Genomic DNA, 72,089 nt, shown 5'->3' with positions numbered 1-72,089 from the left:
ATTTTCTCTAAAATGACTGGTATACCATTTCTTAGTGGAAAAAAGTTCAATAATACCAAGAAATGGTATAAATGTAAAAGAAGGACACTAATACCCTTTTCCTATATTACTTGGCATTATCTTCTGAATTTTACTATTCAGATACTCTATGATTCAGCAATTGTATTTTTAGGAACTTTTCTTAGGGAACATTGGATTTTTAAAATATAGAATAGACAAATTCTAGTATATTCTCACAATGAAATTTTATGCAACAGTAAAATATGAAGGAACTCTATAGCTAACTGCAACAATAGAGATGAATCTTAGAAACAGTATATACTGAACGAATGTGTTTCAAAATATTGCATGTGGCATAATGCCATTTTTCTAAAGTCTGAAAATGAACAAAATGGAACAATATGTCCTATAGGAAGGAACACATCTATATAAAACCATAAACATAGAATGATAAATGTGAGATTTAGAACATTGATGATGCATGAAAATGTGATATTTGAGGTATTTTCCCATTAAAAATTACTTAAACTATGAAATTACACATTTTGTTAGCTTCTAAAGGAAAGAAAAATGAGATAGAGAAAGAACATATTCATTGACATAGGAATTGTTCTAGTCCTTCGACTAGGTTGTAGGCTCATGCATGTTTATCTTAGTGTCTTGATCAGTAATATACACATGGTTCCATATATTATTTTTATGTATCAAATGTTATATACTACAAAAAGAGCAATTTTTTATTACTTCAATTTTTAAAATTTTGTTAATTCTCTGGTCAATCTTAGTTAATCTTTATGAAATGTGCTAACAGACTTTTGTTTTAACTTGATCTTCAAAATATTATTATTACTTTTAGTGACAAATATTGAAATATTTACATATAAATTTATGTATTGTCTGAAAATTCACATCAAAACAATTTGGTGAATGTGGTAGCAAGTATGGGTATAGCTGAAATTAAGATTGGCCATGAGTGAATATTTATTGAAGCTAGGGATGGATATAGAAGTACTCATTATCATCATCTTGTTACTTTTGTATATGTCAAAATTTCCCATATTAGAAAGTGTTTCTTTAATCCCAACAACCACAAAAGAAATAATAACCATAGAAAAAACATAGATCAATTGAAGCTAAGTAATGCAGATGGGAGATTTGTGACCATGAGAGGACAACTATACACAGGCAGGCAGATCACCAGCTCCATGTGCATTGACAGCTCACCAGCCCCACATGCTCTTAGATCACCAACTCCGTGTATACTCATGCAGATAGATGGATCCATGAGTACTCAGATAGGTCACCAGCCTACATGCTTTTGTTGAAACTTACAGGAAACAGCACCACCCCAGAAAACTCCACTTCTTCTGGCGAAGGGGATAAGCTTCATCCAGACTATTGCCTACTGTTGAATTTTGCATCTCATTCAAATGTTTTCTTCTGTGCATTCAGGCAGAACACCAAGCTAGTGGCATTGATTCCATTTAAGTGTCCATTGTGGGTTGCCTTAATATGTTATTTGTGTTTTGTCTTGAAAGATATAAAAGACAATCAGGACAACATTGATTAAGTTCTGTCAATACTGGCAACAATAGCTCCCTCTCACTAGGAACTGTGGGGGAAATTGTCCATGTCTACCTTCCTTTCCTATTCCACACCTAATCCCAACAGGGCCATGAGGTACACACAGAACTCTCATTCAAGGAAGATCTCAGAGTTCTGTGAACAAGTTACACAAAGAGAATATTGTCAGCGCCTTCATTTCTCTCTCTCTCTGCCTCTCTCTCTCTTTCTCTTTCTCTCTTATACACACACAGAGTCACACACACACAGACATCCTAGAGACAGAGGGAAGGGTAGAAATTTTTAAAAAATTAATGTTCAATAGATTTCTTGCCTGGGGTTTTACATAAATTTTATTTTTTAACATCAGAGGTAACATTATTGTCACCATGTTATAATTCAATAAAATAAAGGTTCAAAGAGCTATGGTAACTTGTCAAAGGTCCCATAGTCTAATGAATTCTATTACCAATACATCAAAACAAACAATCTGAACAACAAAAAGGAAAAACTTTTCAGTTGACTTTAGACAGCTTTGCAAAAGTTGGGCATATCTTAGAAGCAAACATAAATACATAATACAATTCATGGGGTAAAAATGGTATTTAAATAGACAACTTAAATGAACTGAATCCCATGGTATTTGTTGATACAGTTAGTAATAATTAAATGAAGGCCGCTGATGATCTTATTCTTAAGAAATAGTTGGATCAGTATATTAAGTGGATTCTTTAAGGTACTGAAAGCACAAAGGAGTCAAATTTGAATGAGATGCAAAATTGAGCACCAGGCAATAATCCAGATGAGGCTCACCCCTCTGCCAGAGGAACTGGCCCTTTCTGGATGGTAGTATTTCCCATCAGTTTTTACAAAAGTAAAATTTAAGTTCACAACATTAAGGTATCAAAAGATTTCACTTTCTCTCATTTCTAGATTAACTTTAATCTGCTCCAAACACTGTCATTTTAGTCTTTCATTTTCTATGAATTATTTTGTTGTCTTTCAGCCAATTATACTCTGAAAATTATAGAAAACTGTTGGCATTGGAAGTAATTCTTGTTCATAGACATACAAATGGTTCTATCAGGTGGAGAGACAATTTTTGATTTCCCCTCCCATCACGCAAAAAGCTAGTTTTGCATCTATTTGTAAGTTAATTTTAGCATTCCCGATTGTCTATAAATGGTATTTTGAATTTGCCTTCAAACTGCTTGAAACATCATATTGGTTTTCTCAATTAATGAGTTGAATATAGTCTTTGACAAGTGTTCATCTTCTATTTGAGAGTTATGATTTTATCTTTTTTAAAAAATATATTTTCACAGGATCTAGACAGTCTGACTCCATAGCCCACATCTGCCAAAGATTCTTTGCTTGACCAAACATTAGGCAGAGGCTGAACCTTCTCCTAGGCCCATTTGTGTACTTCCTTATAAAATCTGTTTTAGAAAAGAACCCTGCTAAGTCAGTTTAGCAAGAAACACCACCTCCAGCCCCTACCATGTCTGATTACCCTCAATATCTCATTGGGGTCTTTTCTTCCACCATCCCCCAGGTGATGACTGATTACCCTGGCCTGTCTTCAGCAAGAGTACTGTTAGGTTGGTTTGGCCAGAATCCCCCTTACCCCTGATGTTTCCTCTTAGTAATTTCCCATTCAATTACTCCCACTCTGCCAGTGCTGTAATCAGAGTGGACTCAATCTCTGTTTCTCACTGCAAAATCTCATTACAGTGGTCTCTATATCTATCTTGATTCTCCCAAATGAAGTCTTCCTTACCGTGCCTTAAAAAGTGTAATTGAATAATTTTTTCTTTAACACACCTTTAACTACAAAACTATCTAAAATCATCAATATGGTAATAGCTAACATTTACTGTGCACTAAACTATATGTCAAACACTCTGCTAATGCTTGGAAGGGTTAAGCAAATTGTCTAAGTAAGGTTTTACAAAATCGCAAAACAGCATTCAAATTCAGGTCTGTTTTACTCTTGTACTCCAGCTCTTAACCACTTGTATTTCCTCTTTAAGTTCTTTCATAGGCACAAAAATGTTTCTGGTTGCTCAAGACAGAAAGAGGGCTCCATACTTCAGAGTTTACTAAACTCTTGACCTCATCCAAGTCTCACAACCACTTCATGAGTTAGATGGAGTAGATGTCGTTATCCCCAGTTCAGTGACATGCAACCGACTTCTTTGGTCAATATCACACAACTGCTAAGTAATAGAGCTAATACGCCATCCCACACCTGCTGATTCAGAAATATTGCCTTGTTGAAGGAAGAGGCTATAGGGTTGTCCCCAGACAGGTGAGGCTAATGCCTATTGGAAAGACATCTACTGCAAGGTAAACTACATTTACTGTAATCCTGGAGATAGTTCAGAAAGCTGAAAGAACTGACCCTGTAGTGCTAAACCAAGGTTTAACCATTGCTCTAAGATATTTAGATCTTAGGACTTAACAGGACACATTAATGCAGCAACATTTTCCCAGAGCTTTCTTTATGTCTGACATCCAACGCATTTATAGTCTTGTAGAGAACACTGGACAGGACTCTAAGCCTTGCAAATAATTTATCAAATGTAAAATTATCTTCTTATGTATGGAAGTTTCCTGAGCCTCCGTTAAATACCACAAAAGGCTTAGTGTTGTGATTTAATCACGATAGTACCTTTTCTCCTCCAATAAATTCACCCTACTTCCTCAAGTCATTATGAAACTAAACCTCTTGTGAGATACCCCAAAATGTCTTATTTTCTGTTCATTCTGCCTGGAAGAATTTAATTGCCAAATTCACCATAGATGTAGTTTACTTTTCAAATTTTCATTCTTATAATATTTGTCCAAATGTTTTTTGTTTTTTTTTTTTTGTTTTTTTTACCAGAGAGCTGCCTGAAACTGCATGTGTTGTGGAGTGAAAGTGCAGACATTCCAGCTGTATTGTCTAAAATCAGAACTTGAAATTCAGCTCCAGGGATGTGGGTGGGGTAGGGCAAGCATTGTTTGCTAAACCCTGTGTTGGGCTGGTCTGTACTGCCCGGCTCTGTGTGACTTTCCATGGGCATGTCCTTGGGTGAGGACCTGTCCTTTTGTCCTCTCAAGAATATCCTTTTTTGGAGGACAAAACATTTATCCTCCTTTCTGGCTGGTTGTTTTTTTAACTTCATTTAGAACTTTAGTGATATCCTCCCACCGCCCTGCCCCCTCCCCGAAACCTCATCTACACGACCCCTTTTGAAGATGGCACAGTTAGATAATAGAGCTGCCTCCTGAACCAGGTCCAGGACAAGCACAAACTCAAAACAAGGGCCGCCTTCACGGGTGAAATAGTACACCAGTGAAACCCAGAGTCGGAGTTTCACTCACTCTTAGTTACCCAGAAAAATTGCTGTAAGAAAACAAAATAAATGAAACACTATGGGTCCTTCCTTCCTTTTAGACTGGCTCAGGGCCATGGTGCTAGGCGACCCCTTATTTTAAAAGTTTCTAACTGGTCCAATTTCTAGTGTTTTCACTAGTTCAAAGATAAAATCCAATGAAAACAAAAATATTGAATGGAAATAATTTAATTCAAGCATAACTCATAGCCTCACTTCACTATATTTGTCCAAAGACGCAGACTCCTGAATGAATGATTTGGTCACACCCTCTGTGAGCATGAATTAGCACTTCAGCATCAAGTAAAATGGAAAGGAACCTTGGAGCTGTGGCAGCAGCAGTTAAACAAGACCTAAATTTTACCTGGTTTGGTAAAGTAACCTTTAAAATTCAAGTGATGGTGGCAAAAAGCTTATTCTTTTTTTCAGTGTATTCTCTATAACAGTTACGAGGGTAACTACAGCTTAGTGGATAGAGTTAGTGACATTGGAGTCAGACTGCTTTAAATGATACTGCCACTTACTAGCTCTATGTCCTTTGTGATAACTTAACTGAGACTCAGTTTCCTCTTCTGTACAGTGGGGAGAATAAACATAACAACTACTCTATAAGATTGCTATCAGAATTAAATTTTTAAGTGTATATATACTTAGTAAAATTATGAGCATATAGTATATGTTCAATTATTGACAAAGTACTCGCCAAGAATATAAGTTCTTTTGCAAATATTATATGAATGCTTCAATAGTTGAAGTCGGCTGGGCGCGGTGGCTCACGCCTGTGATCCCAGGACTTCGGGAGGCTGAGATGGGTGGATCACAAGATCAGAAGATCGAGACTATCCTGGCTAACACGGTGAAACCCGTCTCTACTAAAAATACAAAAAATTAGCCTGGCTGGTGGCGGACGCTTGTAGTCCCAGCTACTCGGGAGGCTGAGGCAGGAGAATGGCATGAACCCGGGAGGCGGAGCTTGCAGTGAGCCAAGATCATGCCACTGCACTCCAGCCTGGGCGACAGAGCAAGACTCCGTCTCACAACAACAACAACAAAAAAAAAATAGTTGAAGTCATTCTCCTTATCCCCTCCCATTTTCTTCAGTGGAAATGTTGGTTTATGTGTCCATTCTAAGTAAACAACATAGTTCATGTTTCAGCATTGCCAAGAACTGTGGACATTGTCTGGCCAGGGACTCATTTGGGAACCATGAAAAAGTTCTTTGGAAACAACATATAATTGAAATTCAAAAAGAAACTCAATTAAAATCAGACCAGAACATTTGTAAGTCCTCAAAAACAAAAACATAATGACTCAAATTAGCAATCTTGCTTATCATCTAATTTTTACATCATTCATTAAGTTTATAAAAACAAATTTTCAAAACGACAACAGTTTCCACTGTATTTACATGTCCACTTTAAAGCAAAGTTCTTTTTTGGCAAGACGGAGCTTCTGTTTTTTCCTATTGGATCTTTCCCAAGCAAGAAAGAATTTTGTGCAGATCTGAGTCACTTATTAAATTCCCAATTCTGCTCAAGGAGGAAATTTAGGTCAGTGGTTATGAGCCAAGACAGACCTGGTGTCTAAGGTCTTCCTTAAAATTAGGGAGACCTTGGACCTGTTACTTAATCTCTCTAAACTCATTTCCCTTCATTTCAGATGTACTGAAACTAGTATGTAAAGCATTTTAATAGTGCCTGGCACATGGTAAGCACTCTAAAAATGTTGGCTATCACTTCTCTATTCAAGATTGATTTCTTAGAACACAGAGGAAATACCTTGATTTTAGGACCACCTATTTCAATTTGAGATCTGTATTACTAAGGAAACAGTTTTGGTTCAGTCCACAACATGGTTTTTAGTTAATTTGTTGAATAAACCCCAACTTGAGGAAGACTAGGCAATGGAAATTGTGTTTCTAGCCTGCCACACTTACTTGGGTACCCCTGGCTTGGAAGCTCATTAGAGCCTCAGAAAGAAAAAGAATTTATTAAATCAATTATTGCGCACAGATGAAAGGGCACATCACTTGCTAATTGCAGCAGTGGTTAGCACTGATGCAGGAATCTCTTTTATTCTCCTTAGCTTATGGCCCCATTAGCAATTAACGGTGACTGATGTCCTGAAAGGACACGTTCTGTCTGCCCTGCTGGGTTTTCTCAGGAGGAATTAGAAATGAGATACTTGACAGAGTTTAGCCAGAAAAATAAAATAAAATAAAAATTTAAAACTACAAGAAACCACCTGTTTTATTTGTGGATAAAATATACTTGCAAAAACCTTAAACAACATCAACACACTCATTGACTTCATTTATTAAGAATATTTTACTTTGCCTAATTTTGGAACATTATGAAATGTACCAGAAACTATTTTGTTCCATACTAAAAGTGCTTAAACACTTATCTCTTTAGTTAATATTCACAAGTTAACAGAATCACTTTTTTGGAGGGAAGGTCTCTTATAGAAATGAAATTCCAAACTGAGGAATTCAACTCCATTGAGTTTTTTCTCAACAAAGAGGTTTCCCTTTTCCTCATTGTGTGCCCATCACAGTGTACAGAAGCAATGCCATGGTCACTCTGGGAGTGAATCAAGATTAGAACTGTACACCAGGGTATATATACAAAAAGCAAGCAAGCAAACAAACAGAAAAGCAATATTGCTGATATTTGAGGTAACGACTTAAAAAAAACAATCAAGATGAAGTTGTGTTTTGGTCGAAATATGTGACTCCATATTCAGGCCCCATCTTTGGTCTGCTCTTGACTGATGGATGCTGGGTAGAGATGTGTCCAGGTAGAGCTGGGATCAACGTGCTGATGTTCTCTTTTTCTGTCACATCTACTCCCTAGCTCCCTCAAATATCCTCTCTTCTGCCAATCTAGCTACCTTTCAGAAGTCTCAGTATCAATTATTAACACCTCTTCACATAATTAAAACAATGTATGTCCTCTTTCATAAGCACATGTACTTTAACTTAAATAATTATAGCTAATAGTGATCAAACTCTTCTATTAAAAAAAAACTAAGCTTAGAATTTTACATGTATTATTTCATTTAATCCTCACAATCATTCTATGAGGTAGATAAAATTATTACCCTATTTTATCCATTGATACATTTCAGCTTAAGTATGATAATTAACTTCTCCAAAGTCTCACAGCTACAAGTGGTCTGATTTCATAGCCTGGGCTTTGAAATAACTATATTACTGAAAATCTAAAGGATCCTAGTGGCAGGCTTCTTGACAGGTGAGGCCGTATTCACGGGGCTTCTCTGCAAGCTGAAATCAACATTCCAGGCTGAAGACTTGAATTCTGCCTTAGTAGTCACCTCTTATACAGGAAAAGTAACTTTATCATGAAATTCGGGTAGTAATTCCAGCTCTGCCTCCCATGACCCTTCAACTTTTTCAGAGAAGCACAGTATAGAGCCTTTGTGAGAGAAAGAAAAGAATAAAGGAAACGAAACGTAATATAGTGTCCAGAATCTCATTCTCTACTTTGTCATAGCGTATTCCCTTATAGGCCCATGTTTCTGTTCCAGCACGTAGGTTAAAGACAGGAGAGGTGCCCATGCCATCATGTCAGACTTGAGGAGGATGAATAAGAACATTTACCATATCCCAAACACCAGAAATGTGTGGAAAATCTTTAAAGTGGAAAGCTACTATATAGGAAAAATAAAAGGAAATGATATTTTACTCAACTTCAGAAATTCACTGAAACCCAAGACCCTTCAGGCTAATAATATAACTAGGTTTTAGAAAGTTAAAGACAAACAAAACAAAACAAACACTCTCAGAGGAAAATTAGGATTGTGTGTGTTGTGCATGATTTTTTTTAGCTTGAAAATAAAAGGACAAATTCTTTGGGCCCATTGGCAGAGAATGTTTGACTGCTTAGTGGACCAGAAGCCAGGCTCAAAATAGGAAACTTAATGCAATTTAATTGCCTTTCAGAGGGAAGTAGGGAAGAAGCACCGGGTGTCCTTGACACTCAAGAGAATATCCCCTCTGCTGCACTGCTGGATGCCTCTTGGAAAAACTCATCATGTGAAATTGATAATCAGAGCATTCCTGGGCTAGCTGCTGTACATTCAGCCAATCTCCAAAGTGCACTGTCCTTCCAGAGAGTATGGAGGGAAGATCCGATCACACTGCATTTTCAGACAATAGTGGATGATGCAATATAGAGGCCATTTTGGCTGTGAGCTCTCCATGTCTGACAGAGCCAGCAGCCTCACAGCATCAAGGCGGCCCTCAACTTGCCACGAGTTTTAGGAAGTAGCTTCAGGGCCTCTTTCCAGGCTTGAACAGCCACGCCTGTCTGTCTAGATGAACAAATGCCCTTGGGGAAAACAACTCTGTTATGACCTCTACCAACTAAAGGGTAAAGTTCTACTCTACTAAGTCATACCATGCCTCACCTTAATGGCACCAGCATCTCAGAGTAAAACAGGAGAGTTTAGATAGAGTCCACTGATTCTTAGACCTTGCTGGCTGCTCCGGGAAGGGGCCTTTGCGATGGATTTCTGTTGTTGTATGGATAGAGTCCAGTAAAGGGTGTGGGGACACTTCAGGTCTCAAGAGTTCGTTTTCTTAATGGCACTGGAAAGGTTAATTCTGATGACTTCTCTCCTCTGCTGTATCTCCATCTATAGTTCAAGGATAATGGCCCACTGCCTTTCTTTCATGGGGCACAGTTTTTTTCTGTTGTTGGTTGCTTGTTTCTTTAAACAAAGAGAACAAAATCTGGCTGGGTGCAGTGGCTCACGCCTGTAATCCCAGTACTTTGGGAGGCCAGGGTAGGCGGATCACTTGAGGTCAGGAGTTGGAGACAAGCCGGGCCAATACGGTGAAACCCCGTCTCTACTAAAAATACCAAAATTAGCCGGGCATGGTGGTAGGCACCTGTAGTCCCAGCTACTTGGGAGGTTGAGGCAGGAGAATTGCTGGAACCCGGGAGGCAGGGGTTGCAGTGAGCAGAGATCATGCCACTGCACTCCGGCCTGGGTGACATAAAACAAACAAACAAACAACAACAAAAACAAAACAAAGCAAACAAACAAACAAAAAATAAGGACAAAACCAAAGATTCCTGAGTTTTATGTGTGCTTCTATCCCTTTAGGCTGATTGCTGTTACTTGATAGTGCATAATTTTTATTAAAATCAAGATATTTAGACAATTTTGAAGCAGCTTTATATTTCAGGTTCAGAAGGAGAAAGACAAATGGGCTTCTTTGATGGCATTTCTACCACTGCAGCAGGAAAATGAGTTCAAGTCATTAAAAAAAAGAGACATTCAGGAGAAAACACATGTCTTTAGTCAGTAACTAGCACCCATGGGTTATACCAGAGGACAAGCAAACATCCTTCAAGGAAAAACAAACTCTGAGGTGGCATCAGAGACCATCTCAAGACCTCATTTTTATCATCTACAAAATAAAAATGCCTGACAGCACCTTTTCTAATGTCCATTACAGCTCTAAAATGCTACTATCAGTTTAACATTTATAATCTACCATGCATGAGGCACTATGATAACCGATAACAGAAAAAGATGAAAAAAAGCCAAAAAATACAAAATAGATAAAGGGATAAGATAAAAAACACAACAGATAAATGGATAAAATTTAAAATGAACAAACTGTCCTCCCTGTCCTTCACCCCACTGACCACCAGAACAGACATACGTGTGCATGCATAGACATAATTCACAGATAAGGTACATAGCATATCCGACGGGATGTGGGGGCACCAAGGGAGAAGGTAAAGGCTGGTCTAGGGAGCAGGATGCCCTTGGTCATGGCCTTTAAAGACATATAAGGACATGGATGAAATTGGAAATCATCATTCTCAGTAAACTATCGCAAGGACAAAAAACCAAACACCGCATATTCTCACTCATAGGTGGGAATTGAACAATGAGAACACATGGACACAGGAAGGGGAACACCACACTCCGGGGACTGTTGTGGGGTGGGGGGAGGGGGGAAGGATAGCTTTAGGAGATATACCTAATGCTAAATGACGAGTTAATGGGTACAGCACACCAGCATGGCACATGTATACATATGTAACTAACCTGCACATTGTGCACATGTACCCTAAAACTTAAAGTGTAATAATAATAATAATAAAAAAGATTAAATCAGCTGAGGATGGTACAGATGCCAAAAACAGTGATGGCAAAAGGATATTTGGTTAGTTGCATATCGTAGGTTAGTTATTTGGCCCAATAAATGTTTGTTAACCTACTGGTGGCCAGAAGAAGAGAGAGAAGGTGGAATAGAAGACAAAAAGTGAGGAAAGATAAAGTGATCTAGTAAAATTGAAGAGCTGGAGTTTGAGATTCAAGGTCAAATTTGGGGATGATGGGGATGGAAAATGAAATTGAAAAATAGTTTTATACCCTAGGGTAAAATGTCACACCCTACAAATGCACCCCTTATAAATACTTGTTGTTAATGTCATTGCTATTAAACTCTGTTTATGGCTGTTTTGTTTCTAATATTCATTTTTAAAATAAATATTTCAATTATGAAATAGACTGTAAACCCACTGTTCACAGATTAATCCTATAGTATGTATGACATCTATCATTGCTAATGATTAAATAAAGCAAATTCATAACAAATTTTATCTCTGATAAAACATAATTATTGCATATTGAATATGAAATCAAAATCAAATTAGTTTCAGTTTGGAGGGAGGACAATCCGACTGTGAACTCACCATGCAACCTTGGACTACATGTCCTTGTCTGTAAACACAGGGGGCTGAGTCAGGTGACTTCAAAGTCTCTTCTAGTTCTAATTTGATTGTAAGTTGCATATGCATATTGGCAATGTGAATTACTGACCAATCACACTTGTGTTTCAATATATGGCTTGGATCCAGTGTTCTTGATGTAAAGTTCTTAGGAATTCTTAGTGACTAATTCCTGGGGTGATTAACTTCTCTCACTCACAGGGAATTCATCTAAAGGTACCCCACAATAAGTACATGGCAGAGCCTGCAAGTTTGCTCCCAGTCCTTGGAAAAAATCTTCCTGCTTCTTATAGATCCACGTTTAATAGCTTCAACACAGCAAACTCAATAGCTCTCTTCTGAATTCCAGAAATCCTCCTTTCACAGTTATAGGAAGACAGACTCTTGAGAAACACCAAAACAATCTTGTGGACAATAACACTATTTTTTTTGGAGCAAAGGACTGTGGGACCTGTGATGGTCCCTGCCATGTCCATGGTCAGCTGTCCACCTCGACCGAACCTCAACCAAAGAGGCTTTGCCCTCACTCTCCCCTCCAGACTCACCCTCCTCATCCACTGCATGAAACAGAGGTTTGGGTCTTAAAGCCACCCTCCTTACTCCACCCAAGTACTCTTCTTGGCTTATGTTTCTTTGATAACCAAAGCTGAATGCCTTCCTTCCTCTGTGTAGGTTCTTCATCGGTATTATTTCTTGTGCCTCTTGCTTCTGAAGTGACCCTATCCGAGAGAGTGCGCTGAACATGATGGATGGGGATCCTGCATCACTGCTGTCATCATCTAGGAAAACATCATGGCAAGAAGGGGAAAGAACAAGACTTAAGATCAGAGTTAAGACTTAATATCCACATGGCAGGAACTCAGAGTGAAGCAAAGCTCTTCCTGAGGTTTCAGCTCTACACTCAACTTTCTTATCAGCACAATTTTTCCTTCTCGAGGACACTGCCCCAAGCAGATGGGAGGACAGAAGCTATAAGTGCAGTGTCATAAATAAATAGAAATGCATGCAAAATGGTGTATCAAGCCAGTCTCCCCAGGTAAGTAAGGTAGTGTCTTTCTACAGAATCAGATCAGTTGGCCATAGACATAAACCATGGGACACAAAGATGCTTGGTCTTGTCCAAAGCCAATGCTACACACAAGGCTATGTGGTGCAGCCATCTGAAAGTAGTTGCTCTTATCTTGGTTTGCTTTTTAATCAGTGGTTACCAGAAAGCATAACATCTGAGTTCCAATCCTTTGATATAGAAAAAGTCAATCCTGGAGAAAGGGGTATAGAAGGGAGCCACAGCAGAGACAAGGGCGTGACCGGATGCCCTCCTTTCAGAGGACTAAGCAGGTGACAGACTGTGACCGGCACTTGATGAGAACTTCCCTTTCCTGATAATTTACTATATGCCTGTCACTGTGCTAATCCTTTTATATATATCATGCCATTGAATCCTCATAGCGGCCCTTTTGGGTGAGTAAAGTTATGAATCTCACAGGTAAAGTGGCTGAGGTTTCACGAGGTTAAGCAATGCTCAATATCATAAGCTGGTGAATATGGGACCAGAGTTTGAGCAGAGCCTACCCAGCTTCAAATCCACTTCTTACCATCAGGTCTCCTTGCTGTCTTACATGTGTATCCACATGTAAGAGGGAGGGCTACCTCATGAGAGGGGAGCCAGCAGCTGTCTATGCAATGTCCCCTCTTAGATTCTCTTCCAGACCCCTAACCCATGCCTAGGACATTGCCTTGTCCCCACTTCAATGTGCAAACATCTTCAAAGGAATATTTCTCACATATATCATTTACTCTCACTTCCTCAAAGTCTTAGCCTTATAAATTTATTTTCCCTTTAAAAATTCTCCTAAGAATTTAGGTATTTTCTAGAAAAAATTAGCCGGGCATGGTGGCGGGCGCCTGTAGTCCCAGCTACTCGGGAGGGTGAGGCAGGAGAATGGCGTGAACCTGGGAGGCAGAGCTTGCAGTGAGCCGAGATCGCGCCACTGCACTCCAGCTTGGGCGACAGAGCAATACTCCATCTCAAAAAAAAAAAAAAAAAGAATTTAGGTATTTTCAGACATTTATATTTAAATCTGAAAGCCATGTTCTTTCTCTCATTCTCCCTCCTAAAAAAAAAAAAAACAAAAACTCCATATCTAGAATGAATATGCCCAAAGATTTACACTTGAAAAAATGTATTTAGAATGTGGGACACCTGAAAATCTTAAAATATCCTGTTCAATAATGTTTTTCTAAAATGTGACCAAATTATACTAAGAAGCTAACTTGGAAATTGGGCAAAGGAGACCAACTTCTTTCAATAAAGAAAACATTAATTAATATATCTATATATCTGTCCATTTTTTTTCCTTGACTCTCCTTTAACATGTGCTCTACAACAAGGCCTGGGACCAGTCCCTCTGGATCCTTGGTGCTTGAAGCACTAGCTAAGGAAACAATGGCCTGGAGGCTTCTGTCCCCAAACCTTGTTCTTTCACTCCAACCTTTCCTGTTGAGTGCTCCAACAGTGGACAGACCCTGGTCACTGTTTCGGTTTCGTAACCACCCTCTGGGTTATTTTACAGTGAACTCCAAGCTCTAGGAAGAGGCATGGGTATGTGACTTGCAAAGTTTCACTTGGCTTAGAGCTGCCCAAAATTGAAGGAAGAAGTTGGCTGGAAAGCAGAAGGCAGAAAAAGGAAGAGTGAGGACTGTGTTTTGTCCTTTTCGCATAACTCTCCTCCACATGGGCACCCAGGCAGTGCAGTTCCAGGCAGAGCAGTGGATACTTTGGCAACAAAATCTGAGTATCTGTTCTTTTACCTCCTACCTGACCAACAGCCTTAACTTCTGGATATGGGCACCCTGGCATGAAAGGAGAAATAAGGAAGGTGCTTCTGCTCAGCACAGGGTGGGTCCCAACACACAGAGGATGAACTACCTGATGCAGGATACACTGTTCAGACACCCAGACTCGGAGTGCAACCCTCCCCACCTCCACATTTTTTAAACTTGTGGTAAAATATACATAACATAAAATTGACCATTTTAACCATTTTTTCATCTAACTATAAATAAGTGTACAGTTCATTGCATAAAGTGCATTCACATTGTCGTGTTACCATCACCACCATTCATCTCCAGAGCTTTTTCATCGGCCTTGATGCACATGGATTCTAAGCAGCCTCGGGTCATATAAGAGGTTTCCAGTCAAGACCTCTCTACTTATAACACCAAGTGAGCCCTAAAGGCAAAAGAGCCCTAGAAGAGCATGTGAAGTCCCCCAAACCAGCATGGAGCTCCAAGACATCCAGAACAAGAAAAGTCCTGACCCTGGAGGGCAAGGGGAGAGCTAGGAAAGAAAGCATTCTCCAAGTTTCAGGCGGGTTAGCCAGGGACTGCTTGCCTGCAGAGCATGACTCTCCACTGTCTCCCCTAGATCCCCTCCAGCCATTCTCCTGGTGCAGAAAGACTTTGGGTTTGGAGAGAAGAATTCCAATGATCAATTGTGCTTGGCTACACATTGAGGACTATCTCAGACTTATCCTGATCACCATTATAATCCTTTTCAAATGTATCATGGTTTATTATTTTTCATAAATCATAACCACAGAAATTACAAATTATTCACAGTATAGTTAATTCCAAGCAAGCCAGAAATGAGTCTGCATAAATAAGCATAAGTTTCCATGACAAATAAGAACAAGTGTATAAAATCCTGCAGACATATGACCCATTAACATACTGCAGAGCACTGATTTCCCATCTTTAAAACTTATTAAAGAAAACTGCTAACATAAGTGCTATTTCATTACTTTTCCCTCAGATTTCTAGTTTAACTACTCTCTTTGTTCACCTAGATGAAATTTAGAACCAGTCGAGTATATTTGAAAGAAAAGAAATCATTAGGACTAACAGTTCATTCCAAGTCTGAATTCATTCACGTAGAACTGACATAGTGAAGCGTTGTCTTTCTTTCCAAGAACATCTGTATTTACCCATGTCAAGCCTTCTTTAAGTCCCTAAGTAATAGTAATAATGACTAGTATTTCTTGCACATCTACTTGGTTCCAGGCTCTGTTCTAGCAGCTTTATGTACCTGTTCATATGTATATCCTGCATGTATGAGACTGGCTTCACATCAGGACAATACAATTGCATATGGAGGGAACCAATATTATCCTCTTTATAGAACAGAAATGACAGTGTGGAGAAGTAGAATTTTATTTTTGTTTCATATAGATCCTGTCTATTTTTTCCTGGCATTTTATGGCTTTGACTGAAAGTGTGACTGAGATATCCTTTAGTGAGGACATCCATTAAAAGGCTAGGATCCTGTGACCTATTTATTAGTCTAGTGAATAATGTATGTATGTTTCCAAATGTTAAACAGCTCTCAAATTCTGGAATAAACCCCACTTTGCAAGGTGTATTGTACTTTTAATGTTCTGCTGTATTTTGTTTATAATGCTTATTTAAGATTTGTTCATTAGTGCTCAAATGAATCTGCTCCATGGTCATCTCCTGCTACCATAGGTATGCAGTATTGATGCTCATCTCTTAAGAAACAGCTGTCCTCCAGGCGTGGTGGCTCACACCTATAATCCTAGCATGTTAGGAGGCAAGGCAGGAGGATCCCTTGTGCCCGGGAGTTACAGATCAGCCTGGGCAACATAGGGAGACCCTGTCCCTTTTTAATTTTTTTTTCTAAAAAAATTTAAATTAAAAAAAAAGAAAGAACTGTGACACTTTCTTGTTTTCTCACTCAAATAACAAAAATAGTGCCAGGTTATTTGTACCAGGAAGATTGTTTAAAAAAATTAAACTACTGGCAAGACTCAGTGGCTCACGCCTGTAATCCCAACACTTTGGGAGGCTGAGGCCGGGGGATAACCTGAGGTCAGGAGTTCAAGACTAGCCTGGCCAACATGGTGAAACCCCGTCTCTACTGAAAATACAAAAATTGGCCAGGTGTGGTTGCACATGCCTGTAATTCCAGCTACTCAGGAGGCTGAGCCAGAAGAATCGCTTGAACTCAAGAGGCAGAGGTTGCAGTGAGCCGAGATCGCTCCACTGCATTCCAGCCGGGGTGACAGAGAGATACTCATCTCAAAAAAATAAAAAAATCATTGGCAACATATAGGAGAGAAAATGGATGATATCCTTGTTATATAGGGTTCTTCAAATTCATCTCAAGAAAATCAACAACCAAATAGAAAAAAACAAAACAAAACAAAACAAAACAAAAAACGAGCAAAGGCAGGAACAGAAAACTTCACCCCAAGAAATATCATTGTTTCCAAAATGTGAAAGATATTCAACTTCACTAAAAATCAAAGAGATTCATATGAAAATTAAATCTGGCATATAAATTTTATGCTACCATATCACAGATTACTCAAAAGTTTGACAACAGCCCAGTGGTATTAGGAAAAGATCATTCTTACAGACTGTTGTTGTGAGGGCAAATTAGTGATATAATCTTTTGTGATGGCATTTTGACAATATATGTAAAAATTTAAATCTATATGAATTTGACCTCAAAATTTTACCTCCAGGAAAATATACTAAGGGAATAATTGCTTATTTGTGAAAATACCAATCACTAGTGGTCCAGAGTCCTTAATATGTATCATTATTATGTCCTTAATATGTATCATATATTAAAAGCTGATAATACCTGAAGTATTTATTAATTAGGAATTAGCTTAATAAGCTTTGGTACATGCATATAACTATTATTAACTCATTAAAATTAGTATTAGATCCACATCTATTGACATGGAAACCTATGTACAACATTTGTTCAGTGAACTAGGCAATTTATAAAGATTGCAAAACAACGACTATACTTTGCTTTTATGTATAATATGATGCAATGTTTTTGTGATTTTTTTGTGGAAGGAGGTGTCAGTATGGGTAGTGTGGGATCAGGCAGGTATAGGAAGAATTCTAGAAGGGTGCTCACCAAAACATTCTATGGTGATTATACCTTGGCATTAGGGTTGCAAATGCTTTTAACTTTCTTTTTTATGCTTTTCTCCACTGAATGATTTTGATTTTGTATCAAGTATGTTTTTAAATCAGAAAAAATTTTCATTTTGAGGTAATTACATATACTCCTTAAAGATTAAATACTAAAATCCTTTATGTTTAGTTTACTTGAATTTCCAACATGATTTTAACACTTAAAAATTAGGAAAATAAAAATAGATAACATGGCATATTACATATATTATGTCACCTTTTGCTAATAGCAAATCATTTTATACACATATAAAAATAGTAACTTTGCTTTTATTAGAATAATAAAGTTTCAATAATTCTAAGAATTCCACTTAATAATTAAATATTAAATGGAAAACATTTAATCAGTAAATCTGGTGAAATCATTTTAGTGACATTAAACCAGCTTTGGAGAACTCTGCTCATGTTTAAATGGTGGGTGAATATTAGAACTTCAATGAAACACCCCTTTCACATTTCTTCAAGATGAGATCAAATTATGACCTTTGGGCTCTATCTGGCCTACTTCCTCTTTGTGTATGGCCTGTCAGCTACAAATGGTTAGTACATTTTTAAGGGGCTGAAAAAAGTTAAAAGAAGATAATATTTCATGATAAGTAAAAATTATATGAAATTCAAATTTCAGTGTTCATAAACAAAGTTCTGAGTTTCATCTATAAAAGAAGTTGTTTTCTTCTTTTTCTTATCATGTAAGTAACCTACATAATGTTCTTAATGCTGCCTCTTGGCCCACACCCCCAGATATTTACCATCTGACTCTACAGAAAAGCAGCAGAGCAGCCAGGTGTGCAGCTTACCTGAGAACTCAGCAGCCCCTGTGTCTCTTCCCGCAGACTGAGGATTCCCGTAGGGGAAAGAGAGGTAGCGGATATTCTTGGTGCCAGCCTGTGGGTAGCAAGTAGAAAGAAAAAGCAGAATAAGCTGTCTCAATTAAGAGCTTTACATGGCAAATAAAGGGAAGGGCCAGACACTGTGGCTCACGCCTGTAATCCCAGCACTTTGGGAGGCAGAAGAGGGCAGATCACCTGAGGTCAGGAGTTCAAAACCTGCCTGGCCAACATGGTGAAACCTTGTCTCTACTAAAAATACAAAAATTAGCAGGGCGTGGTGTTAGGCGCCTGTAATCCCAGCTACTCAGGAGGCTGAGGCAGGAGAATCGCATGAACCCGGGAGGCAGAGATTACAGTGAGCTGAGATCACGCCACTCACTGCATTCCAGTCTGGGTGACAGGGCGAGACTCCGTCTCAAAACTAATAAAATAAAATAAGGGGAAGAACACAGACCTGTTCTGTGGCATCTTGTTTGGATTACTGGCTTTTAGTTTTTTGTTTTGAGAAAGCAGAACACGCCAGTCTCCAATATGTATTTCCTTTCCCTCTCATGATAAAATAGACCATTAGCAACCTTTCAGTTACTCTCATATCCCCACTGTGGTTAGGTTTGAGATTACGGTCTGCTTCTCACCCAGCCTCCATCCAAATTGCCAGTAAGACTGGTTTGTTATGGCCTCCAATGGGAAGACTGCAGGAACAGAGTGGCTGATGTGAAGGTGAGCCCAGGAGTCTTGGTAACAACCAATCCCTTCCTATACCTTCTTGGGAGAGAAGTAAGCATCCTGGGGTCAGAGGGTCTGGTCCAGACCCAGACCCCATGGTGACCAGGTACTGACCATGAGGACTGAAGGGCATGGTCAGTACCTGGTCACCATAAGGTCTGGGTCTGGACTCACAGCACATCAATTGCGTTGCAGTCCCTGACCCACTGTGGAGGGAAGCACCCTGTGGGCAGATGCCTTGGGGCCCTAAACCCAGAGAAAAAGGTTGCTCTGGTGTCCTACACTCTTGCTTTAGTATCTCTCAGGTAACAAGGTGGGGTTTGTTTGTTTAAACATCGATGGTCATGCATGTGAGATCCTGTACAGGAACAGGCTCAGCAGGTGAGAAACACTTGCAGACTGTAGGAATGTCCCAGTCCCCAGCCCCAATGTACCGGCTTTCCCCAGGGCAGGCTGTGGCCTTTCCTTATGCTCTCTCTTAAGGTGTTCTGGCGGCGGATCAGAATCTCTTTAGCCTGCTTTTCACTTGTTTGGGGTTTGAGGTTGTATTTGTTGTAGGACAGGGTCTGCAGAGAAAATGGAATGTCAAATACGTAAGGACTCCTCCATACAACTTTCAGCCAAGGAAGCCATGGAAACATCAGGAACCTAAGACCAGGAGAACAGGTGAGCACCTTGGAGGTCAGCTAAGCATTTGCCTTGATTACGAATGAACAAGCCTCAACCCCAAGAAGAAAAGTCTATGACCCCAGGTCACTGCTCTCAGGGTGGACCTGTGGCTGGAGCCTCTGCCTTCTGCTCTAATCCTTACAGAGGTCCTTCTCTTAGTTACCCACAGACTTGGCCTGCCCCATACATACACTTTCCTTTCCAGGTCATATTTTTGATGCCAGGCCAGTGAACTTAATAAGAAAGGAAAATAACAAAACTAAACTACTTTGGGAATTTCCATAGAGTTGTTGTTTTTTAATTTTGCCAATTAAGGATACCTACACACACACACACACACACACACACACACACACACACAATTTCTATCACCATTATCATCAATTCAGAAAGTCTCTTAACCAAAGTCACAGGAAGAACATAATTTGAGATTTAAAAAAAGAGTCCTTCAAATTGAATCAATTTAGCTTTATGAGAATTTCTTCCTTGTCCTTTCCCCCAGACCAATGGAAATTGTCATGGACCCTAGGCCAACATTAGTCAGTCCTCAGATAGATGTTTGCAAAATGCTGAACTGAAATTTCTTCTCCCTCTTGGTGGTCACTATAGGTCCACTATAGGTGGACACAAATGCTCAGTTTGCCAGGGGTCAGTAGGTGACACACTGTGTGCACTAATAAACCACAAAGTCCTGGTGGATGACAGGATCTGGACAGCAGGGGCTCTCCCTCCCAAGTGATGGATGCTGTGATAGGGATAGTCAGTTCCACTTCAATAGAGAAAATGCTCTATGTGCCAGGTGCTATGGAAGGCACTGGATTAAATAAGTGAGTAAATTAGAATTACAGCCTTCAAAAGGCTTACAGTTTCCTGGAGAAGTCAAATCAATAGGGATAAGATGCTATGCGTGCAGCTAAGTGATAAGATTCTGGGATCATCAGGGGTCATAGAGTACAGGCTAATGGCACTTCATCCGGTCTTGGATGGGAAAGGTTCAGTGTACTGAGATAAGTCTTGAAAGATGAGTGAGTGTTATCCTGGGAATAAATTCCAGGAAGAGAAAACACATGAGCTAAGACATCAGCTGGTAACCACCTTGGAGGTGAGAGAACAGTCAGAGGCTGTGCTGGAAAAGAGCCAGGAATGAGTCTGTTACCACAAAAGAATGGGGTACTTCATTCAAAGTGTGTGAGAGGTGAGACTGGAGGGGCATGAAGGGGCTGGGGCCAGGCCACAGGCAGCCTGCCAAGGAGTAGAGGCTCCATTTTTCAGGTTATGTGTTTTTTAGGTGGGTGCACACACTCCAAAAAGTGCCAAAAAATGCCCCACAGGGAGAGAAAGAAAATACTGATACTTCTATTTCTATTGATTTTTATCCAAACAAAACAGATTAAGCTCTATTAGTACTTAATATATGAATTTATAGTGGGCCCTCACTCAGTCCATACATGAGACGGTCAAGTCAACAAGGGATTGACAATGGCATCCTCATCGGTTTCACCGGCTTGCAGTTCATTGTTCGTGTTTCAGTATATGTGCATCCAGTGAAGTAGATTTGTGGTTTCCATTAGCTATTAACTAAAGTAACCCTCACAAAATAGATAATTGTACAAAAATAGTGTAGTAAAGAAGGTGTAAACTGGACTGCCAAGGTGGCTCACACCTGTAATCCTAGCACTTCAGGAGGCCAAGACAAGTGGATCACTGAGCCCAGGAGTTTGAGACCAACCTGAGCAACGTGACCAAACCCTATCTCTACAAAAAATACAAAAAAAAAAAAAATAGTTGGGTGTGGTGGTGTGAACCTGCGGTCCTAGCTACTCAGGAAGCTGAGGTGGGAGGGTCGCTTGAGTCTAGAAGGTCAAAGCCACAGTCAGCCATGATCATGCCACCACACTCTAGCCTGGGTGACAGAGTGACAGTGACAACTGTCTCCAATGGAAAAGAAAAGGAGGCATAAACTGAAGGCCAAGGGAACAATGAGGGAATGGTAAATCCAACTTTCTCCTTCTCCCAATGGGAGCTCTTTATTGTCCACTTTTGGCAAATTAACAGATCTGACAAGAATTTGCCCCAAAAAGTTGAATTTTGAAGACATTTTGAAATATGAATTCTTGTCTATCATTAGTAATGATAACTTCAACCTATGTGCATTTGAATATGTTGAAATATTAAAAAATGGTAACATGACACTCTTGTGAAAAATAACACAAGAATTAGGAATATAGAGACAAAATTTTACAATTGTTTATCAATTTTAAAATCACACAAAACTGAATTCAGTGTGTGTGTGTGTGTGTGTGTGTGTGTGTTTGTATACATACAATGTATTGCTAGTAGGATTTCCTACACCTACACTTGGGAGGAGGCTGCACTTTATAAGGAACACTTGGACATTTGGCTTCCTATTTCACCTCCCATAACCTCCCGTGACCAACGTGCTTCTCTATTTTGCCTATCTGCAGGGAGCATAGAAGGCTCTATGCATATAATGTCCATGCAAGTGTCTTCCCTCCTCTCCCTCCATTTCTGTGTTATAGTGGAGCTTGCATTTCCCACTGGACCTTGAGCCCTAAAGGAGAATGAACTTTGTCTTATTCAGTGCGGTGCTCCTGATGCCCGGCGCATTCTAGATGTGTATTGACTATTCGCTGAAGGAAACCGAAATTGCTCTCTTCCTTTGAAAGTACGTAGAAATTCTGAGAGTGATCTGATTATCCAGGCTACTCGGGAATCACCCATCAATCTGTGACCTATCCTGGAGATCTGGGCTGAAGCCAGTTTCTTCTCTTCTAAGTTTAGTAATAGTGTTTCTCAATCTCCATTCCCACTGTGTTTCAGAGAGCTTCCTCTGTGGTTGTCCTACCAGGAACCTCCAGAAGTGAGTCCCTTAAGTTTTCCACCCATGAAGATTCTGTCCTGGGTGTACTGAGTCGAAGGACATCAAACAGAATTGGCTGGAGTCCTCCTAGGAGCAACAGAACCAGCAGGGCCAGCTCAGTTTCGGATCAACTGTGCATTAGGGTCGCCCAGAGTCAAACTCTACATTCATCCTGGTCCTGCTCTGAGGTAAATCCCGATGCCCAGGATGGCCTCTTTCAAGATGTGAACAGTGAGAAATGCCCTGGCTACCAGGCCTGCATCTATCACCCAGGCTAGAGAGTGCAGGATGGCTAATGTACACCCCTTGTGACATTCCTCAAAAATGTAGATTGTCTGCTAGAAACAGAGTAAATGTATAATTGTCCTGAGTTGCATTTTCAGGTAGACTTTTCCTTCAAGAGATCAAGAGGACCGCGGTGGAAGACAGAATTCTTATGACCTTTGTAAAGCTGAGTAAGGAAAGGAAGACGGGAAGGGTAGGACTGGTGAGTTTGACTTATGGAGTAAGCAAAGTAGAGTCAAAAAGCCACCTCATAGGCTTATAACTGCCCTCTGTTTATCAATGGTGTTTTCCCTATTTGGCTCCCAAGGTCGTCAGCAATAAACTTTTTAAATGGAAAGAGGCCTTTGTGCTTTAATTTGAGGGCAATGAGGAAGGGAGGTGCTGTATAGCTTAGAAAGTAGAACACGGGAAAGCAGAATGAGCAGGATATTTACTAAAAGAGACAAAAGGGTGCTATCTTGGAAACTGCATCCTAGGAAGAAAAGAAAGGATGAGCAGTTGACCTTATTTTAGACTGGATTAGAGTCCTAGGATCTCCGTCTCCGTTTCTAGACCTTTCCCTAAACTTGGCCTTCATCCACATAGGGAAAAGGCTGAGTACCAGGTACCCTATGGGCTCTGGCTCTCACTAAGCTAGCCACATTTTTCAAACCAGGAAGTTGTTATCTATTATTTATCTAAGGCAGGATGTGATAGTCTTACTGAAACAGTTTCACTTGGAATGATTTGAAAGCCGTGGAATTTACTCTAAGCACACTACCATTAGTGCTGACCTGTATTCCTCCAGCTGGTGCAGAGCCTTTCACTGACACATTCCTCTTAATCATTGACCTTTGAGTTGAAACAGGAGACCAGAAAACATTCACTTTCATTGGATTATATAAGTCCAGAGTCATGAAAAGAGCACTGGGTGGGTGGGTAGAAAACCTGTGTTCTTAACCTGGATTTGTTTTGTAACCTTGAACAAGTCAGATAACCAACTCCACTGACTTCAGCATCTTCTCTTTGAAAATGGGGAGCTTTGCCTAGGTGATTTTGTTTTAGTTTCATTAAGACTATGATCAACGACACAGTCACAAAACCAAAGGCCCTCAAAATGAATTCATTTCTAATCACACCCAAGTACTAGGATTAAAATGGATGATCAAATCCTCAAACTTGAAAAAACTTCTCATTATATGACTTCGTTAGATAACTAATTAGATGGAATATTATTTAACTAAGTCAAAGTTTCAGAAAGATTCATCCACTGTCCTCAGAAATCTTCTTAGTATGCACTTTGGACCAGGTCCCAAGGACTAGTAGAGATTTCATACCTAGTTCCAAAATAGAGAAATAAGATGTCTCCTTTTATTCAGGCATTTATTCATTATAAATTATAGTTTCAATATTGTAACCTAAACTATCTCAACTTTCTCATCTTTACTGTAGTCAATACAATTGGGACAACTGCACTGTGATCAGCATCCTGGTGCCATCTTTGTTCTGTGGTGTGGTGGATGAGCTTCTCTGCAGAGAGACCTGCTAGTTCTGGAAAGCACCAGGCTGCAGGGCTAGGGCAGCCTGCCCCCTAGAGACGGTAACTAGATTTGCATTTCTTTTTATGCCACAGGTGCCAATTTTGGAGCAGAAACATGACAATTAACTTTCTATTCTCCAAATTAAGCAGAAAGAAAATATTCAGCAAGTGACCACCTTACAGAGGGTGACGTGAACATCAGGAGACTCCTGAAGGACTGTTTTCAAGGACAGACAATGAGGACAACACAGGTGGCTCATACACACCCTTTGCCGAACTTGGTACATGTTGGATGTCAGAATGTCCCTTATGGACTCCACATCTTCAGGGGAAAGTCTTTTGATTCCTTGTATCCTCTGGGCCCTGGAATCATTATTGGAGAAGAGACAAGCATTATTCTTTCATTTGGCAAGTGGTGCCACAAAAATATCAGTGGGCCTTGCTCTGTACTGAGGGGAATCCTAAGTTCCAGAATCCTACATATAATTTTTCCTATTGTTTTAGTAAGTTGATTTGATGTCAGAACATATGTCTTGACTTCAGGTTTTGAAAATACTGTTCCCTTGCCTACAGCTTATATATGGTAATTATTCCAACCCATTTTTTTAAAAAGGTCTAAAGTGGTAACAAGTTATTTTTTCCTCCAAATCTGTTATGAACTGAAATGTTTGTACAATACAATAAAAATCAACTGCTAGAAAATGATATCATACCATGCAATCCAAATATTTTACCGTTAAATGCAACAGAAAAAGATGATTCAGTCAAAGACAAACTCTTTGCTAGTTTTGTACTCACCTATCTCATTGAGGACAGGTGACAAGCAATTCACAGATTAATACCATCTACACACCACATTTTGATTAGCATTTATCTAATAGAATACTAGTTTCATGAGTACATTTATATTGGAATTGTACCTGTAGGGATTTTATCTTTGGTTAAGAAATAATTGAAGAAACCAGAATCACATTTTACAAGGGCAATTAGACCATTTATACCATGAGAGCCAGCCCAGCTGTAAGATATTGTACACCATGACCCCTTCCTACCTCTGGAAGGGATTAAAAACTGGGTTATGCCTGTGCCTAGGTTAGCAGTCAATGCACAATTGTCGTCTGGGGATTATAAAGTCCTGACATTGCTGGGGGGAAGAATTATCATGTGACAAATGTATTTGATTACAATCTAGTGGCAGTAATTTTAAAAAACTTTGTATTACATGAATAATATCTATTCCATATGGAAAATAAGAACAAAAAGGAGAGAACTAAAAATAATTAACTCCCTTTTTAATACTATCACCTTCCTTAACATCTTGATATAAACCTTAATGGGTTTGTTTGTTTATTTGTTTGTTTGTTTCTAGCCTCAGTTCTTTTGAATTTTGAATGCATAAGGGCACTGAAGCCTTTGATATCTGCTTGCATATGCTCTTAAGATAATTGGCCACAGACGTGAGTATTTATTAGTTTTAATACAGGCCACCTTTTAAGTATTTTTCAAAACATTAGTAGCAATACAGCCATAAATAGTGAAGACATTTTAAAAGTAATGTACATTTGACAAAAGATATTAAAGGACTTGGATACTGAATATCACAGCAAGCCTGGATTTTGTTTAGCAATGCTATCTGTAGACTGACTAATGTCCTCTCTATAAACTGATTGAAATCAGTTTCCATACCATAAAGCTGTAAATGCCATCTCTATTGATATACAGTCACCACCCTTGGTGATCTAAACATTATTATCAGGGCATTTAAACCTAACTGTTTAAATGTCCTTCAAATAACATTTATTCTGATTTAGATATGCCCACACACTTCCACAATCTGCACACATTCCTTTAATGTGGTGAATGTGATGTACTGCTAAGCAGAAACAACAGCTAGTCAAATAGTTCCATTTATGTGTTCATTATGAAACAACCTAATAGGAAAAACCATTGATAAAGGAAATGGTAAAGTTACACTTGATATAGCAGTAGCTCTAACTTGGCACTCTTCCCAGTTTATAATTGACCACCTTGAGGAGGACGAACTTAGTTAAAGTTCATTCAAGCTCTGGCTGGAATGGGTGCTCCAGGTGTCCCAAAGGCATTTCCCTTCGTGGAGCCACACTGAGAAGCCACAGCTGTAGAATTATAGCAGCTATCATTCTACAGCTATAGAATTGACTCACTTGGGCAAGGTGATACCTGGATTTTTCTTCATGCCACTTCAGTAGCAAAATCGTCCCTGAAATACTCACAGCACAAGCACATGAGATACAGCTTTAGAAAAACTGAATGAGTGATCATTTCTGTATCAAGTCAACTTATAAACCAAAAGACTCTTGTCACTGGACCATTCATTCATTATTCATAAAGGAGATCTTCATTACCTTAAATAAAAGTTCTGCAATAATTTCAATCAAACTGGAAAAATCTGAACCTAAGTATATTGAATACAATGTTCATCTTTCCCATAACTCCACTTACTTATCTTTTATATTGATACATAATAGTTGTACATAGTTTTGGGGTATATGTGATAATGTGATACATTTGTATAATCAAATTAGGGTAATTGAGATATCCATCACCTTACATTTTTATCTTTTCTTTATGTTAGAAACATTCAAATCATTCTCTTCTAGATATTTTGAAATGTACAGTCCTATCAACCTACAGTCCTATCAACCACCAGAGCTTATTTCTTCTCTCTAAGTGTATATTTGTTCTCATCAATCAATCTCTCTTCAGTCTGCCCTCATTCTTTTTCTCTTTTGGTCGGTTGTTATAATAATGTAAAAAGAAGCTTCAATTCCACTATAACATCTAGTAGAATACACATATCATAGTATGAAGTTCCAAAATATCAAATATGATTTGTGAATTTATTTAGAAGAATACATCTTTTTTTAAGCAGCTAAGATGTGAAGTCTGTAGGAAAAGTGGGCTTAGAGGACAAAAGACTTGCCTGCGGTGCACACAGTGGAACCCACCAGCAGCCCTGTGTGCAGCTGCTTAGCATGTTTTTACAGAAGTCACCAAGATGAACAACATTTGGAATGAGTGATGAGTGGCTGAGATGCTGCTGCTCCTCAAAATACAGTGTTCCATTGTGGAAGTGAAAAATGGCATCAGAACCTGCATCCTAGTCTTCTGTGTGAGAATGTGGAAATGTGAATTTATACCTGTCAATGTGCAATCCATTAGAAAATTCTTAGACTACAATGAAGTTACTTTAGGCCTCTTTAAAAAAAATGACACATTAAAATTATCTGGGAGTTTTAAAATACATTTTGAAGTTGCATGGTTGTTATGTTTGTTATGCCTATGAATATATAAATATTTTATATTTTAATATCACTTTAATCAAAAAATGTTTAAAGCTTCAACACTTTTAATCAGCTTGAGTCTCTATCTCTGATAATTTCTAACAGCTTACCACTCATTGGTGAGATGAGCTGCTTCATATTTGAGATAGTAATCAAAGTGCATATTCTACTTATTCATAGGATTGTTTTGAGTTTCAAATAAGATAATGTATGTAAAAGCAATGGGATTCCAAAAAATCAACATCATCCAAACTGTGCAAATAGACAACCATAGTGGCAGTGTTCTCCTGAAGGTCATAGAATTTGAAAATCTAAACCTTTTGTAGAACAATTGCTTGAACTTCTAAGGAAAAAAATACCTGTGCATTTTGTTGTTATCATCTCATACAGAATAATAAAAAGCGAGCTGAGTACACACTTCTTTTTCCTATTATTGTATGAAGGTTTGTTTGGTAAGAAATTAGCTGCTTTGATCTCAGGAGAGGAATTCCTTTTTGCTTGACGTCCTACAGATTTCTGATGAGATCAAATAAAGGCAATTTAAATACTAAATATGTATTAAATATCAACTTTAAAAAATCTCTCCCACCCCAGTTAACTAACTGCTTGGGGTGTACGAGGAAAAAAAAATTATCTGGTACCTATAAGGCTCTCTCACTAATCTTAAATTTATTTCTAAAGAAATAATTGACTTAACCGGCAGGCCCCCACTCCAAATAAAACTAGTTTAAAGATTGCCTTGAGATCAGAAATTAAGGCAAATGCTTATGACTGATGCAATGTAATACAAAAATTCAAAATATGCTTTGCCACCTGGCAGACTGATTCTCATTTGAGATAAGCACCCATACCTTCCTAAACCCAGTGCTCACATAAGTGAGCAAAGCAATTAAGGAAGTTTCTAATGGTCTAAACTGCATTAATCAGCATTCATCCTTCAGTGAGCAGGTCAAAGGCAAGGAGCCCAGGTGAGGTGCACCTCTCATAGACTTGCATAGCTCTCTATTCTTTATGATTATGTTTGTGCAGCCTTTTTTGTTAACATCATGACCCTACCACAGTATGGTGTCCATGAGGGCAAGGCCTGTGTCCGCTTCAAGGTGCCTGGCACATAGGAGGTGTCTTAACAGACAGGATTGGATCAAAGGTGTCAAATGCAAGGGGGTTGCAAAAAACTCAGTAACTAAGGTAAGTCAGATTTAAATGCAATATTTTTAGAAATAAAGGTCAATGCAAAAAATTATTGATGAATATAATATCAACGTTTTAAATAATAGAGGATCAATATGCCTGATGTTTCCTTTGCCTGGGCCTCCACTATGATGCAGCAGAGCACTGCCAGTATATATTTGTCAACACTTTTCCATTTTAATATCAGAAGTTTCCTTAAAGCCGTGTGATGAGCAGCATCAAAACAAACCAACACCCCCCCCACCACCCTCAAAGAAAAGTCACTAAGAAGGCAGAAAGCTTTGTATTATACTGAGATATCCTTAGGGATTATCTCAGTATAATACAAAGCTTTCTGCCTTATTTCTTAGTGACTTTTAGTTAGGATTCTTCTCAGGCCATGTAAGAAACGCAAGGGTGTTTCTGATTTATTAGCAGGCAAGGGATGAAGGTGTTATCTCAGAAATAACACTCAGGCAATAGTGACAATTTTATTGCTACCTATTCTTAGCTCTTCTTCCAACTTCCTTTTTAAATGTGAAGACATAATTGAAGCATATGATCAAGTGTTTTTACCTGCTGAAGACAACAGGATGGAGCGGGCCCATGTTCCTTATCCTAAATATATGTTGTGATTAATTTTCCCAATAAATCATTTGTTGGAGAAAAACCGGGCATCTTTGGGAAATTAATGAATTCTTTTGACATTGAAGGGGCTCTCATTAAATGTCAGAGTTAAAACAGCTTTAAGAAGTATTTAGCCAGCTCTTGGGACAAGTGGCTACCAGAGGCTCTACCACGTTGCATAGAAAATCATCTTGTAATGATGGGTTTATATTCCAGTATCACCCCTCTCTATGTCCTGCTTCCATAACTCCCTGTTCCCCAGGAATCCAGGCAACTCCCTGCTTCTACTCCAAGCTGGTCTCACATAGACCCAAGGCAAATTTCACAATCTCATGTAGACCTTCGCCTTAGATGCAATTACAAACACAACTTTCTCTTCACATAGACCACCAATGACCACACCTCTTGCTATCATCACTCCTTCCCAAATCCAAGTTATCATCTCAGAAAGTTAACTCATCTCTCACGTAAAAGAGGAAGAGAAATGGCTTATGGGAAGAAACACAATGGTAGGAAGGACAGAATCACATGCACAGGGGTCAGGTCAGGAGGAAAATGAGACAGTCTTGTAAAATATGCTGCAATTCTACACAGTCACTTGCCCTTCCCTCCCAAAGAAAGATGTCATACAACTCTAAGGAAGCAACATTTGCTAGAAAGTAATTTTCAAAAACTAGGTAAAATATGTGAGCTTGGGCCAAGCCATAAAAATGCCAAGACTTAAATTACATATTTTAAAAATAATTTCTTCTTTATATTTCTGCCTCTTTACTCCTCGTATACCTTTAAATGAGGCAATGAGTCAGTGCCCCTTGGAATTCTTACAGTGAAAGTTTAGAACAAAGAACAGATATGACTCACTGATGGGGTATGGAGAAAGCTGTAGAGCTCAGTATCCCAGTCTCCACCATCTCGATGGCTTGTTTCATTTCCAGCTTCTTGTACAAAGAAACAATGCTTGATTTGGGTAGGTTCTTTCTGATGAGGATTTTCCGTAAGTATCTATGATCAAACTTCTTAAACCTAAAAATGAAAACCAACATTTTGGAAATCTTGAACGTCTGTATGTGTCACGTAAGTGTGCGTTTCTCTTAAAACAAACTACTTACTACTTAACTTTATTCTGAAGAAACATCAGGACAGTGCCTGGAATTCATAGCATTTGAACACATTTTAAAAAAAAATTCATAGTATTTATGCATTTTTTTTTAAATAAAAAAAAAAAGAATGGCCTACTGGCCTGAATACATTGAAAATCAGCTAAACAAAAGGAAGGGACAAGCTGCAATCAGGGCAAAAAGTGTGCGTAAGTGAGGCGCGGGGGAGGCCCAGCCCAGCACAGCTCCAATTGTAAGAGAAGAAATGAGGGGGCTGAAGCTTTTGAACAAGTGTTCCATTCTAATAGCGCATAACAGCGGCAGCTGCACTTACAGTAATACTGGCCTATTCAACCAGAACCCAATAACTTTAAATGGCCCGGTAGTTACAGTAGTTTTGCCCCATTATGCTGCAGATCATTTTGAATCCTACCAATTAAGGGGAAGAAAAAAAACCCTACATATGTCCCAATAGCCTGAATGATGGAGATTCTGAATAGGCAAGACTGATGGCCGCTGACTATTGTAAGGAACCTCTGGCCAGCCCATTCGACTGAGCTGCGCTATGCATATGGTGCCTTCAGAGTCAGCCATTTGTTTGGAGTTGGAATTTTCAACACTTTCAATCATTTTACATTCAAAGAGTAGTTTGCCCGCCTGCTTTATTTTCCAGAGGGGCACATAGCTTTCCGGGCTGCTGGTTTATTATCTGGCAATTGGTTTCCTGGTCTGTGAGGTGCGCAGGCTCTGTCAGCTAAGCCCCTCCAGGGTTAGGGGTTGGCTTCCTAAGCTTTGTTGTCCGAGCTCGGCTCAGACCAGGCCTCCTCTTATTCCAACTGGGTCGATCTTCTGTCTTCTAGTTTTCTGCCCTCATGAGAAGCCACGGTTCCTGTGTATTCTCAGCCCACGGTAATCACCTCCCCAACCATAACACCCTCCCTGACTTTCTTCGCACTGAGCCTTGACCTTGTCCTGTTCAACTCCAGAGGCTGCCCTTATTCTTCCCATACTGGATGCTTTGTGTCTCCTGACATGCTGGGTCCTCCCTCTGTGCCCTCCACATCCTGACTGGCTCTTGCTTCCCTGCCAGCATTCCCGACCACTTCTTCTCAATCTCCTTCCGCACTTTCTTTTCCTTGCCTGCGCCACGAAAGTGAGAGCTTCTCAGAGTCCCATCCTCAGTGAGCTTCCAGCTACTCACTGACAAAGCCAGCCGCAACCTCCCTCCTGAACTGTAAACTAAGTCCAGTAAAAAAATACATTCTGAAAGGTGAGATATGGTGAAGAAGAGGGATTTGGGCATTTTAAAAAAAATTACTATATTTGAGAATCTTAAAGATCTTCCACCATGGCCTCCCCAACAATGAAGGAATCCCTTGCCAGGATTCCTAAGGAGGCACGAAGCTCCTTTTCTAAACTCCTTTTCCAAGCTGGACATTCCGTGGTAGAGCTGATCTTATCATTGGGAACCTTGTCCTTGTTTTTAACTTAAATATTACTTTTCTAATTTCTACCCACTGGCTGTACTAGTTCTCTCTGAAACAACCTACACCAAGTCAACTGCATCTTCCACCTGACAATTCTTCATTTTCCAGGCTTAGCATGCCCTGGAATTTCAACCGCTTCCTGTAGGGGATGGCTCTGGAGCACTTTATCTTCTTGGTCTCCATTCCCTGAATTCTCTCTGGTTTTATGCCCAGCTTCCAATGGAACCTTTAGAAGTTTGTCAGGGAGTGAAACCCTCAGCCTCCTTACTTGTCTCTCATTTGGTGGTGACTCCAGTGCCCACACACATCTTCGATTCCAGCCTTTAAGTGATCCATCAGCTGCCAAACAAACACAAGAAAATGATTGCTGGAGAAACGCGAACTCTGAAAGACACACAGGACAACTAAGACACTTTAAAAAACAAAGGAGGCTTTAATTTTCTGGAACCTATCTGACTTTCCATCACTGTGTTCATGTAATAAAATATTTGATGACTTTCATAGTAATTTCAACTTTGTTTTGTGGTTTAAAGACTCTGTAGATAAGTTTCTTCCTAATTCACATAATACGTAATGAAAACAGGGCACCTGGCATTTGCTTTGGATAATACTTTTCTAGAATGAACTAGGAAATTTCTCATTACTGAAATCATTTTGAGGACAATTAATAATAATAAAATATATCATATTTAAGATATTATTAAATAGTTGTAATAACTTTTAATTTCATTGCAAAAGAAAAGAACACACTGTTATCCAATCATATAATTTCTGAAAATATAATTCTATCAATATTCTACTATAACATAGAATAACAAAGTATCTATATTCCTCATTTTAATATGCTTGTTTGATCTAAGTACTTACATTTGACCACTCAAGCAAATTATAGTGCATTTGTTTTATCCAAAATTGTTTATGGAAATTTAGGAAAAAGAGCAATCTTCAAAATATTTATGAAATTAGTCTTCAAATATTTTAAATTTGAAATTATTGAAGTCTATACTGGCTTCTGAATTTTGTTTTGAAAAACAGATTCAAATTTTAAATTAATTATTAAATAATTGATTCACTACCTTCTACCAAAAATTATAACTTTTTTGAGGAAAAGAAAAATAAATGAGAGAAGAGTGAAATATCCAAGTTCCATGGACTTAGGTGGATTATGTAATTTGTTGAAATAATAAATCATAGGAGATAAAGATAGATATTAAGGTGTTACATGTTTTAAAACAGTCACTACTTATCCTTATCTGTTAATTATTTTCAAATGGTCTTGAAAATTTTTCATTAGGATTTCCTGAAATTTAAATAACCAAATTTCGTAGGTCACCTTGACCATGAGCTTTAGGGTAGATTTTGGAAGACTTCATCATTCATCAGTTTCTCTGGTATTAAAATGGTGAATTCTCAGGGATAGAGGAAACCTAAAATTTTTCAGGTTCAACTGTCTCCTCAAAGCTTGAATCTCATGTACAGCAACTATGCCACATGTTCCCAATCACTGGTTAGACACATCCACTTCAGCTTCGGGTGTGCCAATCAAGAAATGATTGTCAGAATGCTCTTTCATTAACTGAGTTGAAGTCTCCACCTATAACCCTTCAGACATTAGTTCTCATTTCTATTCCTTGGAGCTGTACACAATGTTGTGCTAAACTTAAACAAACAAGTAGAAACCATGCCCAATGTGATATTCATCTTTGCCTGACTGGGATGTTTTCACTAAAATCTGCCACTCGGCCATGTTTGCAAAAGAAGTAACACCCTTTGCCCCTCCTATATTCAAAAAGGGCAGAGGACCCCATATTTCATTGGAACAGTGATTTTAGAAACAAACAGGACAATTTTGAATGTTAGTCACTGTGACAGTATTTTGAGGAATCAATTTAGACAGGCAAGTCCCCGGTTATTCAATAAAACAGTACTCTAGATGTTGCTGTAAATGTATTTTATAGATCTAATTAAAGTCCATAATCAGTTGTCTTAAGTAAGGGAGAGGACCCCAGATAATCTGGGTGGGACTGATTCAGTTGAAAGGTCTTAAGAACAGGCCTGAGGCTTCCCTGATGAAGAAAAAATCCTACTTGTAGACAGCAGCTTTGGCTCATGCCTGAGGGTTCCAGCCTGCTCTTCTGGATGGCCTGTCCCCTGGATTTTGGGCTTTCCTAGCCAGCGCTAACACTAGTGAAAAACAATTCCTTACAACAAATCTCTTCCTATATCTATATCTATATCTATATCTGTATCTGTATCTGTATCTGTATCTGTATCTGTATCTGTGTCCGTATCCGTATCCGTATCCGTATCTGTATCTATATCTATATCTATCTATATCTATATCCATCCATCCTACTGGCTCTGCTTCTCTGTTGAACCCTGATGGAAACACCACCAGCTTGGACAAAAAAGGAGGACAAAATAGGACCCTCACAATTCTATAAGCAAGAAATAGACTGATAAAATTACTCAGCTGCAAATTTATGCTACCTTTATAAAAAAAAAAAGAGGGGAAATATAATTCAGAGGGTGAAGTTGAGAACCCAGTGGGTGGAACAAAGAGTTGCAAGAGATTAGGGGATTCCCAGCCCTTGAAACCAAATAAAGCTTGCCCAGGAAACATTGAAGTTTGCTTAGTATGGATGACTCCTTTTTTTCTTCCATTATCTCCATAGTTTTTTGAAAGGCAACAGTTATAACTGTTATTCAATGAGTGTCCTACCATATATTTTAAGAGCAGATAACTTGTTTCTTGAGTTTTGCAACTTCATAGATGAAGAGAAACTGAGCCTCAGAATAGATTATACCCAGAGCCTTACTGAGCCCTGCTCTAGATGATGGGGGTATTGAGATTTGGGATTTTTGAACTGATAAGATTCAGATGATATTTTTGGATTTTGAATTGATGATGCAGTGTATTGAGACTTTTGGGGTGTTGGGATAGAAGGAAGGTATTTTGCATGTAGAACAGATATGAATCTTTGGGAGACAGAGGGCAGACTGTGGTAGGGAGAACAATGACCTTGCAAAGATATCCATGTCTTAATCCCCAGAACTTGTGAATATGGTAGTTTAGTTTAAAGGAGGATTAAGTGGCAGATGGACTTAAGGTTGCTAATCAGCTGACCTTAAGCTGGAGACAGTCTCCTGAACTATCCATGTGGATGCAGTGGGATCATAAACCTCCTTCAATGTGGAAGAGGGAGGCAGAAGGATCATTGTTGGAGGGATGCAGCCATTGCGGGCTCTGAAGATGGAAGGGGCCATGAGCCAAGGAACGCAGGCAGCCTCTGGAAGCTGTGGGGGGTGAGGAAACAGATTCTCCCCAGGGCCTCCAGAAAGGAGCACAGCCCTGCAACACCTGGATTTTGAACTTCCGACCTCCAGAACTATAAGACAATAGATCTGCATTGTTTTAAGCACTAAGTTTGTGGCAACTTCCTACAGCAGCCATAGTAAACTTACACAGTTGCTCTTGGTAGAGTGGCGGAGGAAAGAGGAAGTCTAATGACGTGTGCAGACATCTCATGGTGACAAAGGAGAAACGTCTTATTAATTTATTAATTGTGACTATGAGATAACTTACACGAATATGAAGCTCTTCATTGATGGATTCTTTTTTATTGGTTTTTTTAACATCCAGGTACCTGACCAGAGGGCCAACTGTGATTCCCTAGATCAGAAATAACAAAATAAAGGGTTTTGTTGTAATGAAGACTGTCACTAGAGAGAGCAAATTTATTATTAACAAAACTATTAGAATGTCCAATCTATATGTTTTTGTACTAGCTATTACCGAATAAATGCTCCAATGTTCATTTCAGTTTTTCATTCCTTTAAGTACTGCAATAAAAATAGATATATTGCCTGTATTTTAATATAGGAATTTGGTTTCACCCATTAAAATAATCTTTCATTAGTTCATTAAGAGCTAACTCCAACTAAAAGAAAAACTTGTACTACTTAGTACTAATTAGAATCTCATTTTCAGAAACGTAGAATGACTATTAGTCACCTGTTACTCAGGAATCTTTTGACTAATATGCTGTATTGATTAAAAGGCGATATATTTTAGAAGTTAAAGGATGGTCACAAACATGATCTAGAAATCTCCGGAAATTTAGTTTGGGTATTGAGCACAGATCTGAAAATCAGATAAAATGCCTTTATTTGTATTTTATTAATTTACTACATTGTCCTGAAATAATCTATTTATTTTAAATATAAGGGAAACCTACTTACCTGAATAAATACAGTAAAGTATATAACTACTAAAGTAGCAGTGACAAACATTTTCTTCCTAGGAAAAAGAGACAGAGGAAGCAAAAATGCAAGTGAAAAACTTCCAGCTCCTCGAACACCACTGTAGAAAATGATGCACTGGTCCTTGATGGAGAAGGGGAAAGTCCGAAACTGGTTACTGATATAGAAGAGAGCAAATACGCCTAGAAAGGGGGAAATATGTATTAGAGCAGAGGATCATGAACGAGCAGAGACACAGAGCTAGTGAACTGAGGTTGTGTGCGCGTGCCCTGCAAACAATGCAGCCTAATTCCATCATACACCCATGATTGTCTATCACAGGTAGAGTATCTTTTATGGATTCTTACTTTGTTAGTTGTGAGACAGTAGCACTTCAAGTGGGAAGCTTAGCTACAGTTTATTGGCATGTGTTGTGTGTGTGTGTCTGCATTTATGTGTTTAAATTAATAAAATCTTGATTTTTTTAATGTAAGGTATATATTTTCTAATCTATATTCATAATTTTTGTCCCACCTTTCAAAACTAGTCAAAGCAAGGATATTGTTGAGTGGGTTGGGGGGGATAAATGCATTCTTATCATCTCATATTCTCATTGGGTATCCAAAGGAGTTCTGTAATTTAAAAATGAGAGGGGTCCTCTTGGAGACTGTGGTCTCTACAATCAAATCCCTTATTGTTGGCTTGTCCCTCTTGAGGTTCAATGCAAGCAAGGAAGGAAGTTGGCAAGGGTTGGGGTGTAAGTGGGTGCTTCTTACTGCCAGTGAGCTTCTCAAACCGAAGGTTTAGGGTGAAAGAGCTTGCTTGAAACATAGAGGAGTTTTCTACCACATTGGTTTTCATCCCCAAGCGGCTCACATAACCTAGGTACCACCAATGCAGTGGTGCCTGCTAGGAAAAGTCCTTTCACTAAAGCTCTGATGAATCAAAGAAGAGTTTCACTTAGTAGAATAAAACTCTCCACATCCTCATGTGCGTCTCGTCACACAGACTTGCCAGCAAGCATTCTTTGATAATAGGCACATGGATAGTGCAAAAGATAAGCGAATTTACTTTTTAAAATATTGTTGTGTTTGTCCTTGTTCCTCTCCATGCCAGTCATGTGACCTTGAGCAAGGTTCTTAACCATTTCATGTCCTCAGACTCCTCATCTGCTTGATGGGGTAGCCATCGTTTTTCTCTCAGAATGTGAATGTAAGGATTAAATAAATTTAACATCCATAGATAACATAAGATGCAGCCTTTTATGTAGCAAACCTTCACGAGTGTGAACTACTATTAGTTGTGATGAGTCGGGGTGGGAAGAGAACAGGCTATGAGGGGGAGAACCGGATTCTAACACCTGGCTCTGTCAATTGCTGTGATGTGGCCAATTTTGTCACTGTTTTGGTGGTTTTTCCATCAGTTTCCTCAACTGTAAGAGTATGGGGTTGAGCTGGATCGTGAAGGATTAACAATGTCCAGGTTCCTGCAATATAAATCCTCTCCTAGGTAGTTTCTTTTCTTGTTGGCTGGGCTAAAGCTCTGTAATTTTATTTCTCTTGGCATTAGCTCTACTCCCCTGTAGATTCCCAGAGTCCCAGAGTATTAGAACTGAAAGGGAACTAAGAAATTTGTTCAAATCCATCATTCTGTGGTTGAGGGAGACGATTTTGAGCAGTTACATGTCTGTCCAAGATCAAACAGCTAGTTTGTAATAAGGCCATTGATAATGATTTAAGATAATAAACTTGTATCACAGCTTCTTCTATTCTCCCCCAAGGAGCCCAACAAACACATATATTCAGAGTTACTTACAGATATTTTAATATTTCTGTATTCTTGTTAATCTCCTCTAGAGCCTAAAACCCATCCTAAATGAATTTGGAATTAATATGTTCAAGATAGGTTATCAGCCATTTCACCTAATTTCTCTTTGAGTAATTGGCTTGAAAATATTGGTCAAAGTCATTTAACGTAACGCTTCAAATATTAGTCAAGTCACTTAAAAATAGACTTGCTCTTAATCAAAAGGCAACACATATATTGTAGTTCAGTGCTTAATGTTCTTTTCTAGCTCCTGAAACATAAATGTACAAGATAAATCATCAGCCACTAGTTCTCATTTTAAAAGATTAGTTACATTTTACAGGTGTGATGCCAGTTACACTCTAAAGTTGTTCTTACTAATTAATACAAGGCTCTTTTAAAAATATTCACTTCCTGATTTTTTTGTTTGCTATACATCACACATTCATGCACTCAACCCTCAAATAAAACCACCTAAACTATTTAGGGGGATGCTTTCTATCAGTATTTTTCTTCCATAGAATACAATTTGTGAGATCTCACTTATCCTATAGTGAAAGTATAAATAAATGCCCACAGTTAATAATCCACATCTGATTTAAGGTGCAAGAGGATACAAATCTGCAAAGAAGTGAAGAGCAAGGGATATGTTGGTCTTAGGAACCAAAAACATTGGTGCAACTCCAAATAAAAAGTAACAAACATGTATTTTTCCATTGACTGAATTATATTTAAATAGGTAGATGTGAAAGTTCTTTCTTCAATTAAAAAAAAATACTCCTTGCCCCAGCCTTGCTTCAGTGCAGAACCTTACCAACCACTAATTACTTTGAGCTGACTGAGGGGACAAACAGAAAAGATTCCTGCTCACGACCAGGTGCCTAGTCTACCCTAACCGGTAAAACCAGTTAGCATCTACTCAGTCCTCCAGTTTTAACATTGCAGAAGGGAATAAGAGAACTGAAAATGCAGCAGGACCGGAGACTCTGGAGCCCTGCCCTCTCTTACTGATGGCTCTCCAGATTTGGCAGAAGGCCAGGGTGAAGCAGATGAAGGCCCAGTTCCACTCGTGATTCTTGCCCACGGTGGACACACCCATGAAGATGAAGATTAAGGTCTCGCTGACGCTGCTCAGCATCTTCATGAAGTACTTGATGGTCGTGTATGATGTCTGGGACACGTTTTCTTCCACATACTTTTTCATTGTTACTGCACAGGCTGTGATTCTATAAAAGGAGCAGACTCTCAGAGAAAATCCATGAGGTTTTCCCCCTCCACAAAACGCCCTCCCCACAGGCAATGCCACAGATGCATGAAGCCCGTGTTGATGGAGGAATATCTCCCTTATTCCCTTCTGTGGCTGCAGATTTTCCACAGATTTTCTTTCTCCCTCTTTTCCCTCCCTAAGGGATCTTTACAAGGTAAAGCTGAATGTGGTGGGAAGGTGGGTGTGGCACGGTGAAATAAAAGGACACATAATCCCCATGGGCACACCCAATGCAGAATGCTTCTCTCTTCTCTCTTGCCCTCTTCATGAAGAGTTTTGTCAGTCCCAACTCACACTCTCTACTTTACTCTGCCTTAAACCAAAATAACAGAATAATTCAGCAAGGTTCTCATTTCCTCCAATCCAACCATAAATGATCAAAACTTCTAAGACAATGCAAGGTTCTTTTTTATTGGCTTTATTTCAAATATTTCTGTTCTAGAGCCATTAAACAAGTATGGGAAAGAGAAATAAACTTGCCTTGTCTTAGAAGTTTTGATCATTTTCCAGGTGGGAAAGTGACAGATGCCTAGAGTTTACACTATCACATTTAATTGAAAGAGGTATTTCTCTACAATAAAATTAAATGTATCTGCCTGAATAGCTGGAAAGAAAGATAATGCCGTGCAGAAAACAACATCACCAGATATAATAAGCCAAGCTGAGAAGCCTCATTCAAAGATAAACATCTCAAGGATACAAGGACATAAGGATAAGCATTTCAAAAATGTTTTCATTAGAGCAAGGAAATGTAGATTTCTAGTCTTATCCCATCTGCCTAGTTTCAACCCACACTGAAGAGCCATGGCTGCGTGATATGCTTTGAGGGGCACAGAAGAAGGCAGAGCCCAGGAATGTCAGTCCCTCGTTCATGCCTCTCTTCAACTTTAAAATTAACTTTTCCACTTTGGGAGGCCAAGGCGGGCGGATCACGAGGTCAGGAGATCGAGAACATCCTGGCTAACACGGTGAAACCCCGTCGCTACTACAAATACAAAAAATTAGCCGGGCGTGGTGGCCTGCACCTGTAGTCCCAGCTACTCAGGAGGCTGAGGCAGGAGAATGGCGTGAACCCGGGAGGCGGAGCTTGCAGTGAACCGAGTTGCGCCACTGCACTCCAGCCTGGGCGACAGAGCGAGACTCTGTCTCAAAAGAAAAACAAAAAACATTTCAAGGAAAAAAACACACTACTGAGATGAGAACTTAACCTTGAAGTTTTCCCAGATCTTCTCTGTACCAGCTTTCCCGAGCCTTCTAAATTGATGTGATAATTGCTATGCTTTCCTCCTCAGGCAAAGCACAAGAAGAAGATGAAGGCAGACATTGGAGAGAACTTTGGTTTGACAAAGAACCCGAATCAGGTTTTATAAAAGTTTAGAAGCTCCTAAATCCTGCAACATGTTGGAGGGTTAGCGTTATTAGTTATGTCTTTCCTAGATGCCTGGTTCACGCGGTGTGGTCCTAAACTTTCTTTCTATTACTATGTGACTTGATCCTTGCTTTGTACTCACGCCAGGATGCCGGAGAGATAGAGGGTTTCAGCAGCTAAGTAAGACAAATAGCTGAACATGAAGACGATGAGTGGCTCAATTGCAGAGATATTCTGAGTGAAACGTGTGATAAATGCAGAAATAAATCCAAAAACGATGCCAAACAATACCCCTCCAAGCCCCACAATGATGAATCGGGCACATCCAGCCAAAATGTCGACAGGTTCTATCTCTTCAAATTTATGCATCTTTGTAAAGGCAATTAACATATTGTATAAGACCTAGACAAAAAAGAGAGAAAATAAATATGAATTATGAATAGAGACTAGGAATACTTTGTATGCAGATTCTCAGCTTTGTGTCTAGTTAAGTAATACACAAAAATAAATTACACAACAAAAAATACTAAGATGACTGTCTTTTAACTGTATTCCCAATAATTTAGATGTACTCGGTTTCACTGAATAAAAAGTGTAATACTCATAACTTCCAATCACTGAGCACCTACTACGTGCCTGTCTCTTTGCTAAGCTTTCAGTGGCAGTTAATTTATTGCCTCTAAACCCCAAACGTACCCTTCCATTTGTGTTCTATAATAGACAACGGAATTCCTTTAAGCAACTTTTCCTTAAAGTCAGCACCTAGTTAAGCTCTGTCCGTAGAGGGCCTAGAAAGGACATTCAGGTGCAGGCAGAAGGGCCTTCCTGCAGTTTTTCTGGGGCCTGTGGGGAGAGTCAGCCATGTGCATGTGAGGAACTCCAGCCGATCCCGCCTGAGCCACAGGCCCTGAAAGTGATCCTTCTGCCACCCTGCGACTTCAGCCTGGTGATAACCTGTCTGCAAAAAGCCCCAGCATGACCCACGTGCCACATGTCTGTGGCCCAGGGCTCCACCCGAGCAGCCCACTCTCTGAGAGCCTTCTCCCCGTCCTCCCATGCAGCCTGCTCCTCTGAAGATTCTCTGCCATCTCCCAAGTGCAGGCTCCCACTGCGGCCCCAGCACAGGGATTGCTGACTGATGTCTGGCCCTGCCTGCCTTCCGGAGGGTGGTCGATTGTTTGCCCACCAACTCCAGACCAACTCCAGTCTGGATAAATCAGCCAACTTTTCTGCTACCCAGTGGCCAGTCCACACCTTCTCCAGTAAGAGGTGAACCCCTCCCAAGCGTGTCCTTCCTTGGGGGCCCTCCCTCAGCCCTAGGGTACATAGAGAGTTTCCTTATATCTTATGCCTTTATTATAGTTAATACATTTTATAATGCATTCACATTTTTATTTAACCTATCATGTGGTGTATCTTACCTGATTGCACCTAGACCGTTATACCCTCCATACACATCTTTCATCGAATCCCCCAAACGACTCTAGCCTATGTGACACTCTGAATTTTCATATTATTTCTCTATTTATTTCAACATTTATTTTGGAGCTGCAGGGATCTACTTATCACTATTTCATGCCACTCCACAGCCCAGAACTATGATCTAGCTCCTGAAAAGCAGCAGCAGGTGTACAGGTAATGAGACATAGAGAAGAGTTGAAAGAAGATCTCTGCAGAAAATGAAGACCTTTGGGAATATCAGCCCCTGAAGAGTCCTGCGAAATCACAGTACATGCCTCTTAGCATCTATCTACACCAGGAAAAATGCAAAAAATCAGAGCAGAGGACGGAAGCTAAAACTCAAGGAAATCGTGGCCGTGATGGTATTCTGCATGCTGCAGAAGCACAGATGGACTGCATGGACCTTCTAGAACTGATGATGCCCCCTTACCTTCACAGTTGGCTCTCATTTCCCCTCTGGCTGTGGCCCCTCACGTGGCACCCTGCCAGGCTCACCCAGGCCTTCTGCTTGACTCTGATCTCTCCAAGATGGGAATCATCTTCCTTATGGAGACACTCAGTGTCACCACTGATCTTGGGTATGGCCTGACAGCCTTTGGGTTCTGGCTTTGGCTTCACTTCAGGATTCACCAGAACCGCACACTGCATTGTGTGCACACTGACCCCTTTGCTGTGGTCTGCAGCCTTTAGGAAGCCATTCCTCCCCCCAGCCCCTTTCCTAGTTCTGGCCCCTCCAGGTCCTCTGTAAGCCCGACCTCTGCTGATTTCCTATAACATCACCTTCATGATAAAAGATTGTTGTTTTTGGCTGGGCATGGTGGCTCATGCCTGTAATCCCAGCACTACGGGAGGCCGAGGTGTGTGAGTAACCTAAGGTCGGAAGTTCGAGACCAGCCTTGCCAATGTGGTGAAACCCTGTCTCTACTCAAAATTCAAAAAATTAGGCCGGGCGCGGTGGCTCACACCTGTTATCTTGGCACTTTTGGAGGCCGAGGTGGGCAGATTGCCTGAGCTCAGGAGCTCGAGACCAGCCTGGGCAACATGGTGAAACCCTATCTCTACTAAAATACAAAAATTAGCCAGCCATGGTGGCATGCACCTGTAGTCCCAGCTACTTAGGAGACTAAGGCAGGAGAATTGCTTGAACCCAGGAAGTGGAGGTTGCAGTAAGCTGAGACTGCACCACTATACTCCAGCCTGGGTGACAGAGTGAGACTCCTTCTCTTAAAAGAAAAAAAAATAGCCAGGCGTGGTGGTGCACACCTGTAATCCCAGCTACTCGGGAGACTGAGGTAGGAGAATTGCTTGAACCTGGGAGGCGGAGGTTGCAGTGAGCTGAGATTGCACCATTGCACTCCAACCTGGGAGACAAGAGCGAAACTCTATCTTATTAAAAAAAAAAAAAAAAAAGATTGTTGCTTTTCCACAGAGAGGTTGGCAGTAAATGGTTGATCATGTGTGAAGTTGTCCCTAGGCTGCTATCTTGTTTTGTTCATATTCATGAACAGTCAGAGTGCATTGATGACAAAGGCCTTCTCCGTGCTCTCCCTTCTAAAGAATGACTCACGTTTGTTTGAGGGAGGCTGTCCTCTAGGGACAGATAGAAGCAAAAGCAGCAGGAGGTTATGGGATGGACATATTTATGCTGCAGTCACCACGTAACTGTACACTTTTTGTTAATCCCTTATGTGCAGATATCAAACATCACACAGAGTGGCTCTGGGCTTGGGAATGTGACCTGGCAGTGAGGGGCATGCCTCGAAGTAGCTCAGGTACCATCAATCCTCATCTAGGATGCTTCATTGCCAATGTACTTTGTTGACGGGGGAGGGCACACAAGGAGGTTGCACAGTGGCCCTCTGCTAATGAGTATTTTGTCCACAAGCACCTCTACAATAAGTCTCTGTCACCTTGACTCCTATATGACTCTCCTAGGGATGCTGTGACAAAGTACCACAAGCTAGGTGGCTCAAATTAACAAAAATATATCCTCTCACTGTTGTGGAGACTAAAAGTCCAGGCTCAAGATGTCGGCAGGGCCATGCGCCCTCTGAAGGCATTAGGGAACGGCCCTTCCTTGACTCTTTTGAGCTTCTTCTGGTGGCTGCCGGCAGTCCTCACTGTTCCTAGGTTTGTGAGTGCATCACTCCAGTCCCTGCCTGCGTCTTCACCTGGTCTTCTCTGTGTGTCTCCTCTGTGTCATATCACCTTCTTATAAGGACATCAGGCATTGGATTAGGGCCCACCATAGTCCAGTGCGAGCTCGCCTTCAATAAGGATAACTGTAAAGACACCGTTTCCAATTAGGGTCCCATCCTGAGGTTCCAGGTGAGCATGGATTTTTGAGGGGACACTATTCCACCCAGTACAGCTTTTATAAACAAAATGACCATACCGTGAAATTAACTTGTATTACAGACTAGAAGTTTTCGTTATAAATCTCTCAGAGCACAAATAATTTTATTTTGAATTTTATAAGGTCTTAAACTCTGGCTTATTCCCCAAATGGTTCAATCATGTTTCTTAAGAGAGCCTAGGATGCAGGTTTTGAGTGTATGAACTAGTGCTTACTGTTCAATGTAATAAGTAACCAGTAGCCAATAAGCATGGTTAGATAAGGGAATGTGGGCAGAAGGTTATAATAGGCTTGCCTTCTTCTCTCAAAGATAAGTTTCTAATGTATTTTCTGGGAGGAGGGGAAGCTGGGGAAGATGAAGAAGAATCAGAAAGCTTGGTGCCAATGGGTCCAAGCAAGTACACACACAACATACAGACACACGCAATACACACACACACACAACATGCACACAACAGACACACAAGCAACAAACACATGCAACAGATACACAGACATACACACATACCATGAACATTGTGAATTTCTCATATTAGGAAAAGAATTACTTAAAAAGAGAAAGACTTGCAGAAGTCTTAAACTGAATTTGGTTAAGAATATACATGAAAAAGTGTAGAAATTGCCCAGAAACAAAAGAGCAAAGGGAAATCCCCACAAATGTCCTACAATCCCTCCTAGAGAAAACTACTACAGATATGTATTTTCTAATTCTATCTATCTGTCTATCTATCTATCTATCCATCTATATATCATCTATCCATCTGTCTATCATCCATCTCTCTATCTGGGGCAGTTGGAGCCCCTCAGATCTCTAACTGCAGGGATTCCCATCTGCCATTCTCAGCTAAGGCCTGAGCTTGGCAGGGACACTGAGATAGGCCCCTTCCTGGAAGGCAAAGGACTCCTTGGATACGTGTTTTAGCCTGCGGGTTCCTGATGAGCTTAATAAACTCTCTAAGAAATGCAGCAAAGACAGTCCCATCCAGCTTCTGTCCTTCCCTCTCTCCTTCCCCTGAAATCACTCTGCACTGCGACCTGAGGGCTCTCCCATCCCCCTGGGCTTCTTCCCCATTTTCCCTCACAGGAGTTTCTCTAGTAAAACTCCTGTACATTTAATGCACTCTGAGTGTCTGATCCATGAAGGACCTGGACAACATCTATCGGTCTGTTTGTGTATCAATCACACTTTACAAAACTGTTAAAATCCTGGTCTATTTTATTTAAACAAACTGAAGCTATGCTTTAAGAAAACCTGGGCTGAGTATTTGAAAAAAAAAATGTGACTTATGATTTCGAATGAATCCAAAAGAATCTTAGTGGTTGTGTATTGACTCGATGAGTTTGTTTAGTCCAATTTCACTTTCTGCCTCATATGGGTCTTAAAAGGCCTGGGTATTGCACTGTCGGAGTTGAGCTCACACTGAAAGGAGTGAAGCCACAGTGAGGAGTCACACACTCCCCACAATCTCAGAAAAGGAAAGTTTGAATGAGGTTAAGTGGAAAGTGACTGTTTATTTGACTCTCAAATCCAAAGGAAACTCAGAGAATATGACCGAGACTTAAAGATTTGAATATTGTTGCCACAAACTAAAACTCTTTTACATAGCTTGTTAGATTATTAGTAGCTACCCAGACTGTTCCAATGGCCTGGGAAAGTTAATTGGGCCAGCCTTGTCTCTGGACACCAGTGTGTCCTGCCAGGAAGATGCCATGGCAGTTTCAGAAGCTAAAGTAGTACATATAATTAAGAAGACAGCATTTACAATCACAATCCTTACTACTGCACGAAAAACAGTTCTTACCTTTCAAATTACCAGGCTCTGGGCAACATTATAGCTGCAAAAGATTTTCTTTGGGTTCATTTCAAGTTGCAATAATGTGTGTGTATCTTTTATACACTGAAGGAAAAAGCTCAGCCAATGCTAAATCTCAAACATGTCCACAGCCCCATGGAGAACAAGGTTAGATTTTCCCTCTTCACTCACTGTCTCAGCAAATGGTCCTTTTGTGTTACCTTTAACAGATTCTCCAAGCCTTCCAACATTATAATAATGATGATCCTTTAGCTGATGCCACTGTAAAAGTTTGCAAAGCCCTTTTAACACACAGAGACTCACACAATGACTAAAAACATTAGGCTTTCAACCAGGGCTCAGCAGAGGTGAAGAGTCAATTCCAAATGTGCTGACATTTTTTTCTTGTTAACTTTATTGAGGAAAGATTTACATATGATAAACTGCATCTAAAATGAATGAATTCTGGGCATTGTAGATACTCATAAAGACATCACCATAGTCAAGATCTAGAACAACCCCAAGAACCCTGAAAGGTTCCTCATTCATTTGAAGTCCATCCTTCTCTCTGATCCCGGCCCCAGGAAATCTCTAATTTATTATTGTCACAATAGATTAATTTGCATTTTATATAGTTTGAATAATAAATTATGAACTCTTTTTTTCTGGCTTATTTAACTCAGCATGACGTTTTTGAGTTACCCAAGTTGTTGCAGATATTAGCGGTCCCTTCCTTTTTATACCTGAGTAGTATTCCACTATCTGGTTATGGCATATTTTCTTCATTTATTTACCTATTTACCTGTTAATGAATATTTGTCCACTCCCAACTCCCCAGTTTTGGGCTGTTTGAATGTTGCTGCTGTGAACATTCATGTACAAGCCTTTTTTGTAGACCTATGTTGTCATTTCTCTTGTGTATATACCTAGGAGTACAATGGCTAGGTAGTATGGTAGACACATGAAAGTTTTAAGAAACTGCCAAATTGTTTTTCAAAGTCATCATATCAGGCCAGGCACGGTGGCTCATGCCTGTAATCCCAGCACTTTGGGAGGCCGAGGCAGGTGGATCACTTGAGGCCAGGAGTTCAAGACCAGCCTGGGTAACATGGTGAAACCCTGTCTCTACTAAAAATACAAAAATTAGCTTGGTGTGATGGCATGTGCCTGTAATTCCAGCTACTCAGGAGGCTGAGACATGACAATCCCTTGAATCTGGGAGATGGAGATTGCAGTGAGCAGGTGAGCAGAGATATGCCACTGTACTCCAGACTGGGCAACACAGCGAGACTCTTTCTCAAAAATAGAATGAAAACAAAACAAAGTCATCATATCATTTTACATACCCACTTGTGGAGCCTAAAGCAACCTCATCTTGGATGCTAATCCACCATGTTGATTTCTGATTAATCCCAGTTCTGGGAATGCCTCTAAGATTTCTGTTTTATCTACTTGTAAAACAAGTAGATAATATTTTACAAAAATGTTCTTTTTGTAGAAGAACATATTATAAATTGTGCCCTTGATTTACAGTAAGTAAAGTAAGTACAGTAAGCCCAAACAACTTTGCCCATAAATTCTGCCCATAGACAGATTTATACAACATTCTTGCCTTTCCCTACAATTGTCCTACACATTCCTTCTCTATGGTATATAAGCCCTGGGTCTGGGAGCTAATGGCACAGTGCTCCACCATATTGTCTCACCACTGCTGAAAACAAAAGCATAGCTTCTGTTCCTAAGCCTCTGCTAAATGTTTATTTCTAAAAAACTAGGTATATCCACCTCTTTTTTCTGCCTCTCAGCTTCCTTGGACTTTCAGGGTAGATTTGGACAAACCCTATCTACTGCAGAACACCACTAGAAATGTATGAGATTCCCAGTTGTTCCATATCCTTGTCAACACTTGATATTGTCAGTTTTTTAAATTCTAGTCATTTGAATGGATGGGTGGCATTTCACTGTGATTTAATTTGCATTTCCCTGATTACTATGTTGGGCATATTTTCATGTGCTTACTGGCCATGAATATATCATCTTTTATGGTGTATCTGTTCAAATCTTTTTCTTATTTTTAATTGAGCTGTTTATAGCCTTATTGAGAACTAAAATTATTTAAAATTATTTCCATATTCTCTGTCTTTTGTGAAATGCATGTATAGTGAATGTTTTCTTTCATATGTAGCTTGCTTTTTTGATTGTGCATTTTGAAGAGCATTTTTTTCTTTTGATAAAATCCAATTCATTGCTTTTTCTTTTTTGTGTGTGTTTTAATTTGTGCTTTTCCTGTCTTTTGACTACTCCAAGGTCAAAAAGTCTTTTTTTCTATAGTCATAAAGATTTTACTTCCATGTTTTTCTTCCAGGAGATTTATAATTATAACTTTTCCATTTCATCTATGATACATGTTGTGTTAATTTTTAAATATGGCTTGAGGTTAGGGGTGATTTTCATGTTTTCCACATGGATACCAGATTTTTTCAGTACCATTTGTTGAACAGACTTTGCCTTCCATTGAATTGCCTTAGTTCTTTTGCCAAAAATTAATTGACCATGTGTATGTAAGTCTATTTCTAAACTCTCCAGTCTCTTTCATAGTCTATATCTCTATTCTTTAATTAATATTGTCATTTGTGTAGAATTATTATAATTATCATGGCATTATAGTAAGTCATCAAATAAGTCTTTCAGCTTTGTTCTTTAGTTTTAGGCATTGCTTCATGTAGTCTAGGTCATTCACGTTTCCAAACAGATTTTTAGAATCAGCTTTGTCAATTTCTACTAAAATGTTTTCTGGGATTTTGATTGGCTTTTATTGAATCTGTAGATCAAACAGTAGAAAACTGATAACTTAAAAATGTTTACTCTTCCATTAATGAATATGACATTATTTAGGTCTTCTAATTCCTGTCAGCAATGTTCTATAATATTCAATGAAAGGATCTAGCATATCTTTGTTAAATTCACTTCGAAGTACTTCTGTTTTGGGAGTACTTTTAAATGTTATTTAAAAGATATCTAAAATGTTATTTTCTTTCTTGAACCATGAAACATCTAGAAGTTTGTTTTTTAATTTCCATATATTCTTAAATTTCCTAGATATTTTAAATATATTTTTAATTCTGTTGTGTACAAAAAATATACTCTGTATGGTATCAAAGCTTCTAAAGTTATTGAGGCTTCTTTAGTTGTCAAATGTATGACCATTTTTATTAAGCATACCATAAGCACTTGAAAATAATGTTGAGTTTGCAGCAGTTGGGCATAATATTCTATGAATAGGAATTAGGGCAAGGTAGTTGGTAATATTCAGATTCTCCATGCCTTGCTGATATTTTACTTAATTTTAGTATCATTTCCTAAGAGAAAGCTATTGGAATCTCCTACTAAAATTATGGAATTGTCATTTTCTGCCTTTCAATTTGTCAATTTTTAATTCATGTATTTTGTTGCACTGATATTAGGTGGATATACATGTACAATTTTTAGGTATTCTTGATTAGTCAGCTTTTTTATCATTATGATAGATCCTTCTTTATCTTTGTAATACTTGCTATCTTTATGTCTTTTAACTAATATTAACATAGCCAAATCAACATTCTTATGCTTATTGTTTGCTTGGTTTATCTTTGTGCATCCATTTACTTTCACCTTATTTATGTCTTTATAATTAAATTGCATTTCTTATAAATAGAATATATTTGAGTCCTGCTTTATAATCAGTTCTGTTAATCTCTGGCTTTTAATTGGAGCATTTAGTCCATTAACAGTTAATGTAATATTGTTATGGTTAGATTTAGATCTACCATATTACTATACTTTTTTTTCTTTTCCCTTCCTTCACTCCTGGTTTGTTGTCTTTTCCTGCATTCATTTTTATTTATTGAATACTTTTTAGAATTCTATATTAATTTTATCTATTGACCAAATTTTTTGCATCATGTTTAGTGGTGCTGTACAGTAACATCCTTAACTTTTTACAGTATAATTTTGGCTAACATTATACCAGTTCATATAAAATAAAAAAACCTTATAGCCTTGTCAGTTCATTAAGTGTATTGACTTTTAACTGTCCTTAAGAACCAAAGTAAGAAGGCTCCTTGTAGTCATAATATTAAATCTTGTGGATTCATTTGACACTGATAGCTGAGGCTCTAATCATAATTAATTGCATTTTTTTGTGACCACCAACCCTCCTAGTCATGATAGTTATGGTCTCCACCATGCACATGGATCCCTGTAAGGGTAACTTCTATGACATAGCATCTGAGGAAGGGGTAGTCTTGTTTGACTACATTACTTTTAACAGGGGACTTTCTACTCAAAGGTGAGAGTAGACAGACCCTCAAGAAGTCTATCTATAGACTGGGGTCTGGGAAGTAGTCTGAGGTGAAACCCTCTGCCCAGCTTGCAGCTATGGTAACTGTTTTTTCTGTCACAAACATAATTGATTTGGAATGGATGGCTAGAGAAAGACAATCACACAATGAGATAGATTAAGGGACAATGAGGGACCATGAACAACTATGAGCTGTGGGACAGAAAAACTGAAAAATAGAAACTAACAGAAGGGAAAGGATAATTGAGTGGATGATATGGAAGCTAACTGGAGTGGTGATATGGTTTGGCTGTGTCCCCACCCAAATCTCATCTTGAAATGTAGTTCCCATAATCCCTATGTGTTAGGGGAGTGACATGGTGGGAGGTAATTGAATCATGGGGATGGTTATCTCTATGCTGTCCTCATGATAGTGAGTAAGTTCTCACAAGATCTGATGGTTTTATAAAGGGCAGTTTCCCTGTACATGCTCTCTTGCCTGCCACCATGTAAGACGTGCCTTTGTTCCTCCTTTGCCTTCTGCCATAATTGTGAGGCCTCCCCAGTCATGTGGAACCGTGTGCCAATTACACCTCTTTCTCTTTATAAATTACCCAGTCTTGGGTATTTCTTCATAGCAGCATGAAAATGGACTAATACAGTAAATTGATACAGGTAGAGTGGGGTACTACTATAAGGATACCCAAAAATGTGAAAGTGACTTTGGAACTGGGTAAGAGGCAGAGTTTGGAACAATTTGGAGGGCTCAGAAGAAGACAAGAAAGATTGGAACTTCCAAGAGACTTGGAAGGCTCAGAAGACAAGCACATATGAGAAAGTTTGAAACTTCCTAGAGACTTGTTGAATGGCTTTGGCCAAAATGCTGATAGTGATATGGACAACAAAGTTCAGGCTGAGGTGGTCTCAGATGGAGATGAAGAACTTATTGGGAAGTGGAATAAAGGTAACTCTTTTTATGTTTTAGCAAAGAGACTGGCAGCATTTTGCTGCTGCTTTAGAAATCTGTGGAACTTTGAACTTGAGAGAGATGATTTACAGTACCTGGCAGAAGAAATTTCTAATAGGCAGAGCATCCAAGAGGAAGCCGAGCATACAAATTTGGAAAATTTGCAGCCTGACTATGAGGTAAAAAAGAAAAAAACATTTTCTGGGGAGAAATTCAAGCCTGCAGCAGAAATTTGCACAAGTAATAAGGAGCTAAATGTTAATCACCAAGACGATATGAAAAATGTCTCCAGGGTCTCCAGAACATATCAGAGACCTTCACAGCAGTCCCTCCCATCACATGGCTGGAGGTCTAGGGGGGAAAAAATGGTTTCCTGGACTGAGGCCAGGGCCTCCCTGCTCTATGCAGCCTTAGGACATGGTGCGGTGTGTCTCAGCTGCTTCAGATCCAGCTGTGGCTAAAACGGGCCAAAATACTGCTCAGGTCATTGCTTCAGAGGGTGTAAGCTCCAAGCTTTGGCAGCATACACATGGTGTTGGGCCTGTGGGTGCAGAGAAGTCAAGAACTGAGGTTTGGGAACTTCTGCCTAGATTTCATAGAATGTATGGTAATGCCTGGATGTCCAGGCTGAAGTTTTCTGCAGGGGCAGGGCCCTTATGGAGAACTTCCGCTACGATAGTGCAGAAGGAAAATGTGGAGTTGGAGCCCCCATGCAGACTTCCCATTTGGGCCCTGCCTAGTGGGGCTGTGAGAAGAAGGCCACAGGCCTCCAGACCCCAGAATGGCAGATCCACTGACAGCTTGTACCTGGAAAAGCCACAGACCCTCAACACCAGCCCATGAAAGCAGCTGGGGTGGTGGGGGAGGTGGGGGCTGTACCCTGCAAAGCCACAGGGACAGAGCTGCCCAAGACCATGGGAACCTACTTGCATTAGCATGACCCGGATGTGACACATGGAATCAAAGAGATCATTTTGGAGCTTTAAGATTTGACTGCCCTTCTGGATTTTGGACTTGCATGGGGCTTGTAGCCCCTTCATTTTGGCCAATTTCTCCCATTTGGAACAGGTGTATTTACCCAATGCCTTTACCCCCACTGTATCTAGGAAGGAACTAACTTGCTTTTGATTTTACAGGGTCATAGGTGGAAGGGACTTGCCTTGTCTCAGATGAGACTTTGGACTGTGGACTTCTGAGTTAATGCTGAAATGAGTTAAGACTTTGGGGAACTATTCGGAAGGCGTGATTGGTTTTGAAATGTGAGGACATGAGATTTGGGAGGGGACAGCAGTAAAACAATATGATTTGGCTGTGTTCCCACCCAAATCTCATCTTGAATTGCAGCTCCCATAATCCCTACTTGTCATGGGAGGGACCTGGTAGGAGGTAATTGAATCATAGGGTGGGTTTTTCTCATGCTGTTCTTGTGATAATGAATAAGTCTCATGAGATCTGGTGGTTTTATAAATGGCAGTTCCCCTGCACACGCTTTCTTGCTTGCTACCATGTAAAACGTGCCTTTGCTCCTCCTTCGCCTTCCGCCATGACTGTGAAGCCTCCCCAACCATGTGGTACTTGAGTCCATGAAACCTCTTTTTCTTTATAAATTACCCAGTCTCGGGTATTTCTTCATTAACAGTAAAAAAAAAAAAGAAAAAAAAATGCATTAATACAAATGGGAAGAGAAATAAAAAAATTCAATTGAAAAAGCAGTGGAGTGTGAGCGAGCAACCAAATGCATCCCTGATGAGGCTCTGAAATGACAATGTAATAGCTATTAGTACTGCTTATTCAATATTTCTTTGCCTTCTAGGAACCTTGTAGGACTGCACTTCTAGTCTCTTTGAGGTTGATTGTCACCAAGTGATTATGCCTGGCCAACTTTTGAGTTTGAGAGTTTTTGTTTGTTTTTTTCTCAAGAAAGAATTACAAGAGAGAGTTTCAAATGGAAGAGATATGTGTCATTTCCAGAATAGGGCATTTGCTTGCTGAGGTGAGACCCTCCAGAAATCTCTCTTTCCTCCAGCACAGTGACCAGCAATGTTCAATATAGTAACTGCTCTATAAGCTAAAGACCTTGAGTAACCATTATAAAGGGAGACACCTGTTGGCTAGCAAAAGGCAAGTAGTACAAGTAAGAAATAGACCTTTGTTGTTTTTGGCTATTTAGGTTTGGAGAGATGCTTATTACACAGCATAATCAAGTTCATCCTGATGGTAAAAGATCTATGAACCCTTGCTGCTGAAATTCCTAAAGGCAGCTTGGTTCTAGATGAACCTTTGTGACACCTCATCATAAAGCACTTATTATTCCTGGGTTCCTGAGGAGTCAGCTAAGGGGTTGAATCATGCCACCCTCTCCAAATTTATTGTTGAAGTTTAACTGCCAGTACCTGATAATGTGACTGCATATAGAGACAGTATCTTTCAAGAGGTCGTTAAGTTAAAATGAGATCATAAGGGTGGGGCCTTAATCCAATATGATTGGTGTCCTTATAAGAAAATGAAGAGATACTAGGGAGGGTCACACAGAGGAAAGGCCACATAAGGACAAAGCAAGAAGGTAGCTGCCTGCAAGTCAAGGAATGAGGCCTCAACAGAAACCAACCCTGCCCACATCTTGTTCTTGGACTTCCAACCTCCATAATATGAAAGAATAAAAGCGTGTTGTTTCAGCCCCCCAGTCTCTGCTATTTTATTACAGCAGCCCTACAGGGCTAATACAGAGGGCTAGGTCTTCCTCATTGCCTTGCATATCTTTATAATTAATCTTCACTGCTTGAGCTTGCCATAACTCAGTTTCTTAAAACAAAAAGCCTAACTAATTACTGACCCTTTATTTGTTTTACTGTCAAGTAAAAAAAAAAAAAAAAAAAAAAAAAAAATTGGAAGTTAAGAGTCACAACATAATACAATAAAAATGATCTTTCCTGCATGCCAGATAATGGAAAAATGCAAAGAATATCATAAAGACCTGTAGTCAACAACCTGACTCAAAAAATTAAATGATGAACCCAGTTCATTTCCTAGCTTGTATTAAGGAGCTCTGGCATAGTAAACTCTGTCATGGGCAGTTTCTTGGCAACCACCTTCTCTGACTCTCTGACCACAAAAGGAAACCAACTAAGAAGACCAGCAATTACCTAGCAAGCTCACATAACAATGTAAAAGGCAGAAGAGAGGAAGCTCGTTCACCTCACTCCTAAATGAGGGGAAAAAAAGACCTGAAGCCCAGGATAGGGAAGTTAAACAAGGTGTTCATCCATGTTCATGGGGTTGAGATTTCTGGACATTCGTTGTTTCTAAGTTCAGCGAACAGAGGCCAAGCTGGTGAACTGAATGGATGTCAGAACATGTAATGAGGAGGAGAGAAAAGTATGTATATCAGTAAATCCTGTTTATTGACCTAGGGCACAGCAATGACATTTCTTTAAGGAATTCTTTTTCAATTTAAAAAGTTTGAAACTCTTCTGAATTTGAAGAAAGTTGGAGGATCGCCATAGTTCATAGCTGCAATTATCACCTACTTGCCAGTGACTTCCAAACATGCATCTTGTTTGAGCTGTGGCCCAGGCTCTAGATTTTCATTTCTGTAACTACTGAACAATTTCTTTCAATTGCCTGTAGGTTTCTAAGACTCAACCATTAAAAACCACCCTAATACTATCATTCTCCTCCACCAACACCTGTTCCTCACCCATGGTGCCATCCAAGAACCTGCCTGAGTCTACCACCCCTCAGTCTATGCAAATCCCTCTCCTCCTTCACTCCCCACATCAATTTGGAGCAAATGACTTTAGGACTATCTTTTACCATCTAGTGTCAGTTCACCTGCATGAGACAAAACGTAGTTTAAAAGCCACTTAACCTCAAAACTCTTTTAACCATAAAAGCAAGCAACAGTTGTAACTGATAGATTTAAACTCACTAAAGACTAGCTTTGTAATTTGCTTTCTCTGAGAGGGAGATTGCTCTGGCATAGTGGAACAAGCAGTGTCTGACCCTAAGTAGTAGCTCAGTAATATTTTTTGATAAACAAATGGATGGAGGATTAAAACTCAGGGGACCTCTGGCTCCACCAGACACTACTGAACTCAATTGTTAACATAAAGGAGTTAGATTTCAGGCCGGGCACGGTGGCTCATGCCTGTAATCCCAGCACTTTGGGAGGCCAAGGTGGGCGGATCACCAGGTCAGGAGATCGAGACCATCCTGGCTAACACAGTGAAACCCCATCTCTACTAAAAATACAAAAAATTAGCCAGGCGTGGTGGCGGGCGCCTGTAGTCCCAGCTACTCGGGAGGCTGAGGCAGGAGAATGGCGTGAACCCAGGAGGTGGAGCTTACAGTGAGCCGAGATCGCGCCACTGCACTCCAGCCTGGGCGACAGAGCGAGACTCTGTCTCAAAAAAAAAAAGAGGGAATTAGATTTCATGGTCTCTCAGCTCTCTCGGTGGTATTAGCCTATTACTCACCAACAACCAAAGCTGGTCCTGCGGAGTAAGGAGGAAAGTATGGATTACCCCAGCCTGGAGGCAGGGTCAATGGCTTCCTCCCTCACCCATCGCCTGGATCTAGCGCTCCCATCCAGGCCTGTGTAACAGGTTCTGCTGGATGTCATCCATTTATGCAACCATGGAGGAAGCTATAAGGAAACTATTTGTCAGCCAGCGCCTCCCAAACAGCCAACTCATGGGGTTTTTCATGTGACACCGGGCATGTTTTTTTTCCCACTGCAGCCCAACACACCCACAGACCCTTAAGGATTCATGAACGGGTGTTGTTGGGGGTGGGACAGCTGTTGAAAACCACAGGACTAGGAAAGTCCCCAGGCTGTGCTTGAAGCTCTATGCTTTTCTCTCAACTTAGGAATTTCTATTAATGTATTATGCAACCTCCTAGGAATTCTCTGTGGCTAGAAAGGGTTCTAATAAAACACAGAACAAGCAGGTCCATGGTTAAAAGGAATAATTTATAAACAAAAAGAAATAAGTCATGTGTTCATAGCTGTGGTTCCTCAAAGGCAAAAGATGAAGCTTGTTTGCTTTTGCATCCCAGGCACTCAGCAAGGCTGGCGGGAGAGAACTTCTCCCATGCGCTTTTCTGCACTCTTTCTGATTACTCCCTAAAACGCTAAAGAGACATTGCTTTTCTCCCTGTTTCTCCTCCAAATCCATTTCCATAGCTTCTCAACCCCACCTCCTGACAAAGAAAAGACAACTTGATAACCAGAGAGGCTTTGTTCTTTTTTCTTGTGCCTGTGACCTGAAGTGAGTTCTAATCACTCCTAGGTAGCTCATAGTGTAGTCTAGTTGAAAGCCAATTAGTACAATTCAAACTTCAACCACTCTGTTTATTTAGCCAGAAGAAAATGAACCAAACAAATGTTTGATGAATCAAATAGGAGGTGTTGCAGTGAAATAATACAGTGCCCCTCCAGCCCTGTCCTGCTTTAGCATGCCTCCCAAGGATTAGCCCACACCCTTCAGGCTGCTCCTTAAAGGGTGAGTCTGCAGCTTAGACTCCACAAGTGCAGGAAGTAAAGGGGTTGCCTGTTGTGGAAGGTTAGGAGTCAGATTTGGTGAACCTCCACCCCCTGCAACACTCTCCTTCATTTACTGGGACTTGCACTGATCTGCTCCTCACTTCTCCCAGGTCCTCCCACCTCCCCAGCCAAGTCCAAGCTCTTCCTCACAAGCTATAGTGGTAGCTGCATCTCTCTCTCTCTATCTCTCTCTCGGTTTACTTCTCCCTCTGCCTGTGACACACACACACACACACACACACACACACACACCCCAACTGTGAGCTGAGAAGTTCACCGTGAAAACCTCCAAATATTTTGGCTGAAAGTGCATGTTTGAAGGCAAATGCCTGAATCCTTTGGAATCCATGTCTGGGCTGGGTGGGCACCAGACTCCTGCCCTTCCAAACAGAAGGTCAGAAGCAGCCCCAGGGGACAGCCTCACAGATAAGGCACTTGCTGAGACTTTGCAGGGTTGTGGCGTTCGCTCCCCAGGCACCCAAAACCAACCAATCAAGGCTGCATGGCCCTTTCTGCCTGAAGTTTAGGCATAATCTCCATTTCTATGCCTGACAGACAGCCGGCAGATGGTTGTTCTTGTGTGGACCCATCTCTGGCACACAGGAAGGGCAAGGGGACATTTGTGTATCACCTGCCCTGCGCCAGGCATCCGGAGTCTCATTTCACAACATCTTCACAATCACCCTTTGAAGTCAGATTAATCATTCTTATCTTACATATGTGGAAACTGAGGCACAAAAGGATTGGGTCCCAAGATCATGCAACTTGTAGGCCCATGTCCCCCATACACAGTGAGCTCCCTATATTCTTGGCCAGAGGAAACTGTCTCCTGGTAAAGCTATCTCCTCTTGCTTGGCTCCCATCCTTGGAATCAGAATAAAATGAAAGGAAATATAAAGAAGACAAGGAAAAGATGCCTCCTCTCCCCTCAAGATGCTGTTCAAGTGCACATACAGCTCTTCTCTAGGAAAAGCTGAGACTGCAACTTTCAGATAGACAGACACGACGATGTGGCATCATTAGGGTGTCAGGAGAGCTCTGTGGCTCAGACGTACTCATGCAGGTGGACTTGGATGAATAACACCAAACACAGGGGCTCACTCTGTGCCACGTGCTATTTTAAATGCTTTACGTGTATCAATTCATTTTAACCCTCCATCAACCCTATCTCCATATTACAGAAAGGAAACTGAGGCCTAGAGAGGGTAAGTGATTCACCTGAAGTCACTCAGCTTGCAAGGAGTGGAGGCAGGACCTGCAATGAAGCGTATGGCTTCCCATGCATGCTCTTGGCTGTGCTTTACTACTTCTTGAATAGGAAGTAATAGAGTAAGGATCCCTTTTGAGGCAGGAAAATATAAAGCAGGAAGCATCATGAAGGAAAATTTGCCCTCAAATGAATAGGCTGGATACGTGGTTCACCCTCATGTGCCCTGTGTCCAGGACAGTGGGGGTGCAGGACACGTGCATGACAAGATGTGGGGAAGGAGAGATAGGACCCTGGGACTCTTCCCTCTGCCCATGCCTGCCCCTGATTTTATCCCACCCTTAGCGTTTAGGCTCAGGAAGCAACTCTGAAGTTTGGTGGTGACAGTTAATTTGAGGAAAATCACCCCAGTTTGCTCCCTCTTGGGGGCTTGAGGAAAGAGGGCTTCAGTTTCACTGGAAACAGAGACCTGGGCAGCAGGCCAGCCCCAGGGCCAACATGGCCCCTGCCCACCTCTCCTAGTCCCCACTGCTTGCTGCCTTATCATTATTCACTCTTTCTGCTGCATTCGTTCTTCCACTAGAGCCCTTGACTCAACCCCCTCTGCAATGCGCCATTCTAGATGCTGAGTCCTGTGACTGCAGGAGGGAACAGCATGGAGAGAAATTAAGAGAGCCAACAGGCAACTAGCCAGCAAAGTTATGTTGCTACAGGGACAGACAGATGAGAAGAGAAGAGGGCAAAGGAATTCTAGCATGAGGGATCAGGAGATATAGGATCTAATTCTAGCAGCAAGAATCCACAATAAATAGAGGGCAAACTGCAAAATGCATGAAAGGTCAAAGGTCTCTGATAGAAACTGTTGCCACTGATTGCCTCACCCAAAGGGAATTGCTGCCTGGGCAAAGCAGTGAGTATGACTTTTCACTCTGTCTCTGGGATACTGAGCTGCATAGAATAAACTCTAGTCAGTGAATAGATAAATGACTTCTATGAGAGTCTGTGTCTTTATAACAAAAATAACAGTCAAGAAACTTAGGCACATGGCGATCTGCTAAGTCACCCAAGAGGCCTGAAGGACTGAGAAGGGTCAGTACAGAGATGTGGACCTAGACAGTCTGGGTCCAGGGGGTCTCTGTCCTTAACCACTGTGTACTATCACCACCTCACTAAGGTGCCATGAGGCTTAAATAAGGAAAACAGCATGAAGCACCCATCAAGGTGACTGGCTCAATGCTCAGAACATTTAGCTCCACTTCCCCTCGCACTGTCCTCCTAGAGAATGGCATCCAGAGCCAGGAAGATGTCACCAGAGGAGGGAGCAAGAGTAGGAGGGGAGAGAGGGATGAGGAAAAGGAGAAGTACCGGGTGGCAGTCAAGAGCAGAGACACCCTGGAGTAAGGCTGCTTGGGTTCCAGCCTCAGCCCTGGCCTGTCTGGGCCTTTGACCTCTCTGATGAGGTAGAGGAGATAAGGAGCTGGGGGTGATAGAAAGCTTGGTGGCCTCACTTTGTGCTTATCCAGCAAGCTGATCCAAGAAAATGAGGGCAGATTATAAATCTAAGAACAATCCGCCCTCCCATCCGTGAGGTGGTGCCATATTTAAAATCAGCTGCTTGTTCAGAATGAGCCGACCACTAAACAGTGTCTGGGAGCTGCTTCAATACAAAGTCATGGCCAGCAATCATTGAGTGCTTACTCCAGTCTGGGCATTCACTCTGCTAAGAGCTGAATATAAATTTTCCATTGATCCTATGAGCTGAAGAATGTCATTATCCCAATTTTACAGCAAGAAGAGGCACAACAGGATCAGAATGTTGCCTCGAGCCACACTGTTTTGCAGAAAGAACACTGGCTTCACTCACTGGACTTGAGCCCAGTCTCCTCATCGGTAGCACGTGGGTTCTCTCTTGTCCCTCCAAGTTTCATGAGTGGAAAATTCAAAAGGTAAGGAAAAAAGGAAAAAGTTTGGGAGGAGGGAGAACTGTGCACACCCGTGTCTGCTCTGTCATTGTTCAGGCAGTGTGCCCTTGTGCAGTTTATTTTAACCTCCTTTGCCTTATTGTCTTCATTCATGAAGTAAGGGCACTTGGTCATGCCTCTTAGTAAAAGCAAAGGGTTTAATAAAACACTGATAAATGCAAAAGTGACATAGTAGATGCACCTGTCTTCCTGCTGTGATTTTGACCATGAGATTTAACTAGGGACATTGTTTATGCAATTTTAGAAACATTCTTTTTTTAAAATAAAAAATTGTATATATTTAAGCTGTACAACATGATGTTAATATATACGCTAATATGTTAATATATAAATATATATTAGATATTTTTCTATATATTATATATGTATATATGTGTATGTGTGTGTATATTGTGTGTGTGTATATATATATATATATGCTGTACATGGTGAGATAGTTACTAAGGTCAAGCTAATTCTTGTATCCATCTTCTCACGTTGTAACCATTTGTGTATAGTGGTGGGTGAGGACACTAAAGCTATCTGGGTTTTGTCTCCCTCCTTTTGCCTACCATGAAGTGTATGTGTGTTCTGGTGATTAGTGTCATAACCTAAAATATTCAGCAAGAGGGAGAAAAAAGTGGGACAAGAGATCTGGAGAATCAGATTCATCAATATTTCGACTGTTGGGAGCAACCCCTTCTCTTTGGTGGGAAGGCAGCTCTTTCGTGGATGAAGATCTGCAGTGTTGTCACATGTAACCCACAATCACAGACCACCTTCTGGATGACTCAGCCTCCTTGCCGAAAAGGCATGCTTGTGACTGCTGCCCCCAAGAAGGCTCCTTCCTCAATGAAAGGGTGAGGTCAAGGCCGTTAGCTCAAAATACAACTGGACGGCAGCAAGTACCCGTTCCTTTTCAGCTGTGTTCTAAATATAGCCCTGGGGCTTCTCTGGTTTCACTTAGGGACCCAGCAGTGCCAGTGCACACTTAATACTCACTGTGCTGTGGGTGACCACAGAGTGGCCCAAGATTGACGTGTGGACAACCCCACGGAGCCAACGCAACAGCAGCTCTGCCCAGCAGAGGTCACAACAGTGTCCTCAGCAGATACTCCGGTCGCTTGAAAATTATAATTTTATCCTGAAATGATCATTCTTATAAATGTCTCCCTCAAAGCAATTAAACTTTGGGGAAGTCAAACACATGTTGCTAACAAAGAAACCCCAACCAGAAACCAAGCCGGAGTTGGCTCTCCATGTGAAATCTAGAGACAACTCAGGAGGAAGTCAGATTCTCAAGCTCGAGGAAGGAGTCAAATGCTTTCCTTGGTAATTGATAAAGACTCTTTCTTGGTAAGAACTTTTGTAGATTATATCTGAGTTTTTGATGAATAAAGAATATGCTATGAAAATTAAAGAGATGGTATTTATCCAGTAGTATCTTGACTTCTGTAATAATTTATGAAGGAGAGGTTGAATAATTGCTTCAGAATGGACTTCCAAGGGGTGTCCCTGGTCTTGCCACAGATGAACACCCTCCGGGACATTGTTAGTAGTGCGGGTGAGAGTAACCAAATAACCTCCGAAAAACTTGGATCTGAGTGAAAGAAGGTTATCTCTGGGAGATGAACTAGGAAATGGACACATCATGGGTCAGAGGGGCTACCTTAAGGGATGGAATGGGTTCCCAGACAAGGACACTTACTCATTTGTAACAAAACTGAAAGTATGAGAGTATTTATAGAAGGAATGAGTTGGGGAAAGGGGATCTCAGAGACTAATCCAGTGCGGTCTGGGGAGATGGATACGGTCCTTGTTCTAGGGGTATCATCATTTTATATCAACATATATCAGCTTCTCTCAACCTAAAGGCAATAAATCCATAGTTCTCAAACTTCAGCAGTCATCTGAGGTTTTAATAACACAGGTTTCTAGGCTCAACTTCCAGACAGTCTGGGTCAGAGGGTGTGAAATGGGACTGGACATCCGAAGACTCATCTGTCCCACCAGTGTGATGCAGAGACACATGGCCTAAGGACCAGACTCTGAGAATGAAATCTCTGAATCCTATGACAGTCTGGAGTCCAGGCTCCCGGGGCAGCTTCCTAACAATGCGGCTTTTTGTGAAGCTTGCCCTCAAGGGTAGAATGCACCAGCCTGATGATTCTAGTGCCTTGCCTCAAAAGTTAGGGATTCTTGTTATGAATAAATGATTTGACATCTGGCTTCATGTATGGGCCTCCTTCGCTTAGGAAATCCGTGGGTATAGCTCAGATTGTTTCTCAAAGGGGACTTTTCCTCTCTGTACTATTTTTGCATAAAGTTTTTACAAAAAAGATCTTGCTTGTCAAATGAATTAGTAAATTGTAAATGGGAAAAAAATTAAAAACAGAATGTTTGCATGTCTTTTGGTTAGACACAATCTCTGGAAGCAAAATATGAAACCCAGGAGCAAAAAAGAGTCATTAGTAGGTTTCACTATATAAAAGTTTAGAACTTCTGTAGGGTAAAAGATACCATAATCTAAACAAATTTAAATAATAGAATGGAAGAAAATATTTGGTCTTTATGGGACATTGAAAAGTTTAAAGGTAAGATGATTTAATGAATTTCTATAAATCTTTTTTTAAGCAAGTGGTCCCAAAGAAAAATGAGCAAGATGCAACATTTGCATATAAAAATTGAGATATGACATACTTATACTAAGAAAAGTATTCGTTGTTTATCTGAAATTTAAATTTAACTTGGTGTCCTGTATTTTTTTAAGTTTGTCAACCCTGAAAGGACATGAGCTTTCAATGTACAGGATGTGACAGAGTCATGATTTGCAGTTGCTGAAAAGTTGCTTAATATTATCATGCAAATTAAAACAAACATGAGAAATCTTTTCTGTTCATGACATTAGAAAACATTAAGGAAACAATGTCCCTTGTCAAGGATATAAGAAAATATGGGTGTAATACACTGTCTAAGGAAGTATAAGCTGATAAAGGCTTTCTGGAAAATCTTGACAGCTGTGGTCCAGAGCCTGGAATTAAGGTTTGATATTATGTACTGCCATGATATTTGGCAAAATTATGAGGACCTCGGCTGGTCTACATGCAAGTTTCCCTCCCCACTCCGATCCCTGGATAAGGTGCCCCAGCCAAACCACCCTCCTTATCAAGGGTACCAGGCACAGTTCCTGCTTCTTCCTGAGTAGAAGGTCTTAGGTCCCTGCCAACCTGCAAAATTATTCCAACAACTCAGTCACCTCCTCCTGTGAGAACCAGGGAGCACCTCACCCTCTTGTTACTACAAAGCCTGCCTCCCGCAGCTCCTGGTTGTTCATTCCGTTCTCAAGTGCAGCCTCTGTGTGGTCCTGCGGGGCATGTGGCATCCTCCTCCCCTTGGCGGTGAGTACAGGTGACTGATAAACTGTTGTCAGTCTCATCTGCCCAGTGTTGGGTGTCTGTGTTTGGCCATCTATAACCTTAGAGTGAGAATCTCTCATTTACCAAGGAGGCAGATAGGAGCTGATTAAAACAGCAGCACATTTTAAATTGTTAAATGTACATACTGTTTAAACTGGAAATTTCACTTCTAAGAAAACATCATATAAAAATACGAATGCAAAGAGACAGGAATGCAGAAAAAAGAATATTCAATATGCATTTCAACATTGCTTGTAAGAATGAAACATTGGAAACAACCTGAATGACCCATTCATCAGGAAACTGTTAAATAAGTTACTGTAAACTTAATTTATGCAATACTATGCAATAGCTGAAAAGACATAGAAAGAGGGCCAGACACGGTTGCAGTGAGCCGAGGCTGCATCATTGCACTCCTGCCTAGGCAACAAGAGTGAAACTCTGTCTCAAAAAAAAAGAAAAAAAAAAACAAAAACAAGACACGGAAAGACTTGTTATATCTAAGCAATACATAAAATTCACCCACTTTATATTAAAAAATACAGATCACACACACATAGACGATAAAAGATTTGCAAAAATGTTATATATGCATATAACAAATACAGGAGGGAAAAGGTCAAGCTGATAAAAGTGGTTGCCTCTTTCATAGAGGAGGAGGTGAGGGCAAGCAGAAGGTTTTGTGTTTCATGCTATATAGTTTTGTACTGTTTGATTCTTACAGTGAAAATGTATTCTAGTATTACTTATGTGCTGTGATAGAAATTTAAAAATAAGAAAAGTATATAAAAGTATATATAAAAGTCTTCTTGTCTAACAACTGCTGAAGGTTTGTAGTAATTAATGAAATTGAGCAACGGGACTGGCTAGTTCTCAATATTCCAGCAGCTCCAGCCTACAAACATCCCCTGAGCCTTAATGCTGGGTGTTGCTCAAGCCTGTACATCCTTCTCAGTTTCCCACCAGAAAGACTCATAAGCAAAAAACGCCTCATTCACTTTTTTCCATACAAGTCCTGTAACTGAGCGATACAAAAACTAACACATTTTCACAAATCTGTTGTCATCTCTTCCCTGACCCTTATCTTTTATTTAACCTAATCTAATGTGGTATGTTAAAAACAAAACAAAAACGCATATAAAGGGAATGAGAGTGAGGTCTGATGATGGAGAGAAAATAAAAACATCAGGTTCTGCTTTAGCTGTCGTGAAACCCAAGAAGGGCCATTAGCAACAGTTTCTGTTTGCTAAGTGAAAAAGTACATTTAAGTCAAGAATGACACTTTCTCTCTCCTTTTCCACTCTTAAAGAAACTAGTTGGTTTGTGAATGACAAGCAGTGTGAGTGAACCGTTACGTAGGCAATGCAGATCCTAAGGAAATTCACCAGAACTCAGACCACACCGCATGGGCTAAAGCTCATCCCTGTCCTGCTGCGCTGAGCCACACTGGAGCCCTCTCCATAGCCTCCGGTCCCCAGCCCCACCCCGAACCCTCATCTCCCCCGGATCCGTGCGGGCACATGGCATCTCACCACAGTAATGCCATCATTGAGCAGGGCCTCCCCAAAGATCATCATGTAGAGCTGCTCATTCACACGCGCTTCCTCAAACACGGCCAGCACAGCCACGGGGTCCACGGCGGAGATCAGGCTGCCGAACAGCAGGTTCTGCAGCAGGTTGACGTCGCCCAGGCCAAAGGCCTTCACCTGGCAGATGAGGTAGAGGGAGAGGCCAATGCCCAAGGCGTTGATCAGGGCCCCCAGTACTGCCCACCACAGGATGGAGCCGATGTTCTCAAAGAAGGGCCGGGTGGGCATGAAGTAGCCGCCCTCCAGCACGATGGGTGGCAGGAGATACAGGAAGTAGATGCTGGAGTCCATGACCGGAGGCGATTTGTGGTCGGTGCCGAAGATGATGCCGCCCACCAGCGCCCCCACCAGGATGAGGAGGCAGCTCTCTGGCATGAGGCCCGGCAGCCTGTGGTAGAGGTGGAAGCCTGCGGAACAGGGGAGAGCACAGTTAGGTGTTTGCAAACGAAACGGTCTGGGTGTTCCTGAGGTCTTTTAAAGTCAAGCAGACAGGACCGTGGATAAGCTGGCTGGCATCTCAGCCTCAGCGTCCCATCTGTAGGGGGAACTGGTAGTGTCATGAGGGTCGGCAATAAGATCAGTAGGTAACATGCCCAGCTCAGTGCAGGTCACAGAATCATTCTCAGCCAGCTGCCCCCTCCCCCATCCTCCTTCCTGTTTTCCCATCTTACAAGGACCTGCGAGGGTGCATGAGGGAAAAGGAGAAAGGAGGGTGAAACTTTTGCACTCGTGCAAGCCCAGCTTTCAAGCTCATGCAGAATCTATCATAGTCACTAAAACCTCAACTTGTTCCAAACTTACCGGACCTCATTCCCCTCTTCACCAAACACATACACAAAAATTAAAAGTCCTTTATTTTGTCTCCTGTGTTTAACCAATGACATTGCTATCTGGTCAGCCACTGAAGAGGGAAATCAGGTCGCATTCTCATGAGTGACCCTTCATGCAATCATCTCTGTATTTATTTCTTATGTCATGACTCTCATTTGCTACATCTAAAATCTGTCCTCTCCTCTCTATTTCTTTGGCCACTGCCTTTATTTAGGATCTCCCCATTTCTCATCCTAATGATTGCATTGTCTTCTTGACCTCCAGTCTCACCACACTCTACTGCCAGATGATTTTTCTACACCATGGGTCTCTGATTGTCTCAATTCCCACCTAAGATTCTGAAGGCCCACAAAGCACCTTCTGAATTGTAAACCAAGGGTATTAGTTGTGCAAAGACTATGTTAAGTACTGCCAGGTGTAAGACCAAAGAGGTGGACAACTGCAATTCCCACTATTGATAAAGTTTTAGAAAGAAGATATGAACAAATAAGAAGATGACATGTAAGCATATAATGAAGGGTATATTGAACATATCAGCAAACGTGGTGAGAGATCAGAGCTCAGCAGATCACCATGGGGCTCTCTCCAAGTCCATCTCCCACACACTCTGCACTCTTTATGTAACCTGCATTGAGCCAAAGGGCCTTGTCACTCTGCAGGCCTCTTTCTTGTCTTCTCATTCTATTGTCACTGCTTGGATTGTCATTTTCCTTGGTGCCTTTAAGTCCTGCTCATCTTTTGAGGCTTAGCTTTCCTTAGCTTCTTCCTGAGTTCATTTCTCCCTCTGAATTATAATAATAAAACATGTTATCTGACTCTGTCTAGTAACAATAATCCCTGTCTACTATTTTTTTGTGCATGATTCATGTCTCCTACTAATGTGGAAACTCCCCAGACTCAGGCAGAATGATTTACATCTTCATATCTCCCCAAATGCTTAGCACAGTATCTTGTCCACAACAGCTGGCCTATTTGCTGAAAGCATCTGTAAGTGTATAAATGAATGAATAAAAAGTTAAATGTTTATCAGAGAAGTTTTTTTCATGAGAAGAAATTGAACAAGGTGTTGGAGAATGATGAGGATTTGCATATTTGGGTAAAAGAATGGGAGAGATTTTAGGTGGGGAGAACATCAAGAGCGAAAGAAGAGAGGAAGAAATGGCCTAGCCAGCTATCTTTGACATTCATTGAGGGGATCCACCTGGCTGGAGCAACCTTTGAATTGGGAAAAGTGTCAGGAGAGGACTTGGAAAATGATTTTGAAACAAATAATGGAAGACCTTGAACTCAAACCTAAGGAAGGTGGTGGACGTCCAGCCATAGGCCGTGGGGAGCCAGCAAATGTCTCCTTGGGAATTGTTAGATTCACCCATCCATAGATGATATGAGCTTCCCTGACCATGGCTTTGAACTTCTCCATTCACTATAAGCAAGCAAAATAACACAACAGGGTATAATTATCACCAAGGAATACCATGCCCACTTTCATCTGGCTTCAGGGTCAGTGTAAGCACCTCTTCTGGAGCACTGAACTCATCGTTTTCTAATCACTGCTTATTTCTGCATTTCCTCTTCCTCCTCTTTATTTTACTTCTTTCTTCTTCTCCTATTTCTCCTCCTCCTTCTTCATCTTCTCTTTGTCCAGCTCCTGCTGCTCCTTCTTACTCTCTTCCTCCTTCTCCTTCTTTTTTCCTCCTTCTCCTTATCCACCTCCTCCTTCTTCTCTTTCTCCTTACCCTTTTCCTTCTCCTTCTTCTTCAGTTAGTGCTTATTTTAACCAAACTTAACTTTTTTTAATATATAAAAGAGGTGGAAGGGCCCATAGCATGATTTTCTCAGGCCCTGTGGCTCCCCAGTTTGGCCCTGCTTCCAGGAATCCAGTTTCCTGAAATGGATGCAACATTCACCTGCCTAAAGCCAAGCTGCTCTCTACACAATTGCAGCAGGAAGAGGCCACACATCCATAAGTAGGGCCCTGTAAAGGGAAATGCTACATGCCTTTCACATTTTAAAACTTCTCCCTTTCATGATGGACAATAGCGTCAATCACTTAAAATTTACAGTTTCAGTCCTTAGAGCTTCAATGGAAACAAATATTAAAAGTCCTGTCTGAAAGTCAGAGAATGCCCTGCAATTATGCTCTTCCCAAAGATTCAAGGAACATTCATCTATGATCTAAGATGTGGAACTGAAGTAGAAGATAAACCACAAAGTCTGAGGTGGCTTTGTATTATCTTTGTTCTACATTATCTTTGTTTTATAAGTGCAAAGTTGTGTGTTTTAAAAAGGATTGGGGTAGAGTTTTGATGTTTTTCTGTCAGAGTATCTACAGGCAGTAAGTACTAAGTTAACCTATCTTCCCCATTAGACCAAGTCCCTTGAGGTCAGGGACCATGGCCATTTCCACATATTTCATGGGTGCTCAGAAAATGTACCTTGATAGAATGAGGAATAAAAGAATGAATCATAATAATGATTATTTTATTCTGATTCATGTTTTATAATATAATCTTTAAAAACCCATATGAATTTCTTGTGTTAAAATTATAAATCATCATCATCATTATTATTTTGGCCCTAGTACATAAGCCCTTATACATAAAACTACCAGCCCAGTACTTGGCACATGGTCTATATTCAATAAATATGGCCTTTTTATCTCCTTACTCCTCATGTCCATATGGAATATAAAAATAATCTAAATTCTTGAAGACTAGTAAATATGAAATTGTACTTGAATAAGCGTGTTCTGATATCCTACTCTTTTTTTCTAAAGTATGTTAAATTACATCATGAGAATCAAGAACATTTAAACCAACAGTTCTATGAATAATCATATTTTCACAGTGCTCTTGGCTCCTAGACAAAATGAATCTGGGTGCATACAATGCCTCTATAAAATAAGCTAGGTTTTACACAAATATAAAACCAAGACAAAATGCAGCCTTTCTGCATTTAGATGTTTACTGATAGACAGAGCAGCTAGCTAGTCAGTGACAGGATGAGTTTCCTGGTACTCACATCGACCTGAGCCATTTCTGTGAAGACGAAGCCAGGTTGTGGAGTGGGGAGCAGGGAACACAGAATCTCTAGCATATTGTTTTAAAAGGAAAACTCAAGTACCAAGTAAGATCACCTCGAACACAATCAGTGTCCATATGATTTCACAAAAGATGTCAGACTGCTCTGAACTGAGAATGTTATCCATTTGGAAAGCCATTTTTACTTGTATACCTCTTAAAAATATAGTAAGACCCTTTGTGTAACTTATTCACTAAGTAAATTGCACAAGACTTCTTCAAACTAACAATTCCTATTTAATATTCACACTTTACTAGCTCAAAATAAATAGCAACTATAAAGGAGAGTCTAAAAGAGACACCTATACCAGTGTCCCCACACCCACGGGGAGGGAGCTAAGTGAATAACCAGAGCACACAGAAGGTAACTGCCAGACTTTAAGGCTCAACCCACATTACACACCCATCCTAGAGAAAATATACACATATAAATAAGAATTAAAATGTTTCATTGATTCTATCTCAATAAGGCAATCTACATACTCAAATGACATAAAGTTTATAGCTGAGGTAAAGGAGGCATTGTGCTTAGCATTTGAGATACTTATATTAATTTTCCACTTTAGAATAAGCTGGTTTTAAAGAGACAAGGGGGTGCAGTTAGGGATTAAACAGTCACAGAGTATAGCCACCTTTTTGGTTTTTGACACAAAGATCCCTTGATTGGAATTTAATCTATTAACCTGGATTCACTTTATTTCACAAAGGAAACTAGAGGTGCCTCACTGTCCCCACTTGGTAGGTATAAACTAATATTTTATTGACAGATATAATCTTATATGCCCCGATATCCCATCACTGAGTAATACAAGTTGCCTATGGTTTTCTTGTTTTTTGCTTTCTGTCAATTTGCAAGAAGCACACGCTACTTTTAAAGAATAAACAATGGGGTCATTGATGAAGCCCACAATTACACAGCCAAGAATATTTTACAGAAGAAACATTATGTGTTTCCTGAAATTTCCACCTTGCATCATGCCCAGGTCTACGTGCTTTATTCTCTATACTTTTAAAGCATAGAATTTGAGAGTTTTGCATGTCAACAATGTCACATGGTTGTCACCCTGAAAAGAGAAGAAACCAACACAGCCCAGTACCCAGAAGTATGCTCTCAAATTTCAAAGCGCAATCTCAAAGTATTAAATAGCTTAGTAAAATGCAGTTATGACTTTCCCTTGACTGAAGGGAAGAGAATTTTTAATGTAATAGCAGTAACAGTTAAAATCCTCTTAGCCCATTATCTATAAGGCATTTTCACATTCACTATCTTATGTAAAAAAATAACCCACCAAACCAGGTGTTTAAGGACTTACCTATTTTTGCAAGGGATGCTAGAAGTATCCAGAGAGTGACCTCATAAGGAATTTGCACATAGTCATAATCCAGTTCAAAAACAGATATCCCTTCATCTGGCTCTGAGCTGGCAGCAGCAAACCAAGCGTTAGGTGCATACTGAGCAGTGGAATTTGCAGATTCATTCAAATCAGAAGATGCTTCAGAACACTCAAGAGCCACTAGCAGTAGCAAACAATTCCAGGGATTGTAAGTCACGAACATCTGCCGAGCCATTCTTGTGGGCTTCTCTTACCTACACCCCTGTGTGGATGTGTGCCACACATCTGAAGTCGGAGAGGCTTCTAGAGACTGACTGCATCCACCTGGGTCAAAAGTAATATAGGTACAGTCCGCGGGTCCTCCCAAGAAGATTCCGAGTGTGTTATTGAGCTCTGTATGTAGACACTTTCTAATCTTCTTTAAATCATTTGTGTTCAGGCAACTCAGCTTCCAACTCAAACGCAGTTATTCAATAGACTTGTTAAAGTCCATGGAGCTACCTGGAGGACCTCCATCCAATCATGGCTTGAGCAATTTATGAAAGGAATAAAAATCTCTTCACTTAAAGGCATTTCCTCATTTCACTGCATACTGGCTTTGTCCTGTGGGTGAAAATTTAAAAGGATACTGTAGTGCTCATTCCACAGATCATTGGAGTCCTTCTAATGAGGAAAAGAAACCTTCCCACTCTATCAGATCCCAAGAAGGAGCTACCTGATCTGCACCTGTTCCTTCTCTCCTCCCCCTGTCCTCTCATTTGTTTTGAATGACCAAGGCTTCAGGTAGCTCTTGAACTACACTTAATTATTTGCTCTGATTTGACTTTTGTAATGAAATCCTCTCTCTGGTTGTTCTCTGGAGGTCACACTGCTGACACCTAGTGGGCACCTGCAATACAACACCCTTGACACGTTCAGTTATGAACATTGTGACCATGAAATTATCTAAACCAGGACACTTCGGGGAATGAATAATAATAATAATTATGCAAAGCTATAGGCACAAACCAGAATTGTCCAGAAAACTGTCTTATATGGTCTCTATACATGAGGAAGGAGGAGGATAAGAAGGAGGTGGTAACAACAAGGATGGTAGAAAACACTGAAACTTTTGCATGTTACCAGACTCCATGAGCAGTCATTCGTAGAAGGAATGAAGTTCCAGATCTCCATGAACTTTACACTGTAATTTTTAAAAA

The 72,089-nt window shown here is 40.3% G+C and overlaps 1 protein-coding gene across 1 annotated transcript; it reads right to left on the bottom strand.

Moving 5' to 3' along the window:
* Positions 1 to 12,139: 12,139 nt before the first annotated feature.
* On the bottom strand, positions 12,140 to 71,125 carry SLC9A4 (solute carrier family 9 member A4). Its single transcript, XM_054476324.1, has 12 exons — positions 70,870 to 71,125; positions 65,589 to 66,052; positions 41,175 to 41,434; positions 39,405 to 39,622; positions 36,591 to 36,793; positions 35,935 to 36,021; positions 32,617 to 32,687; positions 30,626 to 30,787; positions 24,911 to 25,007; positions 19,725 to 19,856; positions 18,532 to 18,619; positions 12,140 to 12,498 (listed from the first exon to the last, which is right to left on the bottom strand). The coding sequence occupies exons 1-12, from the start codon at positions 71,123 to 71,125 to the stop codon at positions 12,140 to 12,142; spliced, it is 2,397 nt and encodes a 798-aa protein (XP_054332299.1).
* Positions 71,126 to 72,089: the final 964 nt, after the last annotated feature.

The sequence above is a fragment of the Pongo pygmaeus genome, chromosome 12, assembly GCF_028885625.2.
Source record: "Pongo pygmaeus isolate AG05252 chromosome 12, NHGRI_mPonPyg2-v2.0_pri, whole genome shotgun sequence".
Taxonomy (NCBI): domain Eukaryota; kingdom Metazoa; phylum Chordata; class Mammalia; order Primates; family Hominidae; genus Pongo; species Pongo pygmaeus.
This window is presented reverse-complemented; position numbering and strand designations above follow the sequence as displayed.

What these genes read in the sequence shown, in the direction of transcription:
- SLC9A4 (XM_054476324.1), bottom strand. Translation starts at nt 71,125, where the DNA reads ATGGCTCGGCAGATGTTCGTGACTTACAATCCCTGGAATTGTTTGCTA. An exon ending in ACTTTACTGTATTTATTCAG is followed by an intron (nt 36,022 to 36,590) that starts GTAAGTAGGTTT and finishes TTTCTGATCTAG; the next exon opens with GGAATCACAGTTGGCCCTCT. An exon ending in GCTTTCTCCATACCCCATCA is followed by an intron (nt 25,008 to 30,625) that starts GTGAGTCATATC and finishes TAATGATTCCAG; the next exon opens with GGCCCAGAGGATACAAGGAA.